Source organism: Phycodurus eques, chromosome 19 (assembly GCF_024500275.1).
Source record: "Phycodurus eques isolate BA_2022a chromosome 19, UOR_Pequ_1.1, whole genome shotgun sequence".
Lineage (NCBI taxonomy): Eukaryota > Metazoa > Chordata > Actinopteri > Syngnathiformes > Syngnathidae > Phycodurus > Phycodurus eques.
The window spans coordinates 1,212,830-1,276,352 of NC_084543.1; the positions used below are offsets into that span (position 1 = coordinate 1,212,830).

The following is a 63,523-nucleotide window of genomic DNA, read 5'->3' on the forward strand; positions in this document are numbered from 1 at the left end:
TTCTTGTTTGGTGGATTCCGGTGAGATTTTCAAATGTAAAACACGTGCCTTGACGCAGACGCCGGCCGCCTTTTAGCGCCTCTTAGTCCGCCACGCCTGTCGGTCCTCCAGATGTCGGAACGCCATCGCGGCGGTGATGATTGTGCACTTTTCCAACTTTCCGGCTGTTAGCGGCACGCAGGAGCAGAGTGACCTCTGCAGGGAGGGTTGACCCACGGTTCAAATTCAAACGTCAACACGGAGGCCAACAACTCATTTGAAAAGAATCTGTTCCAAAAAAAAAAAAAGCTTGGGAATTCAGCGTCACGCATCTGTTTAGGTTTTGGGTTCGTGCTTCCGATGGAGCACATTTGGGCGAATTTCCTCTCCGGAGTTTGGCAAAGTAGGAGACTTGGAATTCGCACAAATGGCTGCGTCCAACCCAAATGGCCGACTTGCGCTTCAATTGCAGGCGTGGGTGCTTGAGACCTTTTTCGTGCGTCGAATTATGACAGATCTGCACGCGTGCCAAATTTCACGTTGATCGGTCAAACGGACATCAAGGGCAGATTTTTTATTTCTTTTTCTTTTTTTAACTTCCCACCAACCCTCCACATGTTCATTTGTCAATTTGTCAAAGTGCGAACGAAGTGCACGTTCACTCAAAATGGCTGAATTTCTGTTCAGCTTGGGATGTTTTTGGGGGGTAAATGGGATGTCGATTGGGTAAAATTGGTTTCATTTCAGCCTTTTATTTCATGATTATTTTTTGTATTCTATCCAGTTACGGTGGAAAACCGGTTAGAGCGTCCGCCTCACAGTTCTGAGGACCGGCGTTCAATCCCCGGCCCCGCCTGTGTGGAGCTTGCGTGTTCTCCCAGTGCCTGCGTGGCTTTTCTTCGGGCACTCCGGTTTCCTCCCGCATCCCCAAAACGTGTATCTTATGTTGATTGAAGACTCTAAATTGCTCGTAGGTGCGACTGTGAGCGCGAATGGTTGCTTGTTTGTATGTGCCGTGCGATTGGCCGGCGACCGGTCGAAGATGGCTGGGATGGGCTCCGGCACGCCCGCGACCCGCGTGAGGAGAAGCGGCTCAGAAAACGGATGGATTTAATTATTACTATTGTATGATTATTTATTTGCACTGTTATTAGCTATTACTATTTTGAATTCTTATCATTTTCATGATTACAATCATGCATTTTTGTATTGATTTGATTTGTATTTGTATTACTTTTTTGCCTTCCAATGATGTGATGTTCACGAAAATTTGGATTTGAATTGGATTGTTGACATTTGCGCTCGTGTGCAGAGGAGGAAGGCGTGCCCGCGCGCGCGCGCGCGCACACGCCGACTTTTAGCGCGAGCGCGCGCGCGCGCACGCCTTACAGATGTCGGTGCAGCGGGACAGCGAGCGAACTTTGTGAAAAGTTCGCCGCCGCAACGACGTAGACGCCGGATTACGGGAAAGGGCGACTTTCTTTCTTTCCTTCTTCCTTGCTTTCTTTCTTTCTTTGTCTCTCTCGTTCCTTCCTTGTCCTCGCCCCCGGTCGTTTGCGCGCACCGGGCCCGGTTTTGGTCACCACACGGATGGCCCAGCGTCGCCGTGCGGCGCTCAGCACAGGCCGGGAGAGCGCGCGCAGCTTGCGGACTCGGGCGCCGGGACCAGCCGCCTCCGCCGGGTCCTCGCCGGGGAGCGACTTTGCCGACCTCGCACGGTGAAAAGCAAAAGGCAAAAGGCAAAAGGAGCGTCTGAGGCTCCGCTATGGGTCGCGTGCACTTCCTGGTGTGCTTTTCCCTGCTGGAGCTTTCTTTTGCGGCAGGGACGTCATACGGTGAGTGGCAATGGGGGTCAAGTCGCTGCTCGGGCCGCGGCGGAACATCGGCAGACAGCCGAATCGCGGCACAAACCGACCAACAAACAAAGCGAAACCCGAGTGAGCGTTGGCGCAGGTAGCCCGCAGGTTGACGTCCCCATAACGCCATTGGAAGTGGCTCGCTCAAGGGAAAACGAGCCTCGGCCGCCAGCATCGGCGAACTCCAAGCAAAATGAGATTTGGGCTGGGAATTGGAAGCACGAGAGCCGGCTAACTAAAGAAGGGACCTCGCCAGAGGTTGCCGGAGTGGCAAAACCAAACCAAAAACGGCCCAATTGCCACCAAGTGACATTCTGCACGTTTTCTTTTGCTCATTTGGCAGCATAGTTAGCCAAACTACTACAAACAGCTGTAGTTTGCGACAAAATGACTTTACAAATTTCCACAAAAAACATAATTGTGGTGTTGACCTGTCGCTCGGTCAATGACTCAGTTAGTTAGTTAGTTAGTTAGTTAGTTAGTTTGCTCGCTAGCTTGTTAGCTAGCTGAGAACACACAAAAATCCTAATTTGGTGCTGATCCAGAGTTTGATTTTTTTTTTTTTTTTTGGGGTTGCCATCGAAAGTAAGTTAGCTAACTAGCTAGCTAGCAAAATAGCTGACAAAATAATTTTTGTTTTGTTTTAGTCACTATCGCGCCATTGGAAATGTTCTGCTAACCATGGTAGAGGTCAGCAACGTTACTCAAAACTACAACCGGTATTCTGGTGCAGCTCCGAAGAAAGGTTTTCAGTTACTATCGTCAGTGTCCTAACTCAAGAACAGACCTCGGCGGAGGTTAGGTAGGTAGCAAAAAGGAAAGAAGCCATTTTCACCGACTTGCATTTGGGCGCAGGTGCGGCGCGAGGTGCGGATACACCGGAGTCTCCTTCCGCCGCGGGGACGCACGGTGAGTGGCCGTCGAGTCCGTGCCGATCCTTACTCGCTGCCGCCGGGATACGACGGAACTGCAACGTTTTCGCAGTTCTTATTCTAAAACGGATTCGATTCATTTCCCCCCTCAAATCCAGCCGCAACCGTACAGTCAAATAATTACATATGTAAAGCTTTATGCATAATACCGATACAAAATATGCATGTGAGGTGCAGGTATTATTTTTTTGTCCACTTCTACACTGTAGTATCCGTGACTGTAAATGTGTGTGGCTTTAAAGGGCGGGGCCCGGGTCAGTGAGTGACGTGTGCGTCAGCGAACGACAGTGTAGAGTCGGCGGTTGTTGGCTCACTTTGGCGGCTGGCTGGTACCTGGCTAGCAGTTAGCCAATCTTTACGTTTTTTCATCAAGTGTGGAACGACGGCAAACTTTTTGACATTTTCTGTCTTTTACGCACGCTTTCCTCCCAGTTCGCACTTATTGCCGCATGAGTCTTTGGTAATGTGAGTCCATGTGGAAAAACGATCACCGCCGCAATATAGTGAGAAAGCCGCAATCTAAAGGTAGACGTACGATTTAAAAAAAATCTGCGATGCGGCGAGACCCCGAAAAGTGGAGCGCGATATGGCGAAGACCGACTGCGTTATAAATTTAGTTTGTAAAAGTAGCTCAGTGTTTCTGGTTTGCGTTTAGGCCGGCAGAGAAGATAAAGAACTGCGGGTACTTTTCCTGACGCACTGTACATTTGCCTGTGAGGCTGCGTAAGGTGTCGACTGACTTCTTGACAATCTGTCCCCTCAGAAAAACTTCTCTCCGGCAAGTTAAGCGACTACGGCCTCACGGTTCCGTTCAGCAGCGACTCCCACGGCCGCTTCGTGTCTCACGTGCTGTCGATGGACGACGAAGGAAGTAGCAGCAGCAGGAGAAGGAAGATGAGGAGCAGGAGGGCGGCCCGCCGCGCCCCCGACACGTCCTCGGCGGGCTCCGGCTCGGGGTCCGACTTCTTATTCTTCAACGTGACCGTCTTCGGCAAAGAGCTGCACCTGAGGCTGAGGGCCAACCGGAGGCTGGTGGCCCCCGGGGCCTCGCTGGAGCGGCAGGAGGACTTCGAGGCCGTGGCCGAGGAGCGGCTGCACGCCGACTGCGTGTTCACCGGCGACGTCGGCGACATGCCGCACGCCACCGTGGCCGTCAGCAACTGCGACGGACTGGTAAGCGCCGCGCGGCTTTCTTGAAAGTAGCCCGCTCAACTCAACCACGGGCCTCCGGGGGAGTTTAGTTGGCAAAAACGACTGCCCGTTTCCTTCAGATCCGGATCCAGATTAAGATGGATGATGTACGCAGCTACAGGACTTTGTTTTTTGCTTGAGTCACGATAGCCACATTGGAAGTAGCCTGCTAATTAAAGAACAGTCCTTGGGGGAGGTTCATTTGCTAGGATTACGCAAAAATGGACATCCACTTCTACTCACACCAGAAGAAGCTGCAGATTTCTTTTTGTTTGAGTCACTGCCGATTATTGAACCCACACATGAAGGTCGAAAATCAGGCATTTAACAGTTTCGGTCGTATTGTGTGTGTGGTGTGTTCTGATAGTCTCTCTCTCCACAGAACACCACACACATAAAGATCCTGTTGCGCTGCTGATCTAGAATCCAGTCCTCCAAGGCAAGAACCACGCGTGATCTAACAAAAACAAAGAGGAGTGTGTCGTAGAATGGCGATGTTGGCAAAAAAGACTCTCTTTGGAAAATACTTACCGCCGTCTGACCAACCCACTTCTACAAAACAAAACGCATCGGGTCGGACATGTTTGCGTTTATTTACGCGCGTTTTGTTTTTCCCGCAGTCACGGCACGTCTTTGATCGGCTACATTCCGTTTCGTAGCAACATTCACCGCGTCATGACTCGGGAGTTGTCAGCTTTTCCCCACACACGCGAGCATTTTTCGTCGGAAAATATTAAAGGCGTTTAATGTTTAAGATTGTTGGCCCCGACTCGTTTCTGAACAAGATTATCGTAATTTGGACACCTTTTATTTAAACCATACAAACGCTTTTTTTGACCCAGCCCCCTAAAAGAATCAGAATCGAGAATAGTTTGGAACCGGAATCAAAATGAGCAAAGGGAATCTGGACCGGAATCGCTCAAATACAAACGATGCCCAACCTCAGTATCGGGCCTGAGTTAGCTCACAAAAAAATGGGATAAGCCATCATCAAATGAAACAGGAAGTAGCCTGCTAACTAAAACAACAGCTTTGGGGGAGGTTAGTTTTCTAGAATAATGCAAAAAATTGACATTTGTTTCTCCCACATTCAAATTAATGCATAGATGCAGGAATTAGTTTTCGTTTCAGTCACTATAGCGGCATGCAAAGGAGCCGGCTAACTAAACAACAAGCCTTGGCGGAGGTTAGTTTGCTATCAAAAACAAAATAACCAGTTGACATTTTGGTGCAAATCCATTGGGAATAGCCCGCTAACTGAAGATCAAGCCTTGGCGGAGGTCACTCCCATCCAAACAATGGCCTTGGTGCATTTTGAAGCATGTTGATGCTAAACCAGTCAACAGACGCAAATTGATGTTTAATTAGGTGCAATGTGGAGTAGCGCTCACCACAAGATTAATTACTCGCAGTGTTAAGGTGCATTCACGCTAATTAGCACCTCCATGAAATCCAGATGGGTTTTGTACGCTAATTGGCTTTGCTGCCAGACAAACGACTTACTTTGGCGATAATGGAGGGCCTTAGTTTGGGGAAACGGGACAGTGCCCCAGTGGAAAAAAAAACAAAAACATACAGTAGTGACATAATGAAACAGAATGTAAAGAATGAAGCAGTTTTGCCACACTTTTTGATACGCTGATGAATTTTCAGACCGGACACCCTCACAAATAGAAAATTCATCAGGAGCTGCTGTAAACCACAACACACACCCATATGCTCACACAAAGACTAACCGGCTATTCTGAATCCAGCTAGTGACGACGCTAGGCCACGCCCCTTAAGGCACACATCCCACACGTGTGTTTCATTTTTAAATTACATGCAGTGCTATTTTTCTTTATTGAAAACAAGTCATAAAAATGTTGGAAATTTTGGTGATTAATGGCATTTCGAGGTTAAAAAAAAATGAAAAGAAATAAACTTGGAGTTTGAGCTACCGTACCACTGTACTGTATTTGTTAGTTTAGCAAAGAAAAGGTGAAGAAAAAGCAGTTCTGTCACTAAATGGAAAAAGTTCGGAGGACATAAATTAAGCCGCAGAGGAGTACAGAACAGTTCCTGCCAACTTTTCCTTTGAACAGGATTCAGTCTGAATGGCCGTCCTCCTTGAACTTTGCACCATTGAGTGTGGAGGAAGATGGGGGATGATCGAGGTTGTCAATTCCTTGAACAAAAGCATTCGTATGAAAGCGGAACACAATAACACATTTCTCTCCGTGTCTTCCGAAGTGGCCTCCGCTTTCATCACACACCGCCTTCAATCGATGTCAATGTCTATAAACGTCAAAGACAATCTTGGTCACAATAGCTTCATTGGAAGTCGCCCACTCAGTAAAGACAAAGCCTGGCGCATCTCAAATATCTCAAATCATCTTTCCCCATTGAAATGAATGGAAACGCCATAAATGCTTTCCAGCCTCCCCCCCCGAAAACAGCAAAGCATTTTGTAAATGTTTTTGAACAAAGGAAATAGCTGTCTATAATATTGCAGGTATTTGATAAAAAAAATACAGTAATGAAATGATAAAATAAAATATAAGGACCTAAATAGTTTTGTGCATCATGATTAATTCATTACGACTCCATCAGGTGTGCGTGACTTGGCCACCGGGTGGCAGTATATTACAGTTAGACACAAACAAACTACTGTAAGTGACTCAGTAAGCCACAGTAATATTAGTCGTTTTTTGCAGAGGATAAAGAATATATGCCTGTGAATTGTCTACGTTTTGCTCGACTGTTGGTGTTCATATATCCGTTTTGCGTAGCGTCACGATGCCGCCGCATAGATGCTATTCGTTAGCCTGTTTTTGGCGTTTTCCATTGTGTGTTAGCATTAAGCTAGCAGACTTAAAGGCAAAGTGAGGTGGTCATGGTTCGTATTTCTAAAAAAGTCCAGTCAATCGTATCTCAAGGCCCCGCTGAAACCGGTTTACGTCAAATTACATTTTGGCACTGTGGATATGCGACTTCACATTTAGGGGAAGATACTGATGCGGCATTACAAGCAGGCTGCTAACTCAAGAAAAAAAAAAGCTCAAGAAAACTTGTTTACCCCCAAGACTTCTGACTTGGCAGAGGTTAGTTAGTTGTTGATTAGTTCGTTAAAGCATGCTGTAATTTTTGATCCATGGGGTATTTTGCCAAAAGCATGTCATTGATGGATACACATTTTGTTCCAAATTCTAAATTTGGAACAAAATGCGTTATTTGGGGCGGCACGGCGCGCAGGTGGTTAGCACGCTGTTTCGCAGTTCTGAGGTTTGGGTTCAAACGTATGTGGTCATTGCAAGGCTTCAAACAGGAAGCGGCCGCTGAGCTTCGTGTCGCTGAGTGTCATGAGCTGGTTGCAACAGCCACTGCAACATTGTACACGGTTTAAAAAAAAAAAAAAAAAATGTTTTTGGAATGTGGGGAGGAAACCGGAGTGCCCGGCGAAAAGCCACGCAGGCACGGGGAGAACGTGCAAACTCCACACAGGCGGGGCCGCGGATTGAACCCCGGTCCTCAGAACTGTGAGGCCGACGCTCTAACCGGTCGCCCACCGTGCCGCGACTGTGAAAACATATAAATGTTAAATCGCCTTAATACACAACAACTTGATGGAGAACTAGTTTTGAAATCAGAAGTCAAGGATAGTTTTGATCAAGTTACTGTAAAAAGGTGTTTGCTAACAAACAAATGCTAGCAATGTCTCAGTGTTATTTTTAGATGACATATCACAAGTTTGAATTTGAGCTCTGATTACGTCGTCGTGATAATCGCCAAACGCATCCTCATCATATTCTTCCCCACACCTGCGATCGCAAACCCAATTTTCTTTTTAGAATCCTCGATTGTCAGATACGCGTCCCGACTGAGATATAGTTGTCATACCCGATTAAACAAAGGGAACGAAGATGTCATCCCCAGCTGCCATGCAACCATTTCCAGGCCACGACGGGCCGCTGTCAAGTGCTGCTCAGGCACGCATCTTTTGGTTTTTCTCTCCTGCCAGCGTATTGATCGCATTTGACCGCATTCCTGGAAGAACATCTGAAAGTCAAACTCAAATAGTTGCCTGAAATAAATTGAAAAAGACTTTTCTTACAATCCTTCTGGATGATGTATGAAGCAATATACCTTGATTTATAAGTTGAATTTGTTCCGTGACCAAACTTGTAAGTCCGTTTTCAAATATATCAAATTCATTTTTCTCACTGCAATAAATGCAAATGCTGTGACTCCATTGCAGCCTCCAAAATCCCCCCACAGATTTTTGCTGTTGTGTGTTTTTAATCAAGAGAAATCTTGCTGTGTTATATCAACAAAAAGGACTTTACGATTTCTGGGTAAATTGTTAAGTGTAACCAATTAAATTTCTAGTGTAACTACTTGAATGACTTTCTTCCAAAACGTGTGATTTAGGGCAATGACGGTACCACGTTACGGGATGAGAAAACCTTTTGAATCCCCGCGCGACAGTAAAGTCGAGCTTGCTTCTTCTTGATGTTCACTGGGGACATTCACTGCCTTGAGCGCAATTTGCCCGGTGAGCGATTTATCCGAAACGACACACTGTAAATGTTATCCTTCAAAGTGCTTGGCAGCACTGTGTGGAATTTAGTGCGCAGGCGCCTCCGAGCGTGGGCGTGTGCTCCGTTTGCTTTTTAGCGTTAATTATTCAATTAATAATGATTGTCTTTGTTCTTTTGCCATTCATTTATTTATCTAATGGTCTAATGATCTATCTGTTCATCTGATCAAGCTATTAATTCGTCGTCATCTATCTGCCCATCCAACGTTTTCATTTATCCATCCATCCGTTCACCCATCCTTCAACTTTTGATTGGTTCAAAAACAGCCATTCATTCATATATCCGTCCATCCATCCGTCCATCCGCAGTATCTGTCTGTCATCCGTCCGTCCGTCCAGATGTCTGATGGAACTATTGATTCATCCACAGTATCAGCTACCTGTCCATTCTGTCCAGTTCTACCGGCTTTATTTTGATTCATCTATCCATTGAATCAATCAATCATTTATTCATTAAATTTTTTTTGAAATCGATGTAACCACCCCTCCCCCCACTTGAACATCCTTCCATCCCTAATGCTCGCTTTCGCTACAGTACGTCGTCCCCACAGCATCACCGTTGCTGCTCATCGCGGCGTCCCCGCGCTCTTCTCCCCCCCCCCCCCCCCCCTGCCGGCCCTCCGCGAACGCTGAGCGCCAAAGCAGACTTCGGTACGTCTGGTTATGTTTACACTGCGCTGCGCTCTCCAGATGTTGCCTCGCTTTCAGCCCCCCCAGATGAAATGCAGAGGAAGTCTCGCGTGACATTTCCCGCGACCCAGTTTTTGCCTCCGCTCCGCCGTCAGACGTCTTACGATGAAAATAAGTTTTTCCGGGGACCATTGTTCTCTCTTTGCTTTCAGGGTGAAGGTTGCCTCCCGAGCACTCGGAGCAGCAGTCAGCTGTGAGAAATTAGCGGACGCCTGTCGATCAGTCTTCTTTGTTTGGGCTGGCAAAAGTTGTTTTGCTGGTATGTTTTTGTGCAGGCCAAAAAGCTCCGTTTCAGAATCAGAAGTCACTTTAGTACTTCAGCGAAAAAGACACAATACCAAAATATATCCATCCATCCATTTTCTGAGCCGCTTCTCCTCACGCGGGTCGCGGGCGTGCTGGAGCCTATCCCAGCTGTCATCGGGCAGGAGGCGGGGTACGCCCTGAACTGGTTGCCAGCCAATCGCAAACAACCATTCGCACTCACAGTCACGCCTACGGGCAATTTAGAGTCTCCAATGAATGCATGTTTTTGGGAGGTGGGAGGAAACCGCAGCGCCCGGAGAAAACCCACGCAGGCACGGGGAGAACATGCAAACTCCACACAGGCGGGGCCGGGGATTGAACCCGGGTCCTCAGAACTGTGAGGCTGACGCTCTAACCAGTCGGCCACCGTGCCGCCTACCAAAATATATATTTAGGATATTAAATATGGAGAGTCCTTTATCAATATAAAGTGTCCGGTAGCGATTGAACACTGATCAGCAACAAACGTGCCTGGAGGTGGCGCTGTGCAGTGGACGCTGCGATAGTCCGTGATGTTGTGGTTGTTGTCGTGTGATAGATGGTAACGGAGCTGCGGCGATGATTACGGTCACGACGGCACGAAAGAGTTTCAAGTTTGAATTATGAGTTAACAGTTCATCAAGTTAAAGGCGAGAGGAGCAAATATGTCGGAATGTCTGCTGGTTTCGGTGCGCATTGTTCGACAGCGCCCGCCGCAACTCGTGTTTAAACGGGAAGATCCCAGTTATGCAAGATGACCCACATTTTCTAACATCCCAAATAGGAACAATGTGCGGTCTCCTGCAAAGAGCGAGACGACACACACACACGGTGTCAGGTTCAGGTGTGAGCGCAAATATGACGCAACTATCAAGAGAACCAGATTTTCCTCACGCAGCTGCTCCTATGCACCCGGAGGTCTTTTGAAAGCATTCCAAAACTTATCCGGCGACGCATTTTCTCATCAGCGGGCGGAGTTGTCCGGTCGCTCGACCTTCTCAGAGGAACCCCCGGCTGCGTGCGAAGCCTCGAAGCATCCGGCATCTTCCGGTAGAGAGTCGGCAGGTATACATAATCAAGGGGGAGATCAGACTTCCTGGGGTGCTGGGAATGATTTGACCAGTGTCGTGCTACACGGAACCCATGAGCAAGCAGAACAAAGCTGGAGACAGGAAATGAGCAGCTTTATCTGGGCTTTCATCCAAGATGACTAAATAAGGTGCGGGCCACTTATGGGACCCGATTGTCTGCGAGCAGATGGAACAGCAAGAACACAAAGCAGTACAAGTCAAACGGAAAATATTTAGCGTACGTCGTTGAGTTCCGTGTGCAGTTTGGGTAACCGCGCTGGCAGAAAGTAAGACGATGACCGTGCTAAATCGAAAGCGGCAATCGGAACGAGAGGCCGAGGCTCTTGTTTTTTCAAAAGGCGGCAGCAAGAAGACAGGCCGCTGAAGGTTTCGTTCCGTACGCGGCCAGCCACCGCAAGCGACGACGTTCGTGCGGCCCCGCCTTAAGTGATTACATTGCAGTCATGGCAACGAGCTGAAAACATACTTTTCCTAGAATAACTGCTGCGCTTCTCACAGTCATGTACTGTACCTTCACTTGAGCAAAAAAAAATTCCAAGGCAGGCTCCTGATGATGGCAAAATTATAGACCTTGCCATCATCTGGCATCAAAAAGCACAAGGAACAAGGAAATGTCCGTCTGAACTGTGAGCAGACGTTCCAAAATACTGTACAGTGTCTACCTGCGTCATCGCCCCCCCCCCCCCCCCCCCCCGCTCACCCTCAAAACCTCGTCCGTCTTCCAGCCGTAATTACTGGCCTTTCAAGATGCCGAGGAAGAGTGCACTTCATTGAAAGCCTCTTTTATTTTTATTTTCTTTCCAGGCAGGCCTCATCCGCACCGACAGCGGCGAGTTCTTCATCGAACCCCTCGAGAAGGGCCGGCAGGATGCGGAGGCCAAGGGCCGCGTGCACGTGGTCTACCGGCGCTCGGCCCTCAAGCTCCAAACGGGCCGGCGCGGCGGGGAGCTCCGCACTCAAGGTTAGGGCTTCAAACCGACACAGAAAAGAACAAAACATCTCAAGTACTCAGACAGTACAAGGAAGAATTATTATATGGCAAGTGTGGATGAAAAGGATGCAGGATTGAATACCTTCACAGCTGTGCTTTGTGGTGAATGGACACACTTTGCTTCTTTATTCTTCTGCAGGGACAGTCATGCCATTTTAAATACTACCTATTTTCAACCACACACACATTGAATGCGGCGATTATCATCAATATGGAAGAACTGCGCAAAATTCTGCACTGTATCGAGGAAGAAAGGAAAACAAGGAAGAAGACGTAAGGAGCGATCCTTTGGCTTGGCGATCGCTGGCAGATTTTGCAGGTTATCATTCAACGGTGAAGAGGGTTCTGGCTTTGATGTCGCAAGAAAAGCCCTGAAAGTTAGAGAAATATCCTTAAAAAAAATTCACACCTCTGAAAGTCGGAAAAAGGTCCGTGAAACAAATCGTACCAAGTGGGATCGCTAAACATGTCCGATGAAAAAAGCCTTCCTTTGACTACAGCCACCTTGAGCAACTTTTGGGGGTAATCGTTCAAAAGCAAACCAGGTGACAGAGCGAGACAATCACTGGAAGAACACTGACAAAGAACGCATACCAACTGATCCTTTACCGTAGACAACTTCAAGGACTTTCCAATACCAATAGCAAAAATTGCGACAGGTACAGCCCTGGCGGGGGTACAGGTGTTCATTTGATCTCTGACTTCAGCTATCGTCATATTATGTTGTTGACAACGCGATCATAATGTTGAGATTAGCCTTGCGATGGAAAACTGCAGGGAAGTCAAGGAAACTGGGCAGACAGAGAAGCAATTGGATGTTGTTGTGCTAACTTCAAATCGACTTTCGATCCATTCTGTGCTTGTCCGTTGCAGAAAAAGATTGAATTCGTGATTGCAGTTATATTCTGGTAACTAAATTCTCACATGCCCTCGTTTGCTTCCGTCAGAGTCCGACTTTGGGATCGCGGACCTCCCGGCCGCCGTGGACCTGCTCGAGCGCCAAGTGCCGGAGCCGGAACGCAAGCGGCGGCACGCCGAGAACGACGACTACAACATCGAGGTGCTCCTTGCCGTGGACGACTCGGTGGTGCGATTCCACGGCAAAGAGCACGTCCAGAACTACGTGCTGACCCTCATGAACATTGTAAGTCGGGGTCGTCGGGTTCCTCAGATGGCAAGTATCAGTTTTTACAACAGACCTCCGCTATTTCTTTCCATACTGTTTATGGATTACAGGAGAGGTTAAAAAAAATAAATAAATCTGCAGCTCATTCATTACGGACTCTAGCAGCTCCTACCACCGTAATCTACTTACGTGTCCCAAATCCCTCAAGTCAGATTTTCACAGGGCGCTGGTTTCACTCGGTAACAGTTACCAGTCGGAGCCCGCACGGTGGTCTGATAAGCTGCGGCGGCCCAATTACAGAGTTGACTGGCAGGTGTTTGGCGGGGGCAGGGGGGGGGCCGTAGTATTGTAGTTCCATCGTGGAAACCTGCAATGCTTCATGCTTCAGAGGAATGAGAAGAAATGAGGTGTTCACACGTCCGCCGTCTTGACTTCATCATCGCCTCGCCTAATTGGGGCTACGGAGAATGTGCTGCTCTCCGATAAGCAGAGATGCTTATCGGAAAAAAGTACCCCACGCTCTACTCAAACGAAGGTACACGTACTTGCACCTGTTATAAACGCCAGCAGAGTTCCACCTATTGCCACGTGTTTAAGAGCAATCTGACAGGTCTTCCGAGACCCACAGAATATTTTCTTCTGTGACAATATACAGTAAGAACCGACCCTACCAAAAGACTCGACTCTCTTCTTTCTCCAGGAAAAAAGTTCGTTTCCACACTTTCTACAACCTACCGCGACACATCCACATATGTTTATAGCGTACGTCTGTTTGCGTGCCTAAACTTGCCCGACGTTTTTCTCCCTGCATAATGAACGTGACAAGCCGAGGTTCACCGCCTAATCTTTATCCTCAACTCAAAAGCTGTACTGATAACAAACTCAAAGTGGTGCGATGCTGCCATCTACAGGGATCTCTATTAGTCATCAGAATCAGAATCTGATTCGGATTCTAGTCATTACAGTGGTATGCAAACCTAAATTCACAGAAAAGCTGGTAGAGAGCCGCTTCCACGCTGACCCTTTGACTTGCACTTGGCAAGTATAACTTGGTTACTTTCCACCACCGCTGATAATCAAACCCGAACGAATATGGCTTCACGCCCGACTATATACCTTTTATCCCAAGCAGAATTTCGGAACGGTTACTTGTAAGCTACGACCGCGCAAATCCCCCCCCCGCCCCCCCCGAATCGGCCGCAGAGTGCGTCGTACCACCTGCAGGAACTCTCCCTCGAGGGATCGATTACCGAACATCGTGTCTGCGCGAGGCCGAGGCGGCCGCCGAGGTGCCTGACTGCACAATGGGCGCGTTGTGCTCGGCCCGGTTGAGATGCGATGCCGCGTACAAGCCAGCGACACCCTCGCGCCGGCAGTTCACAGCTGCTTCTCTCATTTGTAGCTTCATTCTTGCCCCGGTCTACGTGGGTTTGTGTGTGTTTGTACATGTGTGCCTCCTGGCTTTGCAATTATCTTGGTGGACAAGACCCCGGAGGACATACCAGGAACTTGCGTCCTGGAGGGGAAAAAAACGATATGCAACTTCAGCATTTGCTAGTCCAGTGGTTCTCGAACCTTTTACAAGAACCACGTCAAAAAAGACTTGGCTTCCCAAATTAGATCATCATGACCAACATTCAAATACTGTCGCGTGGTAAATGTTCATCAAAAACGAGCCAGAGGCTTTATTCCTGGAAAGTGTATTTTATATTGTAGTAAAAATCTAATTAGTGGGAGAAGATTGGGTGGGCCAGAGAGGGCTGATTTTATTTTATTTTTTTTCTTCACCACACACCATTTTATTAATGTACTCCTATCAGCTCATACTCAAAGCTTTAACTACTACGACAAAAAGTGATTTTTGTCTGAGACAAGGTCTGTGTTCTACAAAGTTCCAATTTAGGTCTGCATCGTTGGACTCCAAAATTGCAAGAGCAACTTCGACAAAACCTCGACGAAGCCTCGGCTAAGAGTCTGTTGCTTTTTGGTGTGGACTCCTTAATGCTCCATTCAGGAGTTTCTTATTGAGGAAAATCGGATCAACGAAAGACTGTGGACATTAGGACACCGGTGCTCATCCTTGGCGAATGTCTGCATGTTATCTGCATTTTCGGATACGGTACTGTCGAGCCGTTGTTTTGAATTGAACCGACATTTGTTGTACGAAATCGCAAGCGGGGTTTTCAGTCCTGGCCGTTGAGAACGCCATTTGTGGATCAAGGATCAAGCCGTTCTGATCCACGAAAGACGACTGAGAATACCGTTGGTGACAGGACACGAGTGTTTGGGCTTGGCGAAGGTCTGTGTTCTACTGAATGTCATTCTACTTCTGTTCATTTTTGAGATCATGTCCAGTCAAGACGTTCTGGGGGCAACCATTTGTTCTTTGTAATTGCGATAGAAGTATATAAAGAGTCACAGAGTTGACGTTTGTCAAGATGGCGTGGGGTTGATTCTTACTCAATGGCCAATTCACAACTGCCCTGCGAGTGACTGGCGCCCAGGCCGGGGCACAGTGCGACTTCCTCTCGAAGTCAGCTGGGACGGACTGCACAGGATACGGCGTATCTCGGGAGGGCGGGATACTTTGATGGGGCTGATGTGTATCTCTGTCAAGTCAAGAAAATTGCTGCTCCAGTTGCTAGACTGTTAGGATGCTGTTGCGCCACCTGTTTACGATCTTAACCAACAGGCGTTTTCATTCAAGTCAAGTGAAGTCAAGTTTGGATCTGAGAACGTCCAGAGGGCGCTGAACTTTCCCACTAACAGAGTCAACCGAGGTGCGCTGAGATGAGAAGATGGTAACTGCGTCAAATTAGGGTGAAGTGCGTAATTCAGGAAGGAAGAAAGATTCCTCTCCTGCCCCTCAGGAAATCACGGATTCATTTGGAAACAAGACTACCTACATATGCCTAGACGGTACTGAATGATGAAATTGTTAGCTGTATCGCATATGCTTCTGTCGTTTCTTAAATGTAGTAGCTGTCATGTTGCAGCATCTTGCACGTACTAAATGCAGGCGAGAATTTGGGGTCCTTTGACTTGACCGTGTCAGCTTTCATTAACTGGAATGGACTAGTGTGAAGAGAATATTTGCTCGAACAGCTTGACTGTTGCCCTTCGTCACTAAGCAAATTTGGACTCCGAGGAAGCTGTTGATCACTGTCAGCGGTTTTTGTGTGCACTGAGGTCATAAACTGGAGAACCCTCTGCATTTTTTGTTTGGACCGTTTTGCACCGAGGGCAGATCCTGATGTTTTAATTGTAAAGAAAAGATTCCGAGTCAATTGGAGTAATTAGAGACTTCATGCAGATGTTGATGCCTGTCAAGAGGACAGTCCAGTGGTTCATCGATGAAAGCCTGACGACTCGCTGAACCCGTGTCACTGTCCAACCGAAACTGCCTCATGGAAACATCTTCTTCTGGAAGCATCCCCTCCCTTGCAAAATTGGCTTTGAAATATTTTGTGAAAAAGTAAACAATCATTTCTCTTTTTCAATTTCCCCGTTGAACGAAATCGACATGACAATCGGCGGCAGCTTCATTGTTTCGAGTCAAACATGTTGCAAAACCCAGCAGAGAAACAGTCGACCGAAAATTCGGATTTCAAGTGTCTGTTGTCATCTGAGGCTGTTCTATGACGTTTTAATAATCGGTCGTCTGCTCTACCAAAAATGACACACGATTTTCAACCTTCTCTACATTTTCCTGAAAAAGGACCACTTAACCAATAAACCTTAACCTGTGGACCACCTCTTCTCTCTCTCTCTCTAATATGAAAAAAAAAAAACAATTGACCATGCTGACTACTCCAGCACTAGACCTACCAACATTCAAAGGAAAACTAATATACACGCTTCCGATTTCATGACAGAACCTACGGAAAGAGCTGAAATCCTAGAAGAACTGCACCTTCGAAGCGAGATGCCAAACTGCTTGTTTCACGGCATCGCTTTCTTAATTGATTTTCGTGCTTCCTGTCGTGACAGAAATACGTGTTACATTTCGTGTCAATTGGACACATGGAGGGGTTTTACAGAGCTGATTTTGGCTGGTTGCGACTAAGACACAGACGGCCGACTTCCTGTCCAATTTGAGTCCAGTCCTATGAGACTTTTTCATGTGTCCTGTCATGATAGAAATGGCCACCCAATTTCGTCATGGTTGGTGAAACTGATGGCAGGAGCTAATTGTTTTCTAACTTGTCAGAGGACACTACAGAGTGAGTAAAATGCATCCATTTTCACCAGGATACTTGGGGACCGCCACTTTGAGAGAGCGCGTTGTAGCACCCCCCCCCCCCCCCCGCCCCCCCCACTCCCCGGAATGAAGGATCGCACTTCACTGATGAAGTTTCAGGTTTAATGGCAGCAAACCATCAATTTCACCGCAAGAGCTTGGGAATTCACAAGGTGTAAACTAAAAGGCATACTCTTAGAGCCATGTAAAGGTTTACGAAATCAGTAATCTGGAGCTCTGGCAGCAAAAATCAACCAATTTCCAATTCTGGTAACACAAATATGTAGCGATTGATTTACACAATAAACATACCTTGTGCCTCGATCAAGGGGGTCGCTTAGCACAAAATACTGTTCGTTTACTTCGCTCCGTGTCGACTTTGTACTTTTCGGTCCTTTCGTTGCCGTTAAGCTAGTTCGCGTGCACTCAAAACAGGAAGTCCTTTCAAAATAAAAGCATCCAAATATCAAACAGGAAGTTAGTCTTAACTGATTGTAAACAACGCAATAAGTACCTAATAGATTACTGCTTTGCAACTTAAGAAATTCACTCATGGTTATTTACAAGCGTTGTAGCTAATCCGGCTCCATAGATACAAAACATCCGCACGTCTCCATTCAGACTCCAGGTCGCGTGAAGAAACGTGAGCCGGCCACGGAGTCCGGCCTCAGTTTAGCTTGTTAACCTTTTGTTGGGTGACCTTGTGTTGGAAATAAAATGTGTTGACGTCATAACTGGTCGGAATGGCGGCGGCGCATATTGCGCATACCACGGCATCATAAAGCCCACAGCAGCTGACACGTTTGTGGGTCAGCTGGGCCTCTCCTGCGCGTAACATCGCTGGTCGCGCCGGCGGCTTGCCAGTGTGGCAACACGATATGAACCGAGTAAAAATGATGCAAACTGAGTTGTTTCTCTACACTACCACTGCGACTAGTGGTTAGCTTGAATTTGGTTAGCCAGACAAAATCTGGAATTTAACTAGTCTTATGAAATGTAGTTAGCATGTTAGTTGACTGTGATTTGTTGGCGACCAGTTCAGGGTGTACCCCGCCTCTCGCCCGGAGATAGCTGGGATAGGCTCCAGCACGCCCGCGACCCGCGTGAGGAGAAGCGGAATGGGAGATGAATGAATGAATGTTAGTTGGTTTGTTGATTAGTTAGCCAGTTAGCAAATTGTTTAGCAAATGATACCATTAAGCAAAACCGAGCATAAAACCATCTAATCGAGTTAGTTTGTGAGGTATTTCGTTAGATAGGCGAGCTGTTTATTGGATGAAACCATGAAGTTAGCCAGATGATAAAACCAACGATTAAACAGTTTAATTTAAATTTAGATTAATTTTGTTAATCAATCAGCTATCTGGTAAGTTGGTTCATTTGTTAGATGTTTATTTGTGAACTTCTTTATTTATTCATTGTGTTATTAAAATAATTCTTCAGTACTTGGATTTTTATATATGTTGGAAGTCATTCAGTAGTAGTCGGTCACATATGAGATTCATATTTGTTTTGTGTGAAAACCTACAGATTAAAAAACGTTTCAAGGCAGCGTAACAGCAACGTGTTTTTATAAAACCTAAAATGGTAATTGGTAGTGCGCCAATGCTAATCGCGATTGCTAACCGTTTCGCGTTGGCTAATTTTGATGTCTCAAATTCTGTACACAGAATTGATATCAGACATCCTTCTGATGTTATTACTTCCAGGTTGACGAAATCTACCATGATGAATCTTTGGGAACCAACATTAACATCGTCCTGGTGCGCATGATCATGGTCGGGTATCGACAGGTAAGACAAAGAATTTCTCTTCTGTTTAAAAAATGGAGTCATCTGAAAGCCATTTATTTTCCAGGGTAACGTCAGATTAGTGAGCTTGACGGGACAACTATGAATATAGACATATTATTGGCCAATTTGCGCTACTTGCATCAGGGCTCATCCTCTGCAAATGGCAAGATAAGTTTGTATTAGAATTGTAGAAGGTTTTTTTTTTTTTTCTGTCGTTTTTGTGTCTGCGGCAATGATATGAACTCCCTCTTGCACCCGCCAAGTGTTAATGTGTCCGGTCATAACGCTAACTTTAGCGTTGCAGCAGCTGCACGCTGATGTTAGCGTACGCAACAGCGGTAGTTGCATTGAGCTCATTTTAAAATAAGCGCAGATCTGGAATTGTTGTCGCTGGGGATTGCCACCCTTGATGCGAGAAAACAAATAAAAATGCCGTCGTTTCATGTTGATCGCAAAATCCGACTTATGTTCATCATCACGACAGGATGCGTTGAAATCAACAAAGAACCTACACGGTGAAAGAAGGGACACTTTAATATTTGTAGAGGTGTGTGTGTGTTAAAGGAGTGGTAAAACTATGAAAATAAATGTTTTCTTACATGGTCTCGCCACATTGCAGATTTTCACCTACCGCAGGTGGGCCTGGAACCCGATCCCCTGTGATAAACACGGACGGGCTCGCTGTATTTATATACGTGTGGATTTATACTTGTTGGTATGCAAATGCTCTTGATAATACATGATCATAAACGTGATAAAGGCCGCACTGTACGTTTCTTGAAATAAACGCCCCGTAAAGCTTTCCGCCTGGAAACTAGCCCCGTTGCAAGATGCTTCCCGCTGCCGGTTGCCAAAGCAGAACGCCGTTTGTTTACCCGGCGCCGGATTGCGATGCGCTCCAACCTGTCCGCCCCCCGTTCGTTCGCTATTGCCTAACCGGCTGCCTTCATTTTTTCCGAGTGCTTTTTTTCGTCGCTTTGTTGTTGTTGTTGTGGATCCCAAACGGTTTGAGAGGCTCTCCAGGCATTTCGAAAGCAAATGATGCAGTCTTGTTTTTGCGGAAATATTCTTGCTCGATTCTTCCTGTCCGTTTTCTGCTGTGCCGCATGTTACATTACAAACAATATTTTAACTTAAGGGTGGACAAAGTATCGTATGAATGGCCCATTGAGCATTTACATTATCAAGGATCCTGTAATATTCGTGGCATTCAACTGAATATATTATTACCAAATTTGCTTATTAAAATGTATTTTTTCATTTTCATTTATTATTTCATGCAGTATATGTCATTAGATAATTGTTTAGCTGATTTATTGTAATTAATCAAATAAAAGATGTTACTAAAATAAACAATTTGAATCCTCCCATCTTTAAAATCCCTATTTTTCAGCAAATTAAAAAAATGATAACAATTTTGCTTGATTTACCAAACACTGCATCGTTAAATTTAAATCGTTAAAAAAATAAATAAATTGTACCGGCATTACCATATAACTAGCAACCCTTTATTGCTCAGTGACTGTTTTTCTCAATGTCTTTGTCACAAGAAGAAGAAACGCCTTTTATTGTCACGAACGTGCACGCATGCACACGAAATTTGTTCTCTGCATTTTACCCATCCCAGTGAACACACACACACACACAAAAGTCAATTTTGTCAATTTTGTCAATTTTGTCAATTGACCGTCTGTTGTCGTACTCGAGCGGCTCCGACGACCGCGGACAAATTCCTTGTGTGTTTTTTGGACATACTTGGCAAAATAAAGATGATTCTGATTCTGATGTTGCTATTATCAACTGTTGAGCCCCAACATCGACACATCTCCCCAAATCATGTTCAATCACTGATTTAATACACTCAAAGAAATGCTAATTTATTAAGCTGCCACCGATTAAAAGCCAACAACTGTGATTACGTTATTTTCCCAAACTGTAGAAATTCTGGTCATGAATAAATCATTAGTTTATTTTTTTTTTGGGTGAGGGTTGTTCCAAGTGAATTCTGCAACTGATGAGGAAAATAAATAAAAAATAGATTTGGCTTTAGAAACTTTCTTCACCATGTGAGGGACATAAAATTGTTACAATCGAGCTCTGTATTATTTGTTTGCTGTCAATTTAGCGTAACTGGTGCGTTTTTGTTTTGCGCCCGGGCAGTCCATCAGCCTGATCGAGCGTGGCAACCCATCGCGCAGCCTGGAGCAGGTGTGCCGGTGGGCGAACACGCAACAGCGCGCCGACCCCGACCACGCCGACTACCACGACCACGCCATCTTCCTCACAAGGCAAGATTTTGGTCCCGCAGGTATGCAAGGTACTGTATTCTCCTCTCGATCGAGGCCTGTGCAGACTGACTGCTGAATTCTGCTTGCGTTCACAAGGGGTTGGCATCAAGTGGAGGTAAGGTCCACGGGGGACGCGGAGCCCGCCGTTTGCTATTCCGCAGGCGACTTGACAATTGACCTTTCGCTAAGAAGCTCACGCATACGGATCAAAAATATGACTTAGAAGTTAAGCTAGAAAATATAAGTTTTATCTGAAATGTATGACATTTTATCAATAAAATAAATGACTTTTCGTCTAAGAAATATCTTTTTATCGAAAATTGTTTTGTTTTTTTCCAAGAGAAACGTTTTATTTTTTTTTGTGAAAATTTATCTTTAACGTTTATCTAAAACAAATTCTACTTTATTCCCAAAAAGATGACTTTTAGCTTGAAAGTGTATCATTTTTAAACTAAAAAAATAAAAATCTTTCTCATAAATAAATGTTTTTCTATGTTTTATCTCGAAAATATAAAATTTTATCTCAAATATACTTTTTATTTAAAAAAAATATGACTATACAAATACATTTGAATACAAAAATGTATTACTCTATCTAAAAAATGTTTTAATTTTATATCACTTTTCATCTTGAAAATACAGTGGATTGCTGCTATCCTGTGAATAATTGGCCCCCCTTTATAAACATTTTTTCAATGCAATTATAGTGTGTGTGTGTGTGTGTGTGTGTGTGTGTGTGTGTGTGTATATATATATATATATATATATATATATATATATATATATATATATATATATATATTTTTTCCACAACTAAAATTCTTGAATAAGTGGGAATATCCCACCGATAAGTGTTTTACATGAAAAACGAGTTTGTCCCTTCATAAATTGGGGGGAAAAATGCAAATAGGTGAAAATGCGAGGGTCTACTGTATATGACTTGAAAATATACTTTTTTTTTTTAAATCTCAGACATATTACTTTTTATGTTGAAAGTATAACACTTTTAAAACTGAAAAACACTTTTTGAAAATATGACTTTATATCTAAAATAGACAACTTTTTATTTTGAAAGTATACAACCTTTTTCCTGAAATTATACAACATTTTTCTCAGAAATCTCAGAATCTTTCTCAGAAATTTCTCAGAAGTCAACCGCTTCATTCGAAAGCAAAGTGTTGCAAACAGCACCGGCTAGCTCGCTTGATTAGCATAGCTTGCCAGGCCTCACGATAATAGCTAATAATGTTAGCATTTTGCTTAATAAGCTGATAATAGCATCTCACTATTTTACATGACTTTCCACGGAGAATACGCCGCTGTGATCGAGCACTCTGCGTATCTACGGCGTAGCGTTTAGCGAATGGTCAATTGAGTGAGCGGCTCTCGGGAACCTTCCGGACTGGACGTTTCACGCCCGCCCCCTTCAACAATGAAAACAATTTATCGTCCAAGGACGTTTTTGGCATGGAGTGAAAAATCAGAATTATTTTTCACAAGAAACTAATGATAAAATGTAGCATAGCTTCATCATAAAAGCTCATTCATGCTCTGCTTTAGTCACGGCTACCCATGAAGACTTCGGAACGCTTTGTTTATTTCTTTGTATTTCTCGGTAGCTGGCGGTTTTTAATCAGGTACGGGGATGCATTAAATTCTGCCTGGAAACAAGTGACCGGGAGAAAGGATCTGAGTTGTTTCTCTCCACTACCGGTGCGACTAGTGGTTGAATTGGCTTGAATTGGGTTCGCCAGACAAAATCTAGGATTTAACTCATCCTATAAAATGTAGTTAGCATGTTAGTTGGTTTGTTGATTAGTTAGCCAGTTAGCAAATTGTTTAGCAAATGATACCATTAAGCAAAACCGAGCATAAAACCATCTAATCGAGTTAGCGAGTTGTTTATTAGATGAAACCATGAAGTTAGCCAGATGATAAAACCGTGTAATTTAAATTTAGATTCATTTTGTTAATTAATCCGATATCTAGTGAGTTGGTTCATTTGTTAGATGGTTGTTAGTGAATGTCTTTTTTTTTTATTTGTGTTTTATAAAAATCCAAGTACTGAAGAATTATCTTGATATGGTGGTAGTAATTCAGTAATAGTCAGTTACATGTGATTCATGTTTTGTGTGAAAACCTACAAATTAAAAAACTTTTCAAGCAAGCGTAACAGCTAGATCTTTTTATTTATTTATTATTTTTTTAAGCGATCCGATTTTGCATTTGTCTTAATAAGAACATTCACCGTTGCGGAGTTTTGGTACGAGCATAACTGAGCCTTGACGCGACACGTATGTACAGTCGTCCACTTCAGATCCTACATGTTTCGAAATCTGCCCGGTGACAACAAAACTTGCTCTGTGCTCAAGTCGAGCGCCTGGCCTCTCAACTTGTGATCTTGTCACGTTTAGAAGGCAAGCCCACCTTTTACCTGCCGGCCCGCTGTCGCCACGGCGACGGCCGTGTTGCAATCATAACAACCGGGGGTGCCGGGGCGCTCTTTTGGGGGAGGTGGGCCGTGGGTCCTCGCCAAGTAGACATTGCACCGGCTTGTCAAAGTTTGACTTTTAGGCGGGAGGTTCTGTGTTCAAATAAAAATAAGGACGACTTATGAAATTCCCAGGAAAGCTTAAAAAGGGTTGGCGCCTGCTCAATGCTTTTTCTTATCAAACATTTTCCCAAGTACACATATCAGCTAAGTTAGTCATTCCGCTAAAAATCAAGGATCATACGCCATTCAAACAAATGTCGTTATCCATTTATCTCGTCATAATTTGAATTTGAAACCTTTAAATTGCCAGAGGATAAAACCAAGGATAAATCATTCAAATTTAGGTAGCTCATTAGTTGGCAGAAATAATTTGGAAGTTAGCCACACGAGTTTTAACCGTCTAATCCAATTTAGTTAGCCTCTTATTTAGTTGCTCACTTTGCTAGTTAGCAAGTTGTTTACTGGATGAAAGCATCAACTTAAGCTTGCCAAAGGACAAAGCTGTTCAATCAAATTTCGTTAGCTTGTTAAAATTGGTTAGTCAGCGAGCGAGCAAGTTGATATTATAAAACCAAGGATAAAACATTGAATTAAATGCAGTTAGTTAACCACATGATAAAACAAGGATTTAACCGTCTAATCAACTTTAGTTAGTTAGTTTGTCAGTTAGCTAGTTAACAAGTTGTTGAGCAGATAAAACCAAAAAGTTAAGCTAGCCACAGGACAAACCCATTCAATCAAATTTAGTTGTTAGTTAGTTAGCTAGCTAGTTATTTGCGTGGTTCTTGGTGTACCTCTGTTTGTTTTTACTGTTACAAGTTAGTAGACATTCTGTACATGTAGGTTACAAATGTGAGTATATCAAGCCAATGCTTTTGTGTGAATAATTGCCAATGAATGTTTGCCATATTTGTGTTGTAAAAGTCAAATATTGGGACTTTTCTGCCGCTGCCGCATCATGATCATCATGTCGCTTTTCTGTGTGCAAAAGGAGAATGTGCGCATCCGCCTGGTGGATAAAGGAAATCGCATTGGTGTCACGCGCGCAGCGCCGCGATATCCGTCCGTGCCAATGGATCGCGGCAAACAAAAAAACGCTGCGATGGCTTCGCCGCTCAGCATTATACTGGATGGCTTTTTCTGCGCGCCTCCTTTTTCTGCCTTTTACCTGCATGCCAAAAACATCTCAGAAGCGGCATCGCTGCACACCTCTTGATCGAGTTCATTCATGTCCACGTGCTTCGCTTCGTCACCTTTTCATTCGTTCGGGCGCATCGTTGTCCGCATTTTGCTTTGCGGGTCAGACGAAGTCGAGGCTGACGAGGCTCGCTCTGCTGCCGGCATGAACGCGCTGCTCTGCGGCTGTTTCCGATCATTTTTGGGCTCGCCGACTTGTCTCCATCGTGTTCATTTAAAAAGGAATAATAAAATCAGCAAAACATTTCTGAAAATATTCAAACAATATTTGGAATTTCCTTTTAATTGATAGTCAAATCTATTCAAAAATAAGATACACTTTTTACATGATGCATGTTAAAAATGGCCTTTACACCTGCCACAACATTAGATACACTTTTTTAAAATTAGTCAGTTGAAAAAATTGGAAAATATACATTAAAAATTCCTCATATTATATACGTAAAGATGGTGCATCTTAAAAATGGCATTTAAACCAGCCATAATATTAAGTTCACTTGCACAATCATCATCATCATGTCAATTTCAAACGGAAAAAGAAAAATCTTTAAAATCAAAAGATATTTTTAAAAATATTTAAAACATTTAGAACATACAATGAAACATTTCAAACGGAAAAATATACATTCAAGTCTACTAAAATGTTAAGACAGTGCATATTAAAAGATTGTTTTTTTAACCTAGACAGACACAACATTAGGTACACTACGCAGACTTGTTAATGATTAAAAAAAATAATAATCCAAAGTAAATCAAAATATTTAATGGATTCAAAATAATTTACATCTTTTTAAATCGTAAGAAAACCTATCTATTAAAATATATTTTAGAAACATGTCATACTTAGAAATAAAAATATCTTGCAAAATGTAATATTCATTAAGGATGCATGTTAAAAACTTGAACACTGGCCACAACATTAAGTACACTTGTGCAATCTAAATATTTGTTTTCAAAAGCAAAATAAGTTAAACATTTAAGATTTGTAAAATATGAATAATACCATTCTAATATATATATATATATATATATATGTATATATATATATATATATATATATACACTGTACATTAGGTACACTTGTACAATCACAATCAATATTGTTAAAAAGTAAAATCCTAGAAATACTGTATTCATAAAACATTTTTTTAATTAAATCATACAAAACAAAAATGTTTTGTACATGGTGAAATGTTTTGAAAATATTGAAGATTGTAAAATATGCACACCAATCAACACACAAACGTAAACTCACGAATATCAAATAATTACCCCTCCGCTGACATACGAATGTATTATATGTATAATAATTTGCAGAGATATGTTGTCTTTTGATGTTAAATACCTTCCTGTGTGCCTAATGATGCAGCAAAATAATAAGCTGTGTTTCCAGGGTTACCGTTGTTGATAATGCCCGTGACGGTGGAATAATGAAAGTCACGTGCGCGGCGTCTTGATTATTGGGGCTGTGTTGGTGTTTGCCGTTGCCTAGGTTACGCTCCGGTGACGGGCATGTGCCACCCGCTGAGGAGCTGCACCCTGAACCACGAGGACGGCTTCTCGTCCGCCTTCGTGGTCGCCCACGAGACGGGCCACGTGTGAGTGCTTGCCTCTCGGGCGTTTTTGCCCCGGTCGAATACGCCGCTAAATTCTATGTTCACCTTTGTTTAGTCTTGGGAAATGTCCAATTGTTTTGTTCTTCTCTTTTTTCTTTTTTCCCCCCAATAAGTAATTATTGCCCCATACAGTAAACCCCCCAGACTCTAATTGCAGCCATAAAGTTGCAAAGACCCAAAATTGTGCTAACCCACTGGAATTCTCAGTGGCTGAATTTTGGGGGCGGGGTAGTTGCGATATCTCCGACCGCTTTTCTTTCCCCATTTTGCGCGCCGCCAGGCTGGGCATGGAACACGACGGGCAGGGCAACCGCTGCGCCGACGAGACCGGCATGGGCAGCATCATGGCCCCGCTGGTGCAGGCCGCCTTCCACCGCTACCACTGGTCGCGCTGCAGCAAGCAGGAGCTCAGTCGCTACATCCAGTGCGTTCGCCCTTCACGCTTCCCGCCGCGCTCGCGTCGTCGCGCCGTTCATTCCGCATCGTTTCGTCTCGCAGCTCGTACGACTGCTTGCTGGACGATCCCTTCGAGCCCAAGTGGCCCAAACTTCCCGAGCTCCCCGGGATCGATTATTCCATGGACGAACAGTGCCGCTTCGACTTCGGCGTGGGTTACAAGATGTGCACGGCTGTGAGTACGAGCCCGCCGCGACAAAAGTGCCGTACCAAAATGCGTGTTTGACGTTCCTACTGGCTCGGTCCTCCAGTTTCGCACGTACGACCCCTGCAAGCAGCTGTGGTGCAGCCACCCTGACAACCAGTACTTCTGCAAAACCAAAAAAGGCCCACCGGTGGACGGGACGGAATGCGGGCCCGGAAAGGTGCGGGAAATACCATCCAAATAGTGTGAAACAAGCACAAATTTGTTTTCATCTCAACAACAAAACACAACAAAACGTGGAACTCCAATTTTATTGTAGCACATTATCTGGAAAAAATGGTTTTTGAAATTTCATTTTTGAAAGTTTTTTTTTTTTTTTTTCTTTAGCTGAAAAAATACAACATATAACTATATTTCTATTCAAAGAAACACTAGCTACAAACACTTTAGTTTTTAACCATAAAAGCAATTACATGAAAGCGATAGTTTTTCTTTTTTTTTTTTCCTCTTCCACAAAATGCAAAGAACTACAAATGTTTTTTTTTTTTTTTTTTTTTTCATTTGTAACTGAAACACAAAAAAACATGTCATGCCACTTTTTTAAATCTGAAAAACAAAACGTGGAACTTTTGTAAATGAAAAATAAGCATTTTTTAATTGAAAAAAATAGAATAATTTTAACAATCCAACAACAAATAAAACTACAATTATTTTTAACTGAATGTACAAAAGTGTATTATTAACAACATTTTTATTTTGTATTCCATTTATCTGAGTCTAAACGCACACGACTACAAAGGTTTTATTTTGGTAGTTTTATTTTTTACCAAAAATACAAAAAGATGATTTAAAATTTTGAATTTTCCTCTGAAAACCACAAATGTCATAACCAATGGTTGTTATAATTTTAACCGAAAAAACAAAAAAAAGCCTTTAATGCCACATTTTAAAATATTTTTACATGGGGGGAAAAAAAATCCAGCAATATAACAATTGTAATGTCAAATTATTCAGAAACGCACACAAAAAAATGACTTTTTAAAAAAAAGCAAAATCTGCAGGTTCGTGTTTGTTCTTTTATGGTGTGAAGGGGCGGGGGGCTTTTTGAAACTGTAACTTCATCACAAAGTTTGAAAAAACCCCAAATATGTATTACATACGTAATATGAGCGTTTCTCTTGCATTCAAAGTCTACTTTTAGAATGGAGGCTGGAAATGGAAACGCGTCAGGAAGCGCTCTTCAACTTTTGTCATCGTTCGTGTGTGTGCGCGTGTGTGTGTGTGTGCGCGTGTGTCTCTCAAGTGGTGTTTCAAAGGCCACTGCATCTGGAGGTCCAGCCAGGAGCCTCAAGGCCACGACGGCAGCTGGAGCACCTGGTCCAAGTTCGGCTCGTGTTCGCGGACGTGCGGGGGCGGCGTTCGATCCCGCGGCCGACAGTGCGACGACCCCCCGTGAGTGGCCGGCGCTACGTTTAGCTTGCGACACCGCGACGTGCTGCGCGACGGTCTGTTTGCGCTGCTTGTAGTTCAGTCCGACGGCCGATGTTCTCAAACTGGGGTTTGCGAAGTGTAACTTGGTGGTACCAAAAAAGTCATTAACAATAAATCATTATTGTTTCAGGAAAAACAAAAAAACTTCCCAAAAAAATGCTAAACCAGTTTCAACCTAAAAAAAAATCACCATCATGACCAAATATGGTTTTGTACCCCCAAAAATGGAATAATATTGTAAGCCACTGTAACATGTAGTCCTATTTAATTGGCGTGGGAACCCTGGACTCAAAAACATTGACAAGCTTTGTCCTATGCGACAAACTGCACCAGGGAGTCATGTTTAATTGGCGTGTCTTTCCTGGTAACGGATCCTGGACCCAGAAAGTTTGCGAACGGGACCTACTGTAGACGTGGCTTGTGCCGCTTTGTGTCAGGCCGGCCTACGGCGGACGCGAGTGCCCCGGCTCCGGCTTGGACTACCAGGTGTGCAACGCGGAGGAGTGCGCCGGCCCCTACGAGGACTTCCGCGCTCAGCAGTGCCTCCAGAGGAGCAACAAGTACCACAACAACATGAAGCACACCTGGCTGCCTCACGAGCACCCGGACGGTAAGAGCCGCACAAGTGACGCCGTGCGAATGACGTTAGCGACACGGGCGACATCAGTGACGCAAACCAGACCGACGACACGAGCGACACGTGTACAACCAGTGACGTGAACGACACCAGCAACAAAAGCGACACGACCGATGTGAGGAACACAAGTGACGTGGGCGACACGAGCGATGCGAGCGACACGAGCCACCGCGCCAACCACACACGAGTCGCGTCGTTGTCGTCGTCAGAGAGTCGCAAGTGCGAGCTGAGCTGCCGGTCGAAGGAAACGGGCGAGGTGGTCTTCATGAACCAGGTGATGCACGACGGAACCCGCTGCAGCTACGCGGACCACTTCAACGTGTGCGCGCGAGGAGAGTGCCTGGTACGTGCCACGCTAGCCGGAAACACGCCACGGCACTGTGCTATGCCACACTGGACCATATGTTACATACCACAGCACACTATGGATATGCTACTCCATTGTACTCTCACATATCAACACTCCATTGTAAGATATGAGAACCGCATTATACCGCACTACATGTACACCACGAATAGCACATCATTCTATAGCCTACTATTCAATCGCCGAGTACGCCATGCTACACGATACCTTATCATACTACACGCTACCAGGGTGCATAGCATAGCATACTATTCAGAGAAGTATTCATTGAACAATACGTTTATTTTTCTGGTTGTTGTTTGTAAAGTTCCATTTTATTAGTAGTTCACCATTTAGCAACAACAAACGTATTTCAATAACGGAGTCCGGAACTTGTGCCGGTGTCCCTAATGTTGTGGCCAGCGCAGTTTGCCGCATTAGTAAAACGACAGCATGTCCCGCCAACACTGCGGCGGTTCTCATTTAGGCTGCACATCGGAGGTCGACACCCGCCGGTTTGTTTTGCCTTCGCCCGCCGGCGTCTCCCGTGCCGTCTTTTCCCACGCCGCCGCCGTCTAGACGACGATCTCCCTCCGGTTTGAGCGCCGTCTTTGCTCTCGCCCTCTCGGCAGCACGTCGGCTGCGACAAGGAGGTGGGCTCGTACAAGGAGGAGGACAAATGCGGCGTGTGCGAGGGCGACAACTCGCACTGTCGCACCGTCAAGCTGACGCTCACCAAGACGCCCAAAAAGAACGGTAACCCCGCCCTCGCGCTGACGCGACCCTGAACGTTAACCCGAAGCCAACAGGTTTTGCTCACTCTTTTCATTTGGCCTCCGTGGCAGTCACTTGCAAGTAATGTGGCGCCTGTTGTTTACAAACATTCTGAAAAGGTCGGTCAAAAATGACGTAAAGTAGAAAGAAAGAGAGACGAAAATGACGCCCACTTTTTCTCGGTAGGGATGTTGAAAATGTTCGATATCCCGACGGGGGCCCGACACATCGTCATCGAGGAGAACGACACCTCCCCTCATCTCATTGGTGAGATGACGTCGGCGTTTCTCATCTTTTTCTGGGTCGACGAGTTCATTGAAGTAAGAAGCGGAGTCGGTCGCTGTCGTGCCAAAGGCGGGAAGCTTGAAAAGGTGGCGACTGTAATCGGCGCGAGTGGTTGGACAACTACGGAAGCGGAAAAAAATAACTCTATTGAAATCATCCATCTTGACAAACGAACTCGGCTCAATCCATGTAATCGATTAGCAGCGTCAGACATCGTTTGCGGGACCGGCACAGAGGAGAGCCGTCACTCGGATCTGAAAGTCATTGCGCTTTTGTTTTCGAACGGCTCCGTCCGACCGGCCTCAGGTGGACAGATCAGTGTTTGAAAGTCGATGGAACTTTCTCCGTCGCCGCGTCCTCTACACGAGCCGATTCATTTTTGATTCTTTTTTTCTTCTGGCTTTACCTCAGTTTCAGATGTTGATTTTTTTTTTTAAATGTACTTATTTATTTTTATTTTGGATCGTGTAATTGCTGTATTGTTTTTTACTATTTTTTAAAAATGGTTAATGTTATGCTGCGTTAAGCACATTGGTCCACCGTGTTGTTCCGAAAACGCTCTAGAAATAAAGCTGCATTGGATCCTGTTGGACGATGATGGAAAAACCGCACTGGTCTTCACGTATTTCTCCCCAAAGCCCGCCCCATGTCGTTATGTTTTTGTTTTTTTCCCCCCCCCCCGACAGCGGTGAAAAATCAAGTGACCGGCAACTTCATCCTCAACGCGAAAAGCGAAGACGCCGAGTCAAAAAGCTTCATCGAGAACGGTTTACAGTGGGAGTACGCCCTGGAGGACGGCAAGGAGAGCCTGCGAACGTCCGGTCCGCTACACGAGGGCATCTTAGTGCTGGTCGGTGCTCAGACCTCGTCAGATGTTCGCTTTTCATGATTTAATACCGCTCTTGATTTTTGTTCCCAATTGGCAGGTCATTCCTCGAGGAGGAGAAGAAGAAGCCAAGATCAGCTTGACGTACAAGTATATCATCCACGAGGACCTCCTGCCTCTTATTACCAACAACAACGTTCTTCTGGCCGAGTTGGATTCGTTTGAGTGGGCGCTGAAGAGCTGGTCGCAGTGCTCCAAACCTTGCGGTGGAGGTCAGTGAGGACGTTCCACTCCAGACACGACGCTCGCACAAATTCAAAATATCAGTGGTCCTCATTTAAAATGTCATCAGGTCCACGTCAGCATTTCAGGTGCAGTTCAGCAACTGTAAAGCCGCCAGAAGTTGCACAGCTTAAAATAAGATTAGCAAAAAAACAACAACAACAAAAATACGACGACTGTTCATCCCCACACTGCAAAAACTCAAAATCTTACCAAGAACATATGGTTTATTTCTTGTCCAAACAGATTAAAATAAGACTCATCCCCTGAAAAACTAACTTGAGTATTTTTTTCCTACTTATTTCAAGTAAAAATGAGCAAAACAAAAAACAAGTCGTCTTATTTTAAATGTAATCAGATTAGGTTTGAGACTTTTGACTAGAAATAAGACTTCAAATATTCTTTTTGAGTTTTCGTTGTGCACCAAATTGCACAGGTTAAAATGAGGTTTCGTTGGTCAACATGAGACGACCTTAATCCTTCTCAAAATTGCGCAGGCTCATCACTGCCGGCGCTCCATGTTAACGTGGATATTTGAATTCAACGGCCGTCAATGGCAGTGAATGAGATAAAACAAGACTACCGTAAATCCCCCAACAGTTCAAATGAGTCTTAAATGGGACAAATCCATTTGTCCATTTAGTTCGGCATTAATCCAGCCAAAGAGTTTTGACTTGAATGTGGGTATTTTCCCCCCCTCAGGCATACAGTACACCAAATACGGATGCAGGAGGAAGAGCGACAGCCGTTTGGTGCATCGCAACTTTTGCGATACCAACAAGAAGCCCAAACCCGTCCGCAAACGCTGCAACGTCCAAGAGTGCAGCCAGCCCACGTGAGTCGGCACTAGCGACATTTTCGCCGTGACGTCGCACGTACTTCCGGGTGGCAAAAGGCGGCACTTTGCCCGATGGCGGAACCAGGTTGAATGGCTTGAAGTTGATTTGAGCCCTCTTCTCTGCGACCGTAATATAAACGTGTGACGTGTCAGTCGACAAGATTCACCAATGAGACGAGGGGAGGTGTCGTTCCCCTCGACGACGATGTGCCGGGCGCCCAAATGATTGCTGGAATGGAGACTTTGTGGAGTACGTTAGGTGCCGTAAGCACAAATGCAACTTGTTGCCATCGTTTTCAGTTCAAGTCAGCGATAGCCCATCACGTTCTGCCACCCGGAGGGCGCCGATTGTTTACAAACCGTCTTTGAAGGTCTATTGTTGACGCCACGACGACCGAAGCGTGTCGCGTCTCCTCCAGGTGGGTGGTGGACGAGTGGAGCGCGTGCAGTAAGACGTGCGGGAAGCAGGGCTACCAGACGAGGGCGGTGCAGTGCATGCAGGCGCTGCACAACGGCACCGACCGGTCCGTCCACAGCAAACACTGCGCCGAGGACCGGCCGGAGCCCAAGAGGGCCTGCAACCGCACGGCGTGCCCCGCCCAGTGGAGGACGGGGGCGTGGTCCCAGGTGAGAAGGACGGGCGGGGGCTTGCTTGTCTGTCTGGGGGATTCCGCAAAAGTCACTCGGAACAATTTGACATCTTTGGGGCGAATGATCGCGAGGAGTCTTGACTAGACATAGACCTTCCACACTAGACTCGACCTGGGCACATCCGCACTTCTCAAGTGAGGACTAGACCTAGACCCTCCATATGAGACTGCTAGAGTGATGACTAGACTTCCAACTTTCGCTCTAGACTGCACGAGTGCTGACTAGAACTGGACCTTCAACACCAGACCGCTCGTGCTGACTGCCTGTAGACCTCAAACCTCCACAACGAGTACCCGAACCATTCACATCGTGGAGTGCGAGAGTGCAGAACAGATCTCAAACTTCCACAACAGACTGCGAGAGTGCCGACTAAAGCTGAACCTTCCACACTGGACGAGTAGAGGGCCGCCAAGACCTTCCACCCTTGACTTGTCGAGTGCTGACTAGACATTAACCTCCAATCGAGTGCCAACTTGAAACATTCACCGATTTGAAATGTGATCTTGGGTAACATTAACACGATTACAAATTAATAGGATCGGTCACAGTTCCTTCAGATTATTCAGTTCGTGCTTTGGGGTTAAGGTTAGGGTCCTTATGTGCAATTAATTATGTGCCACTGCTGTACTTAACATGCTCGGGCTGAATGGTGTCACGGCACTCTGACACACGCACTTTTTTTGCCCTCCGTATGCGCGCTAGTGCTCGGTGACCTGCGGCGAAGGGATCCAGCAAAGGCAAGTGGTGTGCAAGGCCAGCGACAACTCTGCGGGACAATGCGAAGGCGACAGACCCGAGACGCTGCGCATTTGCGAGCTCGCCGCGCCTTGTCCAGGTAACCGCGCACAAATCAAATGCATTTCCACGCTGTGCAACTCATGCAGGAAAAAAGGAGGCAGCTGAGAGGGGAATATATTCAACGTCCGGACCAAAAGCGCTTCGCATTCACATTGTACATTTTGCAAGCGAACTGCAATTTGTAAGTAAAACGCCACGCGTGCGAGGATCGTTGCTCTCATAGGACAGAAATGATGACGGCGGGACAAAGCACAGAGCTGGAAATGTGCACTGCGTTTCTGTTCAGCAAATGTATTTATTTTACAATTATATAAAATTATTTAAGCTACAAGCTTAAGCTCATTTGGAGCGTCAAGAGTGTAGTATTACAAGGGGAGGAACCTTGTATCAGGAAGTCAGAAGCAGGGTTCGGGAGACCAATAATAAAGGAGGAGAAACCGGACATGCACCTGCACAAATTGTCCGGACCGAGGAGGGAGCCAACTCGGGTTCGTTTAAAGCGGATCAAAGGTGGCAGGTGTGTAAATACAACCTAAATTACACCAAAGTGAAATGTGATACTCCTGTAAGCATCAGTCAATGTTCTGTTGATGAGTTGAATCAACCTTTCTGCCAATTTGATCAAGAAGATGACAAATAGGAATGTGATGAGATCTGTACAAATCTATGTGTTGGAGCGCTCTCAGTTATAACTGAGGATGCTGTGGCAAAAAGTCTTTTGAAACCAAAGCTACTGAAAGCTCGTCTTTGCAAAACTGCAGTCAGCAAAATATAGTTCAACATAAGTGCCCGCTTAATCGGCCGAGTGAGAAAATATGATTCCACTTTCGCGTCGTCGAGCTTTGTTTTGTCGTTCTAGGACAAGCAGCGCCCCCTTTTGGCCTGGAGAACGTGACTATCAAAGATGAAGCCTTACGTCAAAGGGAGCCTGGCCACCCTGTTCTTCAAATCACGTCAAGTAAGAAGATCGTTCTTTTACAGGAGAAACGTTTGGACGTCAAGCGTACTTCCGGGTAGTAAACGTTCAAGTGATCTCCGATAACACCGCGAGTAAAGAAAACCTTCCGTGTCATTTGACTGAATGTCTCTAATGCTCGTCGTCTTCTGCTTTTCTTAGATGAGGCGTGCCAGGGGGATAAATCCATTTTCTGTCAAATGGAGGTTCTTGCCCGCTATTGCTCCATCCCCGGATACAATAAGCTTTGTTGCGAGTCGTGCAACAAGAACCCGGCCACGCTCTCTCCTGACCTCTCACACGCCACCAAGGCCTCAGCGGAACCCGAGACCGCCACTGATTCCTCCGTCACCTCCCTCGGGCCTCCGCGACCCACTGCTGCCCAGAATCTAACACAAACCACTAAAGGAGTAAACAGGTGGCCGCGTTCAACTACCCGGGCGCCCAACGCCATCGCCCCGACGTCCACAGGCATCCCCGCCGCCGACCCGGGGCCCCTTCTACCTCCAGGCGACGCCTCCCTCGAGGAGCACAGGCCCGACAGCACTTTAGGCCCACTCGCTGGAAAATCAATAAGGGACTATTTAGGATCCGAGAGGGACTCCAGCCACAGATGAACAGTAGTACCACACGGTGGAATGGCAGTGGCGCTACATCATCTCAAACAATGCAGCGTTTGGAAGACTAACTTTTTTAAAACAAAGATTTTTCTCTGGACCGGTGACGGTTACCTCATCCAACCTCCAAAGAACGACCGACGTAGGGTCGCTCTGTCCTCGGTGCTGTCAAAATGAGGCGTGTTGAAAATGTGACGACCGCATTGCTCCCTCCGCGTTTGTTTCTGTGTCCAGTTGTTTGAACCCCAAGTGCAGCAGAACTACTAGTGAACCCGTGTTGTGAACGTGGGCGAACGGCTGCGGAGTCTAGCGTGCGCCACTTATGGAATTGTGGACTAAGCAAAAACTGGCATTTTCTCCTTTGCTCATTCAAAGCTTGAGACCTAGACTTTCCACACTGGACTGCTGACTACATCTTGAGCTTCCACACTAGACTGCTCTAGTGCTGACTAGATCTAGAAATTCCACACTTGACTGCTAGTGGTGAATTGACTTTACACACTAGACTGCTAGAGTGGAGACTAGACATAGACCTTCCACATTAGCCCGTTCTAGTGCTGCCAACTAGCACTAGAACGTTCACATGAGATCGCTCGTGGGCTGACAAGACCTAGATTTTCCACACCAGACTCATAAGAGTGCTGAGTAGACCTAGACTGCTCTGTCTTTTTTAAGGCAGAATGTGGTGCTGCTGAATTGGTTAGCAAGATGGCGTAGTCCATAATTAGCCAGGTGTCTCCGCAGTTGTCATTCCTGACAGGAACCGTCATGGCTTCTTTGTCGTTGGTGCTCTTCAAACGTCGCCCGCTTGTGCTTCAAAACCAACAGCGGGGGGGGGGGGGGGGGGACATTTAAAGAAGACGATAGTACAATTTCTTTTTTTTTTTTTTTATGTGATAGCTTTTTCTGCTAATAATGTATATAATGTAAATTACCGGTTAGGTAAAGACAAAAATTAAGAAAAAAAAGGAGCGGCGTGTGCAGACTCATCAGTATATTACACCGTTTTATTGTATAGTTCTTGTATATACATTGGTGAATGAAAAGCTTTTAAATGTTAATATTTATTGAATTTTTAAGTGGTACGGAGCACAGTAAAAACCTGTCAAAAAAGAAATGAGATTTGTTTTTGTTTTTTTATGTACGTTATGTGTGATGACAACATTAGGTGCACCTCATGACATGCGATTCCAGGACTCAGAAAGATCAGAATATACTTTCTTCAGATAAACAGAAAAAAGGTGACAAAATTGGGAGCTACATGCTTTTTTGTAATGTACTGTATAAAATGTGGACATATGTGCTTTTCACATTCTGAAATACATGCTATTTTTTAAAACAGTGTAAAATTTGGAGCTATCCATCCATCCATTTTCTGTACTGCTTTGTCCTCACGCCTGGTCGCGGGCGTGCTCGGAGCCTATCCCAGCTATCTTCGGCCGGGAGGCGGGGTACACCCTGAACCGGTCGCCAGCCACATAGAAACAAACAACCGTTAGCACTCACATTCACATGTCCTACGGACAATTTAGAGTCTTCATACCGTGCGTGTTTTTGGGATGTGGGAGGAAACCCACGCAGGCACGGGGAGAACATGCAAACTCCACACAGGCGGGGCCGGGATTTGAACCCCGGCCCTCAAAACCGTGAGGCAGATGTGCTAACCAGTCGGATTTGGAGCTATGTGATTTTTCTTTTTTCTTTTTGGGATACACGTGCGTGGCAGCTAACTCTTAACCCATGTTTCTTACCCACTTGCTGAGAAGCACTGGGCTTTATTTTCCAAGAATGCAACCACTAGCACCACTCTATAGTTTTCTGAAATTCCAAAGAGACTTCATACACAATCAATGCACGAAGGTAAGAAGGAAAACTGCATTAATACCATTCAAAACAGCACAGAGAAAAAAGAGACCAGATTTTAATATTTGCCAACAGCAGCAGGTGTTTAGTTGTATCATTCGCTTCGATTTATTATCCTACAGTAAACTGACCACTGACCAAAACAAGCCGATCATAAACATACAATGCCCGAGAAGGAGGCCGAGGCGTCTGCAATCGCTGCGTCCGTTGTGGCAGCCGCAGATAGGAATAGGGAGGTTATCGTAGGAGAAAATATCCATTTGAAAACCCTTCAAATTAACCTCAAAAAGGACTTTTTTTTTCATACACAATCCACCCCCGTCGGCCCTCGTCTCTATCCACCGCGAATAGCGAAAATCTGTGAAGAACGGACAGCCATTAAAATTGCATTGAAAACACAAATGTAACCCATATTCCGCCAAGAAGCATTTTCCACAAAACACTGGGACAAGGCAACTTTATTTGCATAGAACAACAGGCCAATTTCAACGGCTGAACATCAAACCTTGAAAGCGTCAATTCAACAAAAAGCCAGCATCAAACCTTTTTGTTGTAATGACTCAGCTGCTCCTCCAGAATCGCTATCTGACAAACACACACACACACGCGCGCAAGTGCCGGCCATGTAGCAGCAGCGTTTGTGCACGTTGGGAATTCGAGCGTCATGTTGTGTCATCACGAGGCACGAGCCGCCATCACCTTCGGATAACAACCTTCAGCAAAAATATTACGGCGCTATCGCAATTACAGCTCCAAATCCATTATTTTGACCATTTAACACAACCCGTTTTATTTTTATGTATTTGGTACATTGATAATAAATGTGTACCATGTTAAAGGCAGTGAGCATTTTCTAAGCATGGAACATAAAGATCTAAGTCAGGGATATTAAGGGTGCCGGTCTCATGTGTTCATTCACATCGTTTTGCCTAAAGTTTTTGTCAAAATGACAAAGGAGATCTCCTGACAACTTTGGGATTGGGACCTCGAGAAAGGCTTGGGATGTTTATTGTCCAAGCGTGGAACTCGATTATCTAAATCAGTGCTATTAAGGGAACTGGTAGCCTTTGACGTCAATTAAAATAATTTCACCATTTGCATCCCTTTGTCGACTGAAGCCCTCAGGATCGAGTGAGGGATGAGAAGTTAATTTTCCAAACATGAAACTTGACCATCAAAAATCAGGGACACTAAGGGACCTGGAAGCTTTAGGTGGCTCATGACATCAACACAAAGATTCGGCCTTTGTTCGTATCCTTTTGTCCACATTGAGTTGACCCAAAAAGACAACGTGAGAAGACATCTGGAAAAAGTAAAGGACGGGATGTTCAGTTCCAAAGCACGGAAGTTAATGATCTAAGTCGGAGCGATTAACAGGCGCTGGAAGCGTAGGGTAGCCACGGCTAGCTCATTACCTGAACTGACAGACTGCAATCGTTTTCTTTTTTTGTCCATGCAGTTTACGTAAAAAGTGGAGCAGGAGATGTTCAGACAACTGTGGACCTTTCGGATTAGAGGAGGTCCCGTATATATTCTCAGAATACGATGGGCAAAAGCCTCAAGCGAAGGACACGTGACAAGAGCTGTTGTCTTTCACTTTGTGTTTGTCTTCTGCAGGAACAAGAAGAGAGCGGTTAAGACGATGGTCATCGTTGTTCTGCTCTTCACCGTTTGCTGGTCACCTTTCCACATGATCTTCGAATACTGTAAATACCACTACGTACAGCTTGAGGTCTTGCCGTTTACGTCGTACGTCTCCGCGACGCTGGAGTCGCGACTTTTCCCCGTCTGCCGCTCCTTTAGACGACTCGGAGAACAAATACGACGACGCGACGCTCAACACGATCGTCGCCGTCGTGCGGGCCGTCGGCTTGCTCAACAGCTTCGACGACGCCGTCGTGTACGCCTTCACGAACGGGAACTTCAAGAAGAGCTGCGTCTCGGCGCTCTCGAAGCGCACGCGGCGGCCCGCCCGTGCGCAAACCAGAGAGGCCTTCTCGGAGTCGGAGTCGGACTCGGGCGACGGCTCAAAGCGGCGCGCGGCCGACCGAGGCGGGGAGGTCGGGAAAAGCTCTCCATCGTTCAAACCGAGCTCGCCGCAAACTGCGACTCTCGCAGAGGATCCGACCCATTCGATCAGATTGGGACAAGGATCTAAACCTTTTGAAACCCTCGCTGATTTGGACTGTATAGAATACAAATGAATACAAAAAGCATTTCAAAACAGCCGTAGCCCAGATGAACCCTGGCTACAAGGTCTTTGAAGAACTTCAAGGCTAAATGTGGCTGCAGCCGTTTCATTATTTTGTTTGCTTCATGGTTCACATTATTATGATTATTGTATTATTGCTTGAGATCTTCCGGGCAGGCTAATTGCTTTTAAATCTCTTCCAGCTCGTTTTTATTGTTTGGCCAACACACTTTTATCGGTGTTGGTTTTCTTCTCAAAATGTGTTTTATTGATTCTTTTTGTCTCGTTTTGTTTGTATATGTTATTGTAAAGCACTTTGTTTAGAAATGTGAATAAAGTCGTTGTTATTATTGTGGGGATTTGGAAGATTTGTGTAATGATTCTTGGAAACAACGGCTAAACCGTTCTTGTCGGATGTTTTTTGTCGTTGAAAATATTGCTGTGTTCAAATGAGTCTCTTTTCATTTGGGAAACATACTGTACGTGTTGTCTTTGTTTTTTGTTTTTTAGAATCAATCGCATCTAAGGGATCAAGGTCCTTCAAGTGAAACAGAAATGAACACAAGTGAGCCAAAACTAGCAGCCATCATATAAGGTTCGCACTGAAAATGATTATTCTCGAAAAGTTCCAATGTTATGAGCGGGCCGGTAAGGAAAGCGTAATTCAAGTGTGTTTCTGACAGCGCTTTATTCATTTCCATTACACGTTAATACACAGTGGAAGCTCGAAAGTCAAATGCAATTCATTAGTTATTTTGAAAACAAATTTTGCCTGAGGAAATATGATTGCTTTCCTATTTGAACATTCTTAACTGTCGTCCAAAGTATAAATGGAAGTAAACAACCATAGAATAAATGTAAATAACTCAAATAAAGTGGCCACTTCAGGGTATTGATGGACGTAATAAGGCCTTAATTCCATTGCATTGCTCAAATTGTACCGAGCAGCCGGACGCCTTCCTTCCTACGTCATCGGAGGTCCTACTCACTGAGAACATTTCTCGCAGTGACATCACGTGATGGACTCAGCCGAATTGCCGTCGAGCTCAAGTCTCGTGGGATTTGTGTTTGACTTTTGAGTGGTTCAACTCCACATTGCGCCACTTTGTGGCCGTTCAACTTTGGAGGTTCCACTGGACAGAAACAGAAACAGAAACCTTGAGGCGTTTTTGTATTGCCCGTGCATTGAGGGGATCCTCAAGTTACAAAAAAAAAAAAAAAAGAGAAGAAGAAATCCTCCCTCCCTATACGCTCTTCTCTAAATAGATCAACTCACAAAAGCAATTCTCTCTTACATGTCCAAGACTCTCCAAGGAAATCAGAAACTTCATGTTCTCACCGTTACGTGACGAGCGGTACGTGAAAGTCGGCGTTGTCGAACAGCAGGGGCCTTTCGGCCAGGGGCGGGTCCCGGTCCGCCTTGTGCAGCAGTTTAAACAGGCCGGTGCCGATGTTCATCGGAATGCCCATGATGATGCACTCGGACACGCCTGCGAACGGGACCGAGGCGTCAACGACAAATGCACTCGGACAACCGTCCGGTCTTTTGATTCTACTTGGCTGCAAGCAACAGAGGCGCTCGTTTGTGGGGTACGCACAAATTCATTTGGAACACAACCGATTTTCTAAAAATGTGAGCCTCAGGTTGAGTTGTGTTGAATTAACGGTTAACTTGATGTAAGTTATATTATTCAGTACGCTGCAAAATCAAGAAACGATTTTGAGAGAGGAAAAAGTGCTTCTCTCTCTCTTTGCACAAAATTCAAACCATTGCTATCACGCTTCGACTTGATTAACCAATTGTGAGTTAAGAATTCCGACTCTGAATCAGCATCAATATTAGCGGCGCAAATCAACAAATAAATGAAGCCTGGGGTTACCGCAGACCGAGTCCTTCTGGCCGAAGTAGGCGGCGTCGAAGAGGTGGTCGGCCGTTTTCTCGAAGGACGCCAGCATGAGGACGCTCTCCTTCATTTTGGCCAAGCCGAACCTGGTGATTCCGAGTATCTCTCCCTGTTTTGTTTTTTTTTTTTTTTTCAGAGGGAAGGATTGTCAAGGAATGTACTTACGCGACATGGCCTAAACCCATCCGATGTCAGCTGGCTTTATTTTAACACGGCTTTCGTCATTCGCTCCACGAACTGCGTCATCTAATCTCACAATTCGGACGCAGACTTTTCACTATTCTGTTCCAGTGTCAGGTGCCCAAAAGTCTTCCACCTTCCGAAGCGTTGGCATTTCTCTCCCACAGAATTGGCATGACAACGATTCACGCCGAATTTTGACCTTCTGCTTCCAAAGCGATGCAATGCCGCCATGTACAGGTATCGCTTAGTCGTTACAGTTGTGTAGAAACTTCCATTTCACGGGCAAGTCCCTCTTCCACGCCTACCGCTCGACTTGACAAATCTATTCGTCGTTGGCACTAAACGGTTGGATTCCATTTTCACAAATACAAACTCCCGCGACAGTGAATGAGTTCAAATAAAGAGGCAACATTTGAAATGTTCGACAATTTAACATCTTCCCTTTGGGGTGAATAAGTAACGACAAAACTGTCACCGACGTTAACATGCGTGCATACAAAATCCCGCACAGGCATGCAAGGTAGGTTGCTAATTTTGATCAACACTTTTGGGCAAGGAAAAAATAGGGCCGTCAACGACGTCGAGCTGGCGGCTTGCAGTTGCGTGTTTCAATGGCACCTTAAAGACGCGTTACTGAGGAAATGAATTATCCGGCTCACCCTGCGGCTAACTGACCGCTTTTGCAACGGATAACGGGCCCGATCCTCGTCTTTGGCAATTGTTCAGCACCATCCGTTCTTTCACAGCCTTCCACCGAGCTGCTTCCTCGTCATCCGCAAGATAAAACAACGGGAAAATAATTCTGCCCGTGTTTGTTGCTTAGCAGCTGCGAGTGAAGTACAGAGCGATATTTGCTGCGTGCGTGCGGTATGAAATCATTTGGTGGCGTCACTTTCAACGTACTTTGTTTTTGCTCATTGCTGCAAACCTAAACACATTCCAATTCTTGACCAAACTATGAGCTGCCACACGCTTTGAACTACACAAGCCGCTAAGATTTCTTTTATTTTGATGGAAATATCGGATATATAGCGTCGACTTTCCCGGTCCTAGGACGCAAACACTAATGAGAGACGGCACCTTGTAGGACATGAGGTCGGCGAGGAGCATGACGTGGCGCCGGTCGATGCTCATCCCGTGGTTGGTCATGGTGTACTGGATCTCGTTGATGATCGTCGACCTGGCCGCCTCGATGCCCAGCGTCTTCTCCACCTGCGGCAAAATCAAAAGCTCCGTAACGACGTCGGGGCCGACGGCCGATTTCGTCGAGAAGACCCTCGCGGCTCGCAGAAAAAGGAAGATGCGGGAGGTGGCGTCTTGCTTTCGCTCGCACCTCGTAAGTGTTGTTGGAAGTGGTCCTGCTTCCATTCACGCCGTGGGTCGCCATGACAGCACGCAGGTTGTCGCCCTCCACCAGCAACTTGTACTTGTTCTTGCCGCTCTGCTCGTCGATGTGGATGACGGCGCGGGTGACCTCGGGTATACCTTGGACCACCACCTGCGAGGCGAGCAGACGAGATTGTGTTTCAAGTAGAACGCAACGACATGTTCAGAAACCAATCTTTTTAACACCGTTTCTCGTAGTCAATCCCGTGAATTGTGCAAATACCACAGATGAATGGATGCTGCATTCTTTTTTTCATAGCTATATGTTAATATGCATCATATTGACTGTTCATTTATTGCACATCTTCTAAGATCATAAATATACAAACAAGTAGCGAGCGAATGATTCTGCCATGCATTTTTTTTTTTACTGCTTGTCATTAGTTGCGGTTGCGGTGGAGTTGATCTCAGCTGACTTGAGTCACTGGGAGGGCATAGCGAGGCAACCGACACGGACGGATCAGCGCAAAGTCTGCGACTTCAGCGGCGCTGACGCACCTTCCGCCTTCCGCCGCACAGTGTTTTCCCGTTCCTTGCCAACTTGGCCGCTCTCTCACCTTCGGCAGCTCCGCCTTCAGCGACTGCATGACGTAGTACATGGAGCTTTTGCTGCTTTCCCGCGGCGACACGCACACCACCGCCTCGCCGTGCACGGCGACGTCTCCCGGCTTCACGCGCAGCTTCGACATGCAGATGGAGTAACGCACAGTCTCGGCGTTCACCTAGGAAAGCGAACGACAAAGTCGTGGCCGTGACCGCTTAAAAAGACAATAAGCCTTTTCGTAACATATGTGAATCCTAGGCGCGAGGGTACTTCAGGCTCTACCGTGGTCAAATAACGTGGACGGGTTTGTTTACTATGAGAACGCTTGAGCTTTTGCCGCTCGGAAAAGGTTTGCACAGCACGTTATCCGTTTTACCTCCAGTCGCAGAAGCCTTATTCGCTCCAGGGACAATTTGACCAAGATGAAACAGTCATCAGGTAGAAAAACCTCTTCGATGTATTCAGAAATCTGCAAAGCAAAAGCAAGTGCAACTCATTTGTACTCGCTCGGGAGTGTCGTCCTTGGATTCCTTCACTTGACTTTGGGATACCTCGCCCAGGAGCGTTTTCTCAATCCTGCCCTTCACCAGCCGGGCAAAGTCGGCGTCGTCCTCCACGTCCAAATGCGCGGTGATGATCGGCGTGCTGAGCGGTGAGCATCGAAATCCAAATAGGATGATACGATGCGCTGTCTTAAAATCTACGTGGCAACTTTTCACCTCGCTCAAACAACGCGGTTAAACATCGGACCTGATGTTCTTGGAGGCGTTGATGATCTCCTTGATGCGAGGCACGCCGAGAGTGATGTTCATGGAAGCCACGCCGGCGAAGTGGAAGGTCTTGAGGGTCATCTGCGTGCCGGGCTCTCCGATGCTCTGGGCGCACAGGGCCCCCACCGCCGAGCCCGGCTCCATCTGCGCTCTGCGGGACGACGGGCAAAGTTGGAAGATCGCCTTGAATCAGTAGAACGGCGAGAACATCCAGCATGACAACCTCATGTATTTGTCCCTGCATGTTTCCAGAAACCTCTTCAGCTGCGTGGGGGTTATGCGGTCCAGCTGGTAGAGGACTTTTGGCTGCGGAGAAGTTGAGAAACGGTGAAAAATAAAGAAATAACCGGAGCACTATTAAGCCAACGAACACGAACTATCTGCTGAGCGAAAAGTCATTCGAGACCGTCCTCCACTCAGCAGATACGCTGTTTGCAGTGAGTTTTCTGCCTCAAAAGGCCTTGAGACGAATATCTAATACTTTGACTTGACTTTTGTTTGCTGCACGAGGTGAAAAACCTCACTGTGCGCGTGCCATGCGAGCTACGTGCTGAGGGCACAAATTCAGGAGGTTCATCAGAACGCATCATCCATTCTCAAGATTTCATGTGGGTGGCCCAAAGCAACGCCGCCTGCAGATTTATATTAGAGGACGAATTAGTCGAGATTTGGCCAGGCCGTTTCATCATCCCTCTTTCATGAATAAACCTGAAATGATGGAACTTGTCCTTTCATTGCGGAGGCGTCACCAGGATTCTAAAATATGTAGGTGTAAATCATGCGAAGGTGATTGGCCACCTGAATTTCTGCCCTTAGCACGTGGCTCAAGTAGCGCGCAAACGGTGGGTGAAAACATCCCAGTCGATATTCATCTCTAGGCCTCGTCAGGCAGAAAACTCACCGAAAATCAGGCACGCACGACGAGCTACCAGCTGAGCAAAGTGTCTCAAATGACTTGTTCAGCAGCGGCGGGCTTGAGATCTCCGCGTGCGTACGCGCCGTCTACCTCGCTGGTGCCGTTGTCGTTGATGCCATACTTGTCTCTGGTCTTCTTGATCCTCTCCGAGATGCCCTTGACGAATTTTCGGATTTCCTGCAGATGAAGAGAAACGAGTCGTGAGAGAAGTTCGTCGCGAGGTGACACAAAAAGCGATGCGCGTCGCGTGCGGTCGTTAAGACGCGACACAAGCAAACAGCGTTGGGAATTTAGGAGGATGACTTTGCTGCGGGCTTGGCAACACTCGCTCTACTGTTTAACAGTAATTCAGTGAAAATTGAAAAAATGGAACCGAAAGTCACGTTGCAAACCAAACAGTTGATTCAATGCAAATGTATTGAACTCTAAAAGTTAAAGACAACTGAACTGTACTTTGACAGAGATTCCTTAGCTACCAGTTAGAACACTTGGAGAATCATCGGTTTAACAAATTTGGCCATCTGTTTCGAAAAAATAAGAGCAATGACACTCCATTCGCGTCCCAGACAATGCGCAGCCACTATACCTCCTTGTACTTCTCCGAGCCTGTCTCAGTTAGCGCCGACACAAAACAGGAATTACATGTCATGAAATATTTACTCAGCTGCAGAGAGTACAAGGTGTTCTTCTTCAGCACAAAGCATCATAAAAGAGTTCACAGTATAATTTGTTTGTGTGTTTGTCACCAGTGTGCGTTACTTGGCAGGATTACAAAAGAATTACTCCAGTCCCTCAAATGGAGGCCCAGCGCAATATGACTCAACTGCAAAGAGTACGATCAATAATGCAACTCACGTAAATACGTAATGCAACCTACGTAAATTGACGCAGCTTCACATACGAGAGACAAGCTTTTGCTAATTCATTCAAAATAAGAAAGTAACAAATCACATGTACATAAGTATACACGGCCTTTGCCACAAAGGTAGTTTGATTTTAATTTAAAAAAAATAATAATTAAAAAAAAGAATCTTTTCAAAAGAAACAAATTATCACTACGGGGTGTTGTTGCATGTAGAATTTTGAGTTTGGTCTTTTTTTTTTCCCCATTCAATTTCAGAATAAGACTATGACAACGAATTCAGGGGGAAAAAAAGTGAAGTGTAAAAGTATTCACGAGGCTTCATTTTTAGAGACTTAGAATTTTGAGGAAAACAAATATTTTATCCATTTTGGAGTCGCTAAAGCTGTAACATAAAGTGTGAAAAAGGTGAAGCGCTGCGAAAAGTTGCCAGATGCGGTGAAAAGACAATATAGACGTATTTTCTTGTTATTGCCCCTGAGCCACAGCGCTGCACGTTATGACAATTCTTCATGAATAGCATCACAAGAGGTTTACAAATAAATACGAGGTCTTAAGGCATTTCATTAGTTGTCCGTAATAGATCTTAGCACACAGAGGTGCTTTGGGGCGCGTACCTCCAAGAAGCTGTCTCGGCAGCACACAAAGTCACCTCGCTTCATGATGGCTTCCGACGTGAGAACCAGCTCGCCCTGGCTGAGCGTGGGCTCGTCTGGACATGTGTGGACCGCCTGCGGGGACACAAAATGGCTTCGCGGGTCGTGCAACATGTTCACTTTTGGTGTGGAAATGAGCGTCTATGAACTACTTGGAGCTTGGCATCTATTCAGTGGTTCTATACTTTTTTTATCTTTAGTATCGGTACCGTACTGTACTCCAGTATGGACAGTAAGAACTCTTTCCACCGCCGCATCTATCCGCTACGCGGTACACCGGCAAATTCCCTTTCATCCTAATGCTGAGGTGCATTGAACTGTAACTCTACAAGCATTGTTCTTCGATTGAATGAGACGGAAACAATGGAGCTCGTCATGTATTCACTTCAAACCTATCCAAAGTTCATTACCACACTCGTGAATGTTTTTTATTTTATTTTTTTTTAGCAATTCAGTGATGACTGCACTGTGTTGTGATCGTTCAGTGTGTAACCTGAGCCCGTTTGATTGAACACAAAGCTCTTAATTTGCTGTACAAGTTCAGCTCAGACAGCAGGCAAATCAAGCACACTTACCCGAATGTTGTCCAGGACCCTCTTGAACTCCAGCGGTTCGTCCTTGCCCTCCATGTCGGCGGGGTCCAGGCCGTCTCCGCCGTAGATGAACTGGATGATGTCGCCGGTGGAGCTTCGCACCGTGAGGTCGTACTGGGAGCACAGATCCTCCAGGGACTTCACCAAACGCCGCTGTCCCCCCCAAAAAGTCACTTTTGTTTTTGTTGTTGTGATTTGAGATACAGGAGCTGCTCGGTTTACAACGGAGTATGAAGGCAAACATAACCCGAATTTGAATCCTCCCTCAGCATCTCTGGCGCTGCCCTCTCCGGGATAAGCTCATATCTTAACAACAGATAACAAGTTGACCAAATTAATAAATGCTCCTGTTCCACTGCTCTTCTGTCTCAAGGTGTCCCCCAGGGTTCAGTGCTTGAACTCCTCCTGTTCGTTCGTCCTCTACACGCTGCCCCTTGAAAATATCATTGGCCATCATAGCCTCAACTTCCACTTCTTCGACTCACATGCGCAACCTTGGAAGTTACTTTGAACGGCATGTCAGTCAAATCCCCCAAACAGCCTTTTCCCCACTCATTCATTCATAACATCAACTTCTCCAACAGCACTCTCGACGGCTCATCACCCAAAGTTCTCCAATTTTAGTACCTCTAGAACTCTGGCACCTGTCTGCTCACGCACTCCCGCTTTCGGGTCCGCATCACACCCCAGTCCTCCAAAAACGCTCTCTCCGAACAGATCAGTGATTGTGCTAGCTTGTCAACCTTCAAATTCCTTCGAAAAAGATCTGTTTCTAACTTGGGATCTTAATTTACGATTTAACTTGTGTTTTATTCATTTTAATGTAGTCTGCGAATATTCTCATTTATCCAGGAAAACAAATCCTATTCTCAAAGCATTAAATCGAATCGTGACTGGAGTGTTCAGGTTGCCTTTGAAGAAGTTTCATCTCTCATCCTCTTAAATACTTATCCTCTACTGAGAAGATGAATGCTTGAGTCCTACGCCGACCCCTGAGACTTGAGCTGTCCTGCCTAGTCTTTCTTTGAGCATGACCTGATGAGAGGCGAAACATCTTCTAAGACAACCTGAACAGTCCAGGTGCATTCGAGCTAATGCCCTGGGAATTTTAATGTGTCGCTGGTCCTGTAAAGCCGAGGTGTCAAACGTACAGCCCCCGGGCCGGACCGACGGGAGCCGAGGACGCCCTGTACATAGCTGCGTGTGTTTTCTGATGTTTCAATACGTGTTGCCCATCCGTTACACCCAACAGTCTGCTGTTTCGAAACAGCTCGGCAGCGCTAAGCCCCGATTAGCTCTGCGGCAGCTCGGAGGACATTGCAAACACCGGACACGTCCTTGAAGATAACAGATCCGGGAAGGGGATAGTCTCTCCGTCCTTACCTGCATGTAGCCCGTCTCTGCGGTTTTCACGGCGGTGTCTACCAGGCCCTCGCGGCCAGCCATTGTGTGGAAGAAGAACTCCGTGGGCGTCAGGCCAGAGTAGAAGCTGTCGGCCACGAAGCCTTTCGCGGCGGGCAACTGCGGAGATGAAAAAGCTTTGCTCATAAGATAAGGAAAGACAAGCACTAATTGGGGTTTATATTTTGGCTCTTACTTTGGAGTGCTTTTCAAAGTGAGGCAGGGAGCGATTTTCAAAACCATCAGGTACTCGAGATCCACTTATGGCCTGCTGGCCCACGCATGCAATCATCTGAGAGATGTTAATAAAAGATCCTGTGTGCACAACAAAGAAAGGAGGAAACAAATCTCACAAGTGTGTGTGTGTGTGTGTACACAAGTCAAGGAAGACATTATGAGAGGCAACAAACAGTTGCACTTTGACTTACAAGTTTAATTCATTTAATGACCGTGCTCTTACCTCCAATGTTTCATATGCCAAAACCCATTTTCCTCATTGAAATGAATCAAAACACCATGAATCCACTCCAGCCCCCAAAAGACCAATATTTTGGGTAAATGTATGTTCTTAAGAAAAATAGCACTGCACAGTACTGTACAAACACTTGGAGTCATAACAAAATGGAACGTAAAGAAAAAAAGGTTTTCCTTATTTGCTACATTTTTTCACTGAAACTAATTTTCTCTCTTTGTTTCCTCACTTTCAGCAGCATCTCCAGTTATTCATGGCCAGAGGTCCACAGCTTTGAGATTATTCGAATAACTGGCTTGTGTTAAGCCTTTATCGACTCCTTCTCCTTCGGTATAGTGCATATATATCGTAGAAGTATTACGCTCGTACTGCTTCGACAAGTTAAAAAAAAAAAACACCTGTAAGTCAAGGTATCACTTTTATAGATCTGCCGTACAGCAGAGGAATAAAAGGGCACACGGGACTCGCCTTTCGAGCCGCAGAGAGCCATGATCAGAGGACTGTTGCTCTTGTCCAGTTCCCTGAGGCAGGCGCTGCCAGCTCGGTCTCTGATGACCGACAGCTCACGCAGGATGAGGGCCTGACAAAAAAAAAAAAAAAAGTTTTTTTTTTTTTTAAATCACAATGCGCATCCAGTCTGCAAACAGAGACTCAATTTGTACAGTACGCTCAACGCGGCACCTGGAAAATGTCCTCCTTGGCACACTCGCAGCTACCAAAGCAAACGTACAGCTTAAGTGAAGCCAACACAAAGGCCTGTAAATGTCACAGCTGATCACTGACAACAAAACAGCAAGCTACCGAGCAATAGAAACATGGGATCTATTCACGGGGCTTTTATGGCTGGCGATCGGTCGGTGTATACGGTAGGAAAAGGTTAAGTGTTCATAAAGTGGAACTTCCAAAGAAGCCACGTGTGAAGTGAAATTAAATGTTCTGGAATCCGACTGTAGCCTTAAAAAAAAACTCTCTTAACTCTAAAGGCAATGTTTTGTTGAGGTTTAGTTTTAGTGGTTTGCACTTCTGCCTCCCAGATCTGAGGTTCTCGGTACAAATCTGGGCTCCACTCCGACATTCAAAAAACATATGTTAGGTTAATTTTTTTTAACGACAGGTGTCAAACTCAAGGCCCAGGGGCCAGATCCTCCATTTTATGCAGCCCATTAAATGATTTCAAGTTCAATTTGTTGTTAACATACATAATAACAATCAAATGCAGGGACAATTGTATACACGTAATATGACACACTTAATGTTTTTCAGGTATAAAGGCCCTCTGCGGGAAATCATAACTACGATGTGGTCCATGTCAAAAATGAGTTTGACACGAAAGGTGGGGTACACCGTGGGCACAACTGTTCACGGTGGAACCACCTTTCGCTCAAAGTCAGCAGGGATAGGCTCCAGCTCATTCGCGACTCTGATGTGGACACGTGTCACTGAAAATAGATGGATGGACTATCGCACGAGGATAAAGAGAAGCTAGCCACTGTTAAAACTAAAATAAAGCCCAACTACTTTGCACGTGACGTACCTCCAGGGTCTCCTCGGCCGAGCAGCCGGGCTGCTGCTGCAGCTTGCCCGTCCGCAGGGCTTCGATGTACTCGTCGCATTTGCGGTAGCCGTCGTCCAGCAGGTCCTGCTTGGCCTTCAGCAGACCCTGGCCGGGCGTCACGTCCCCGATGCCGATGGAAAACCCTCGGTTAGCTGGAAAGCGTAGGGAAAAACAATATAAATACCCCATGAAAGGCTCTTGAAGCCCTGGGAAGGAGGCGATGACGTACACAGATACACGGGGGCGAGTCGCGCGAGGCGGGACATGGCGTTGGCCGCCTCCAGCTGTCCCCAGTCTCTCAGCAGGATGTAGAAGATGTTGTTCTTGGAGCCTGAGCCCAAGGTGCTCTTGTCCATGCTTCCACACATCAGCTCGCTGTTGTGGATCACCACGACTGGAAACAACAGGCAGGCGTCCGAACACTTCGCAGTCAATATCACACGCAGATTAACATACGGCTGGGCTCAGAAGTTTACATAGCCTGGCAGAATTTGGGTGTGATCAGATTTCAATGGGATTCAAATTCAACTATAAGGCTGAACTTTAGACTAACACAGCAATTACAAATAATATAGCAATAAATAAAAGAATTAGATGGTCCCAGATTCAATTATATTTTCCCAAAAACTGCCAATATTTCACAAATTCTGCCAGGGTACGTCGGCGTATGAGCTCAACTCTATGTACAATTGACTGTTTTCTTTCTTATTCTTGATTGTTTTCGATATTACTTTTGTTAGTGTATTTTCAGCTTTTGTTCTACCGAGATAAGAGTTGTATGCTCTATTAAGTGACATTCTGACATGATCGAAAACGGTTTCCGTATTTCTTCTGGTTTTTGTGCCCAGGCCAAAGCCATGTCTAATAAATAAATATTGCATTGGCGCCATCTTGTGGCATCTCGGTGCTGAGCAACTATCTTGACGTGGGGGGAGGAGCTTCATTTAATCAGGCCATAGCCATGTGCAACAGAAAAAAAGCCATCTTGTGGGATGTATAGGCAATAACAAATCGTTTTACGCGCCCGTCAATTACTTGGGGATTTTCGCTATTCGTGGCAGGGCTCGGACAAATAGTGGGGGTTCACTGGCCTAATAAAGTGTATCAGCACGTTGGATGCTTACATGAGTCGTTGTGGCACAAGTCCTCGCCTTTGCCAGAGTACTGCTTGCCCTTGGTCCGCAGGTTGGCCTTGACGGGACAATCTTTGCTCGGCTTCAGGATGAGGCTGAATATTTGCTTGCCTGTCCACAGAGCCATGGGCTAGTGGACACAATGCATGAAGAATTCAACAGGGAACACGCGTACCGAAAAAAAAGATTTCCACAAAAGTCAGCAAAGGCTCAATTGTGACGTCTCAAAGGTGATCCTGACGATTATGCAGCGGTCACACCGCCATCTGAGAGGGAATTTTCCTCCTCAATCTGCTCGAAAAACAGTAGAGGCCAACAACCGTAAATGTGACGCCTACTTAATAGAAACGCTGAGTTTTGCCGAGCCAAGGACTCAGTGATCGTGATGTGAAACAGAACAACAGCCAAGTAGGAAGCTCGCTAAATGATAGCCAATCGAGAAGCTGGCTGAATCGTAGCCAATCAGGACAGGGATAGTTACGCGTGTATTGTGCTGTTTTGGTCATTTCGAATATGCCATACACTATATGAGGCATAAGAACACACCGATTTTTTTCCTCGTCATGTGCGGGGTCTCTCGTATTTAAAAAAATAAAATAAAAACGCTTACGATGACAAATCGGCACGCGTAAACCTCGTTTTCGTGACCATAGCGCACCTTCATTATAGCCGGGCGGGGGAGCGCGATCCTGACTTTTTCGTCCTTGCCCACGAGGATGGACGCCACAATCTGACAGGCTTTGGATCGGTCAAAGAAGGTGTCCTTCAGCGTCAGGAGGTAGCCGGCTAGGAGGTACAAACATGCCCTTCAACTCTTTGTTTTACTTCCTTCTTGACTTGAGGTCCACAAGGCACAAGGAGATATGAAGTTTATTTTCAATGCACACCCACAATATGTCCCGGGCCAATTTTGAAAGACAATGTCTTCATAATAATTGTATATATAAAATGATGAAGGGTAACAGCAACAATACGTGAGCGTTAAAGTAACACGCCATTACCTGTCAGGAAGTCCTGAATAGCAGCGATCAGCGGCTCGCCATTTCTTGGCGTGACGAGATTAGCTTTTGTCTGGGGAGATAATGGTGCAGCGTCGGAACCAATGACTTCAGGACAATGAGGGGAAAAGAATTACGATAGCAGGACCACCCGCATGTACCCCCATTAGCACCAGAGCCTCAGCTTTGGCCTCCTCGGTCTGAGGCAGGTGGAGGTTCATCTCGTCGCCGTCAAAGTCGGCATTGTACGGCGTGCACACGCACTCGTTGAAGCGGAAAGTCCGGTGAGGCTTCACTCGGGCCTGCGCAGTTGGAAAAACGGGGACAATTTAGCACATTTAGAAACGGGACATTGGAAATATATAGCACTATTTCATTCTTCCATACAGTCGTATTTGCACTGTCTTTCTGTAATACAGTATCTTGAATTTGAATCTTATGTTCATATCAGTTTCAAACAAGGACCGCTTCGCGTATGAGGCTCTTCTTTTAAAATGCCGCCTACGCACCCGGGTGCGAGGTGTCATGCTAAAGTTGTCCCTTCGGATAGTGAAGATCCATTGACGTTGAATCTCCTCATCGTCTTCATCCGCCGGAAATATCACAACAAACGAAGAACGCTGTTGTACTTTCGAGAAGGCTGACACGAGGGCACACGGCAACGCTCGGCAGTAGTGCCTCCCGTTCGTTAAGACTTTTTGATTTTCCTTCAGGATTGTAGAGTTGACGAGCAGATAGCGTTTTGAAAAATCGAACACAATGCCGACGAGACGCTGACAGCTGGAACTAGTGAGCCTGGCTGAGATTTTAGACGGACGTTCTGCAGTGGAGTTGGCATCGACTCATTTGGAAAAGGATGGGCGGCTGAAAGCAACTCACAATGTGAGCCATGATGCTGAGTTTGTGCAGCGAGGGCTGTCGATTGAACAGGACGATGTCTCCGTCGATCATGTGCCTCTCCACCACGTCGCCGAAGCGCAGCTCCTGCGCAATCTTCTCTCGGTTGCCGTATTTCAAGAACCTGTCGGGAAGCCAATGTTACGGTGGAGAATTGATATGTCGACGAAGCGCCGACTTCTTGCGTCACCTTTTCATTTGGTTGCGTCGATTTTCGATGAAGTTGGCGCCGGGGTGAACGTCCGGGCCGTTGCGGACCAGTTTCCTCATGAGCTCCAGGTTGGCTTTGTTCACCTTTCAGGACACGGTCACATATGTAACAAACGAGATGAGCGAGATGCACGGCCGAGGACGCGGCGCTTACTCTCTCCGGATAGGTCAGGATTTTGGCCACGTGCACGGGCACGGCCACTTCGTCGATCCTCAGGTTCGGGTCGGGGGAGATGACGGTTCTGCCCGAAAAGTCCACTCTTTTGCCCGACAGATTGCCTCGGAATCGACCTGCGTCATCGCGCCGCGTTATTGAATAATCATTCACGGAACCTTTCCAAGGATTCTTGGAAAATAAAAGCTTCTCTTTTCATTTCTGTCCGTGGACAAAATGAAACACCTCAGTGAAATTAGAAAGAGCGAAGAGATGTTTTTGTTCACGGCCATCACTGTGTATTGACTTCATTGTTTGCGTTTGAGTGCTTACACACACTGCGACTGTCACGTAATGGCGATAAATGGCTCTTTGAGAGCCGCGGTTGTCCGAGACAAATTCCTCAAAAATCAAGAAAATATTATGTTTGCAGGGAGTCAATAGTGAAAATTCCGTAATTGAGGCTGCCCCTAGCACTGTACTGCATAGAAAGCAAACGCTCAGAAATGACTACGGCCAAGCAAAAACCATCACATCTCATATTTTGCGGACGACTCGCGATACCTTGCTTGCCCTTGAGTCTCTGCACGAAGCCTCTGGTCCACTTCTTGGGCGCCATGTTGAGCGGGATGCCGGACAGCTCGCTGTTGATGTACAGCGCGCACTGCAGCTGCAGGAAGTCCCAGTCCTCCATGATCATCTGCGTCTTGGCGCCGCTCATGCGATGCTGGAGGACAAGAGTTCAATTCCAGTGTGCCGCATCGGTGATAAAACACTAAATTCACAACTTTTCGAGGCCATTTCAATCAAATGCAAGCCTTTACATCATGAAAATATGACCACATCGCAAATATTTACTGAGAGTGGAAGTATAATGTCAGAGTGATGTATGCTCTGTTTTTCACTGCCCAACCAACCGACCGACCGTTTTTCTGCTCAGACCAAAGCGAAGTGAAATATAAAAATATTGCTTTGGCGCCATCTTGTGGCACCTCTAGGCAGTTACCAACCTTTTTGGGTTACTCGGTATATATATATATACATATATATATATATATATATATACACATATATATATATATATATATATATATATATATATATATATATATATATATATATATATATATATATATATATATATATATATATATATATATATATATATATATATATATATATATATATATAACAGTGACGAAAACACGAGGCTCGGAACCTTTTTGATGACGTCGTTGAGGAAGATGATCTCCGTGAGCTTCATGGTGAGGTCGTCCTCGTTGGTGCCCGACTTGAGGTCGCTGACCACGGAGGGCCGGATGCAGAGCGGGGGCACCAGCAGGCGGGTGAGGATGAGGTCGGCCGGTTTGCCCGCCTCGGGGTTCATCAGCAGCAGCGGCACATGCTCTCGTGGGATGCGCTTGAAGATGTTGAGCACCACCAGAGGGTTGAGGTTCTCCTGCAGACGAGACGCCGGCACGTTCGGGACCAATGACCAACACTACGGACATTTGATGTCTTTTGTTATTTCCGATTACCAACATAATTCATATATAATTGGGCACCGGGGTACTTCTGATGGCACAAAAGTGAGTGACAACCGCTGAGCTGAACTGTGAGTGAGTTGGATAAATTGAGTCTAGAGGCGCAACAACTCATCGATATCGAATTCACCGACAACTATTTTGACAATCGATTAATCGTTTTGAGACATGAACTTAAAATTGTCCAAATCCTTGGAATTTCCTCATTCCTCCAATCTTTTATGTTTAATCGAAACAAGACATTTGCAGACATGTGCTTTTGCTCTGTAAAACAATGATCAACATGTTTGCTGATTTTCTGACAGATAGAACACACCAAATCAAGAACTGAATCATAATCAATTGATGTTTGTGCATTTTCTGCCCTGCCAATTTGAAATAATCGCCTGTTTTTGAATAAAGGGATGGAAATTTGAACCAGAAAACATTCCGGCTGAAACACAAAAACCAGTTAGTTGCAGCCCTATTTTTGATCAAAGTGTCAAACTGAATTAGAAAATTGTTTTTGGGTGTTAGATTATACAACAAATAGAATAATCAGTCACTTTATTTATTTATTTATTTTTTTAAATTTAAAATAGAAAGACCAAACGGTATACGGATTGGAGAAAGCGGCCAGTATGAGGGAAGCGGTTTTGACCTGCGCCCGCCCCAAAAGCGGCTCCATGAGTTTGTTGTGCTCGATGGCCGTGTCAAAGGACTGCAGGAACTCGGACACGAAAGGCTCCACCACCTTCTTGCTGCTCTTGTACTTCTCGTGGATGATCTTCAGCAGGCCGCACTTCTTCACCGTGCCTGAGGAACAAGACGGACGTAGAATAGCACGACCGCAGCAAAACGTCCAACAGAGAAATTGTTTGAGAGATTATTCATCACCGTTGAACGCCGAACAATTGAGACAAACGCTTCTTTTGCGGCATTTGTCTGAGATCTTCTTCTTCAGCCCTCGCTTGTGGAGGTACGGCAGGTTGGGCCGTTTCAGCATGTCCATGAACTGGAGCTTCTCTTCTTTGGTCAGCATGATGCTCGAGCACGTCTTGCAAATCATCTGGAGGAAAATGTACTTTTTTTTTTTTTTTTTTAAAAGGACATCCAAATTTTCGTTGTGCATTTATAATTGCGTTTTATAGTCATTTCAATTTACACTTAATATTTTATCTTGCATACTTAAAATAGGTACGATTGTTATTTATTATTTTGTGTTCAAACACATTTTTAGCTATAACGTGAGCTGAATGACTCTAACAAACGCCGTAAAGCCACTTTGTGCCATTTGAGATACTGTGGCGCCCCCTAAAGGAAAACATTCCACTTGGACAACAATGAAGTTAGGTTAAGACATTTTGAGATTATGACAAATTAAGAGACCACTGCAAAATGATCACTTTTTCTTGTTTTGCTCGTTATAAGTACGTGTTGGAGTAAAAATAACACTTTAGTTTGATTCTATATAATACTGACATTGGAACTCCTAAATTCGGAAAACAAATCAATTTGACTAGAGCATTTATTTGCATAAAAAAACAAATACCAAAAAAGATCTACTCATGATCTACACATCATATTATTTCGGTATCCACAATTTTCTAGACATTTTGTTGTTATACATATTTTTAAGACCAAATCATGTTTGAAATCAGGAGACATGGAAATTAGGTACAACCAATACTATTAATTCATTTATGCTAAGACATTTGGAAATAAATAAATAGATAACTGTCAATGTTAAATTAAAAAAAAGTAGACTGCCAAGTTAGTTTGTGGTGTTTGATAGATTTTGTTAATTTACATTTTTGAATCTCAATGGGAAGTTTTGTTTTGAAAGTCAATCTTCGGTGTAATTATACTTCCTAAATCGGCAATTCCAATAAAACTGTGCTCTCAATTACCTTACCCGGATGAAAATTCAAATGAAGAGTTTCATCCAAAGTGCACTTGCCTGCAAGATTCCAATAATGGCTTTGAAGTAGCCGACGTGAAAACACGGCAGTTCCAGATCCAGGTAGCCGTAGTGTCCCAAACAGTCGGCCAGATTCTTCCCGCACGTTAAGCACGGTCGGTCTTTCTCGCTGGTCCCCTGCGTGACCAAAAGTAGGAAAACATATCGACACGCGAAGGCTGCTGTGGTTCAAATTACCGGTAGGTGCTTAAATAAGGCATTCTATACCATGCGGTGGTCCAACACTCCGTAAGGCAGCGGCGAGTGTTTGGTGTCCTGGCTGTACAGGTTCTTGCTGACCACCTGAATGTGGGCCTGCTGACGCATTTGATCAGCTGATTTCATGCCGAAGCAAATGTGGCTTCTGTAACATGACAAAACAACAACACTCGTTTACATTCAAGTTAACATCATCTTGTCTGCCACGTTAAGTACATCGACTGCTGCTTGGGAGACTTGTTATTACCAGCAAGTCTCAGACTCAAACGGCTGCCTCTTGAATGCGGACTACAACCAGGAATCGTCTCTTAAAGTGCCTTGGGATAACATCTGTTGGCGCTCTCAAATCTAAATTGACTTCGTGTCTACGCACTTCCGTTGTGTGACTATTGACAGGGTGCCCCGGCAAGTCCCTTCACGAGAGCCTCCAGTTGGTCCCAAATGCTGCCGCTCGAGCGCCGACTACAACTAGGAGTGCGTCTCCCGTTGCGAATCGGCGCCATCGAAACAAATGCCATCGACTTGACGCGATTGTTCTTTGGCTTTAGGGGATGAAGCCTGCGCAAGGATGGTGTGAATGAAGGGAGAGAGGGGAGGGAGGAAAGAAGCAAAGTATGAAAGGAAGGGAAGCTAAAGCAAGGACAAGAGAAAGAACAAAGGATGGAAGGAAGGTATGAATGAAGGAAGAATAGACGGTGGGAAGGAAAAGGTGGAGGAAAGAAGGATGGAAGGAACGTAAGGAGGGCGGTTGGATGGAGGATAGATTTAAAGAAAGAAACAAGGAAAGTATGAAAGGAAGGAAAGAAGGAAGGATGGAATGGAGGATCGCTTAAAGGAAGGACACAAGGAACAGACGACAAAGGAATGGAGAAAAGAGGGGAGGAATGTATGAGCTAAGGGAGGAAACGAGGAAAGTATGAAGGGAGGATGAAGGAAATCGAGAAGGTGTGAAGGAAGGAAGCATGATGGAAGAATGGAAGGGAGGAATGAACGGAGGGAGGGAGGGAGGACGATGAAGAATGAACGATCAACCCCTAACCCAAGACAGAACACATATTTTAAAACCATCACACTGGCTTGAAACCCTTTACTTTAATAAAACTTTATTGTCACTGTCACAGAAACAATACAAATCTGAAATCCTACTTTGAATCTACGACATGAAACTCTGGTAAAATATAAGTTTGACCAGGGCACTGTTGTAAAATAGATTTGTAATATTTTCCTGGATAAATAAAGGTTAAATAAAAATAAATAAAATTAAAGAATAAAGTATCTGCACTTCTGACCCAGTCGGTATGCGCGCTGCCGCTAGCTACGACATTCTATGAAGTTAAACGGCATGACAGAAGAAAAAAAAGAAAAAACAAAAAAAACACACACAACAAGATAAGCTGTCATTGGCGTTAGCTTTAGCCTGCGCGCTAACTAACGCTAGCTCGCTACTCACATTTTCTTGGCCACGTCCGTCTCTCTGAACTGCTCCTTCACCATCTTGGCAGCGGTTCACTTCCCACGCGAAAGAGAAAGTAACCAAGCTTGTTTAAATGTGTTTTCTTTCGAGCTAGCAACATTAGATGAGCTTTGAGTTTATTTCTCCATGTTGTTGACGAACTAGCGCAGCAAACACACGCTACAGACTGCACGTTGGTGCTGAGTTCAATGTCTAATGGAATTCTAAACAAACAGCATGCTGTTTTAAGGTTTTCCACGCCGCTAGGATAAAATATATTTAGACAATTCCGTCTATATCATCTTTTACATCTTGTGGTGTTAGTGGTTAAATCCAAAGACGCCCCAAAGACGGCACAAGGACCAAATCATTCAAGTGCGTAGAGCATCTATGTCTATTGGAAATATACATTTTCCTGGGGACTATGAACGTTGCACAACTCTTTTTTAAAATAACTTTATTTGTCTACTTGCCACACATTCTATTCAATTTGATGCACACCACAACACATATAGGTACATTTAAAAACATTTTGAAATTTACAGATACTGTCTTTCATGTTGATATGTACACAGCACTGTATATTCGATGGTGAAGTGACGCTTAGCTGAGTACGGTACTACACCTCGTCACTAGATGTCGCCAAATACATGTCACGTCTAACAAAGTCCTGTCTCGCTGCAGCTGTACAAGTGTTGCACGTTTGTCAAGAGATGAGATGCCATGCAAGCGTCTATAAAGACTCCTAAGGGACTGCCAGTGTTTCTCCACACTGCAGGCAGCTACTGGATCTCGCTTCTAAAAGCCCCCAGAGCTCCTCTTCTTACACAAAACGATGAATTACATGCCACGGAGAACCGGTTCAAATTAATCATGGCAAAGATGTACTGTGGACACAAAAGAACATTCCCAGTGGAGGAATCTGAGTCTTTCTATCGGGACTATCAAGGGATTTGTTCAGATTTGGTGATCTTGTTTTAGATGTATTCTCAAATGAATTATGCTGAATGTTTGGTTTTTTTGGTTGTCAGTAAAATGCCCTCAGGGTCCAAGTTTTCCCTACTAATTTCTTCCCAAATCAGATTATTATCATTCTCATTGATTTCTTTAAAATAGCATATTACATACTGATTATTAATTTTCCAAATATAAAAGGATGTAATCTGCACGGTCACCTTCCCCGCCTGTGTGGAGTTTGCATGTTCTCTCCGTGCCTGGGTGACTTTTCTCCGGGTACTCGGTTTCCTCCCACATCTCAAAAACATGCGTGGTTGGTTGATTGAAGACTCTAAATTGCCCGTAGGTGTGAATGTGAGTGCGAATGGTTGTTTATTTCTATGTGCCCTGCGATTGGCCGGCGACCGGTTCAGGGTGCACCCCGCCTCCGGCCCGCAGTTAGCTGGGATAGGTTCCAGCATACCCGTGACCCTAGTGAGGATAAGCGGTACAGAAAATGGATGGATGGATAAAAGGATTTACTCCCCAAAAAAATAATCGAAATTCACTATGAATAATTTCAAAATAGTGCCTCATTTATTGTGGGGGTCACGTTCCAGAACCCCCAGCGATTAACCAAAATCCACGAAGTATGTCAACCCTACATTTATTGAATTATTTATATTATTAAACAGATTTATGTATAATACCAAAACAAAATATGCATGTGAGGTGCCTGTATGAATACACTGTAGTATCTGTGACTGTGGCTTTTAAAGGCGGGCCCTGGCCTGTTGAGTGACGTGGGAGTCAGCGAACGAGAGTGTAGAGTGACATAAGTAACATTACTATGATGCTGCTGGAATGCTGACTCGAAGTAGGAGTTGTCTGATGACGATGATGACGGAACTAAGGCGTTGCTGTGTTGGTTAGCTGAAACCGTCAACATAATAGCGTCGTTTGAACAGCATGCACAAATCCGAGAAGACGATGACGGGCATCAATGCGGTCGCTATCTTGGTGCAATTAACGTGACTAATGACTGTGCTTGATTTCCACGGCCTGCCAAGGTTCATAACAGCGCCCGCGTAGCATTGAGCGGCGACGGCGTATCGATCCCGCCTCGCCTCCTTTTAATGCAGATCAGCTCTTCATCCTCTTCCTTCCACGTTCCCTGCATTGGTGTCAGCCCCTCCTCCCTCCTGCACTCTTGAGTATACGTGTAACACACACGCACACACACGGACGCACGCACACACACACACAGTTTAAGCCTTTGGTGGATGCACACTGATTCAATATTGCAGCGGGTAATTTATGCAGAACTAATTCGCCACAGGAACAGAGCGAGAAATGTGGAAGAAAGAGGGTGGGGGTGTATGTGGAGGATGAAGAAGAAAAAGAAGAAGAAGCCACATGAAAGCGGTGCAAATAATTATCCCCGGTGTCGCCGTGGCAACATTGTTGGAAGTTGATTGTCAATAAACTATGGAGGGACGAAATCCATTTTAATTGCACACATGCCGCAGAGGGTCAGACAGGAGGAAGCGCAATGCAAACATACTCTTTGTGTGTACGCTCGACAGTAAATTTGTTTGAAAGTAGTCAGGGCTCGTCAATTATTCACACATTTTGTTATGTTACAGCCTGATTCCAAAAATTGAATAAAAGCCTTTTTTTCCACGTACAGGTCTGCACACAAAGCCACATAAAGACAACATGAAATCCTATGCACATAAGTATTCATCGCCTTACAGCTCAGCATGCTGCAAAGAGGAAAGATCCAAACTGAACAAAGATTAGCTTGTGGCGTCATATTCAAAGAGACTTGAGGCTCTAATTGCTGCCAATAGTATTGAGCAAAGGCTAGGAATAGTTTCGAAAATGTGATTTCTCACTTTTTGTTTGTAATAAATGTGCAATAATTAAAAACAAATCATGTTACCTTTGTGTGGTGTTGTGTGATGTTGTTGTTTTAGGGGGTAAATGAATTGAATCAATTCGGGGATACAGCTGTAACATAAGAATATGTGGAAAAACTGAGGTTGTGATAAATATCCGCATTTTTGACAACACCGAGTTGCATTCGACCCTTAAATAAGGATGCTAGGTGGCTAAGTGTTAGCATTACTATCTTCATGTCTCACAAAAAAGTCGCATTTTGACCAAAAGTAACAAGAACGATTTTCGAGTTTCACCCATTGCTGGCTGGGTATGTTAGCATTACGATTGTAACATCTCAGAAAAATGTGCATTTGGACCGAAAATACCAAGAACTGCTCCTAGTGTGAGATCGAGGTTGCGTCCTACATTTCCATCACAGTGCTCTGTGTCATCATTACAATTTGATGCTCTCGTAAATGTCGCATGTCACAAAATGCTTGTTCTCCCCCACCACCGAAACGATACATCTCTGGGCTGGGAAAAGTAATAGCACGCTCTTCCCGACTGTGCCGCACATTTTGTTCTTTGAATGCGTCGGTATACGATGCCACACAGACGCAAAAACAATAACAGCAAACATAGACGCAGTCGACGACTATATCAAAGATTTGCACTCATGCGCATTCGTAAAGGTGTAAAAACGTTGCCGGTTAGGCTGAAACAGTGAAGAGTAATCTTCTTATCTAGCATATATCTCTCTCTATTATTTGTGCATTGCTATCACTCTTATTAAAGCCATAAATCGAAATGTATACGTGTCAGAGCGTTAGCCGCACATGTGTACTGGCCCTCACGCCGAATATCCAGATGAATAATTGATCCAAAATGAATCATAACACCAGCCAAGGATTCTTCTTCTTCTTCTTCTTCCTTCTGTTTTTTTTTTTTTCGTGTGTCAGATTCCTGTGCACATTCGGCCTCGCATAAATGAGCTAGCTGCCTCCGCGGGCAGATTTGCATCGAAAAACCCTCCAATGTGGCGTGGAAAGGGAGAAATTAGGATTCACGCCGGCGCCTCGTCTCCGGATGCTCGGCCGCCGCGTGAGACGGGAACGGCTGATTGATATGGACGAGCATGGCCAAACTCTTCATGCGTCATCTCGCGCCAGGTGGGTAGGAGGTGGAGGAAGCGCCCACACCGGAGCCATCAGGCCTGGTTCTTACATCTTAGCATGTGGCTAAATGCTAATTGGCATCAAGGTCTTGTTGAACCATTCCATTAAACATGAGCGGGAGGCCCAAGGCGTTGGTTGCACCCGTCATCGGACCCACCCTAAGTGGCTACGTGTTAGCATTACAATATTAACAGATATTTAGAAGTCACACAAAAGTCACATTTCGAACAATTTTA

At 45.2% G+C, this 63,523-nt stretch overlaps 3 protein-coding genes across 8 annotated transcripts; 2 read left to right on the plus strand and 1 right to left on the minus strand.

Moving 5' to 3' along the window:
• Window positions 1–1,321: 1,321 nt before the first annotated feature.
• Window positions 1,322–36,289, plus strand: LOC133417654 (A disintegrin and metalloproteinase with thrombospondin motifs 14). 3 transcript variants are annotated; one of them, XM_061705579.1, is made up of 23 exons: window positions 1,322–1,814; window positions 2,691–2,744; window positions 3,531–3,940; window positions 11,408–11,564; window positions 12,542–12,738; window positions 18,670–18,753; window positions 20,914–21,070; window positions 26,225–26,330; window positions 26,629–26,772; window positions 26,847–26,979; window positions 27,056–27,169; window positions 28,253–28,401; window positions 28,878–29,050; window positions 29,287–29,420; window positions 30,056–30,179; window positions 30,384–30,464; window positions 31,169–31,332; window positions 31,409–31,580; window positions 32,293–32,425; window positions 32,848–33,055; window positions 33,782–33,914; window positions 34,737–34,835; window positions 34,995–36,289. In XM_061705579.1, exons 1-23 carry the CDS (start codon window positions 1,745–1,747, stop codon window positions 35,447–35,449), a joined length of 3,651 nt encoding a protein of 1,216 aa, XP_061561563.1. In that variant the 5' UTR covers window positions 1,322–1,744; the 3' UTR covers window positions 35,450–36,289. The 3 variants fall into 3 exon arrangements, with proteins under 3 accessions (XP_061561563.1, XP_061561564.1, XP_061561565.1); XM_061705580.1 differs by having other exon boundaries at window positions 20,914–21,061; XM_061705581.1 differs by lacking the exon at window positions 2,691–2,744.
• Window positions 36,290–36,318: 29 nt separating this feature from the next.
• Window positions 36,319–59,650, minus strand: polr3a (polymerase (RNA) III (DNA directed) polypeptide A). 4 transcript variants are annotated; one of them, XM_061705575.1, is made up of 32 exons: window positions 59,290–59,650; window positions 57,849–57,984; window positions 57,621–57,758; window positions 56,558–56,729; window positions 56,322–56,476; window positions 55,357–55,596; window positions 54,702–54,864; window positions 54,138–54,274; window positions 53,964–54,067; window positions 53,756–53,897; window positions 53,038–53,178; window positions 52,880–52,949; window positions 52,537–52,664; window positions 51,870–52,008; window positions 50,975–51,139; window positions 50,725–50,897; window positions 49,659–49,770; window positions 48,915–49,033; window positions 48,701–48,838; window positions 47,300–47,470; window positions 46,686–46,799; window positions 45,297–45,383; window positions 44,514–44,596; window positions 44,271–44,441; window positions 44,072–44,165; window positions 43,897–43,989; window positions 43,534–43,698; window positions 42,924–43,088; window positions 42,671–42,802; window positions 41,384–41,516; window positions 40,843–40,993; window positions 36,319–36,907 (listed from the first exon to the last, which is right to left on the minus strand). In XM_061705575.1, the coding sequence occupies exons 1-31, from the start codon at window positions 59,331–59,333 to the stop codon at window positions 40,845–40,847; spliced, it is 4,173 nt and encodes a 1,390-aa protein (XP_061561559.1). In that variant the 5' UTR covers window positions 59,334–59,650; the 3' UTR covers window positions 36,319–36,907; window positions 40,843–40,844. The 4 variants fall into 4 exon arrangements, with proteins under 4 accessions (XP_061561559.1, XP_061561560.1, XP_061561558.1 ...); XM_061705576.1 differs by lacking the exon at window positions 36,319–36,907 and adding an exon at window positions 36,919–40,636; XM_061705574.1 differs by lacking the exon at window positions 36,319–36,907 and having other exon boundaries at window positions 40,724–40,993; window positions 59,290–59,649.
• On the plus strand, window positions 37,477–39,516 carry LOC133395234 (pyroglutamylated RF-amide peptide receptor-like). Its single transcript, XM_061663994.1, has 3 exons — window positions 37,477–37,514; window positions 38,930–39,018; window positions 39,116–39,516. Exons 1-3 carry the CDS (start codon window positions 37,477–37,479, stop codon window positions 39,514–39,516), a joined length of 528 nt encoding a protein of 175 aa, XP_061519978.1.
• Window positions 59,651–63,523: the final 3,873 nt, after the last annotated feature.

Excerpts from the sequence above, each read along its gene's own strand:
- LOC133417654 (XM_061705579.1), top strand. The coding sequence starts at position 1,745 with ATGGGTCGCGTGCACTTCCTGGTGTGCTTTTCCCTGCTGGAGCTTTCT. Across the intron at positions 21,071-26,224 it reads TGGTCCCGCAGGTATGCAAG|GTTACGCTCCGGTGACGGGC; the intron begins GTACTGTATTCT and ends GCCGTTGCCTAG. Across the intron at positions 29,051-29,286 it reads GCCTCACGAGCACCCGGACG|AGAGTCGCAAGTGCGAGCTG; the intron begins GTAAGAGCCGCA and ends TGTCGTCGTCAG.
- LOC133395234 (XM_061663994.1), top strand. The coding sequence starts at position 37,477 with ATGCCCGAGAAGGAGGCCGAGGCGTCTGCAATCGCTGC. Across the intron at positions 37,515-38,929 it reads GAGGCGTCTGCAATCGCTGC|GAACAAGAAGAGAGCGGTTA; the intron begins GTCCGTTGTGGC and ends TGTCTTCTGCAG. Across the intron at positions 39,019-39,115 it reads CCACATGATCTTCGAATACT|ACGACTCGGAGAACAAATAC; the intron begins GTAAATACCACT and ends CCGCTCCTTTAG.
- polr3a (XM_061705575.1), bottom strand. The coding sequence starts at position 59,333 with ATGGTGAAGGAGCAGTTCAGAGAGACGGACGTGGCCAAGAAAAT. Across the intron at positions 51,140-51,869 it reads CTTGTGCCACAACGACTCAT|TCGTGGTGATCCACAACAGC; the intron begins GTAAGCATCCAA and ends TGTTGTTTCCAG. Across the intron at positions 45,384-46,685 it reads GCCGAGACAGCTTCTTGGAG|GAAATCCGAAAATTCGTCAA; the intron begins GTACGCGCCCCA and ends CTTCATCTGCAG.